General features: G+C 49.4%; 1 protein-coding gene and 1 non-coding gene across 2 annotated transcripts; one reads left to right on the forward strand and one right to left on the reverse strand.

The window, feature by feature from the left end:
• Window positions 1-25,883: 25,883 nt before the first annotated feature.
• Window positions 25,884-26,030, reverse strand: LOC129510045 (U4 spliceosomal RNA). Its single transcript, XR_008664493.1, has one exon. It is a non-coding gene; the product is annotated as a U4 spliceosomal RNA (small nuclear RNA).
• An 11,586-nt stretch (window positions 26,031-37,616) lies between these two features.
• Window positions 37,617-46,396, forward strand: FABP6 (fatty acid binding protein 6). Its single transcript, XM_055325720.1, has 4 exons — window positions 37,617-37,798; window positions 38,906-39,081; window positions 43,581-43,670; window positions 46,282-46,396. The coding sequence occupies exons 1-4, from the start codon at window positions 37,732-37,734 to the stop codon at window positions 46,333-46,335; spliced, it is 387 nt and encodes a 128-aa protein (XP_055181695.1). The 5' UTR covers window positions 37,617-37,731; the 3' UTR covers window positions 46,336-46,396.
• Window positions 46,397-51,780: the final 5,384 nt, after the last annotated feature.

A 51,780-nucleotide genomic window follows, 5' to 3' on the forward strand; every position in this document is an offset into this window, starting at 1 on the left:
CTAAGATGACACAGCTCATAAGAGGGCAGCCCTGGGACATGAAACCAAGGGACCTACCAGCGCCAGGGTGTTCATCCCTGGGACGCTGCTCCCATCCCTTGCCCCCGGTGGGCCTCAGTTTCCTTAGGGAGGGGTTCCAGATAGGCAAGGGGTCGAAAAGCCCAAGCCCACTCCAAACCTGGGAGGTAACACAAAGGGCGTGGTGGGCTCTATTGGCAGCTGCCTCTACTCAGCTCTAGGAAAGCCAGCCCAAAGTTGTCAGATCTTTGAATTTTTTAAGGGAAACTAGAAATCAGATTTTTATGTGCAATCTATTCCTGTTTCAATGTTGGCAACTAACTCTTTTCTCTTCTTCTTCTTCTTTTTTTTAAACTGTGCAGTCGGAAAAGCAAAACAAAAACAAAAGCCTGCCGATTTGCCTCTCTGGACTAGATCTCCAAGGAATTTTCAGCTCAGACATCTTGACTTTCAGCAGAACCTCTCTGGGGAGGGAGCGCAAAGCCCAATCCCAAGTGGCTGCCATCTGAGAAAGGACTGGGAGTGGTGAAGGTGCAGATGCCCCAGCCTCTCTGGCCCTCCCTGCGAGGGTGAGGAAGCAGGGGGTGCTGGGAAGCCAAGCCACGGGGCGCCTGGAGCAGTGTGGGTGGGCAGCTGAGCCTGCCTGAATCACCCCCATAAACTGCCCGCCCTCCAGAGCTGTCTGTCTGCTCCCTGGGCACCAGGGGAGACTGAATTTCAGTTGCAAGGGGAAACCGCTGGGGCCCCACACCAGCCTTCCCCCCCCCCCCTTCTGCTCCCCCCTCTGCTTTTCTAATGGGAACCCTGCCCCTGCCTCGGTCCCCAGTCAACTCTCCTCAGCAGAGCAGGATTAATCCAGACCTTGGCTGTGTCTCTGGGCCTCCCCGGCCCCCCCTCTGTGTCTTCCACTCCCTTCCCATCCCCGGCCTGAGGCCCATTCCATCTTCAGCTGACTCGTCTTCCTCAGATGCAGAGCCTGGCAGAGCACAGCAGCGTGATTGATGAGCTAAGAAGCTCGGGCTGGCGGGTGGTGGGCAGCCAGGCAGACAGGGCTCTCACCGGATAGCAAGCTTCCTGTAGGGGGGTGGGGGAGGAGCCCATACCCCCCAGGATGCTACCTGGGGTTCCCCATTGCCCAGGCTGACATGGCAACCACTTTAGGCAGAGCAGAGAACCACAAGGGCCACTGGATACAGAACGGCCCCCACACGGATCCCTCAGCCACTGAGAGCGCTCCCTTCTTTCCCCACTTCAAAACAGAGATCCATGCAGTTAAAGGCGGTGAGCTCCTAAAAGCTGGGCATGTCTGCCATTCAAGCATGCCGCTCCATCCAGGTGTTTGCCATTTGCTCATTCTTTCATTCATTTATTCTCACAACATAAGGGTTTGCTATGGGGATCAGCACATCACTGTAATTGCTAGTGTGGTCTTGGGGGCAGGCTGGCTTGCAGCCAGGCTCCAGGACATCCTAACTGTGTAGCCTTGGGCAGGTCACTTTGCCTCTCTAGGCTGCAACTCCTCTCTCAGGGCTGCCACTGTGAGATTTGGTGAGATCCTACATGCAAAATGCTTAGAACAGAGCCTGGCATATAAAAGAGATAAATATATTATTTCATTCATTCAACACCCCAAAACTGAAGGCCTCTGATGTGCCAGGTTCTGGGGTGACAGCTGTGAATGAGGCAGATGAGTTCTCAGCTTTCACACTGTTTACCTTTGAGAGTGAGAAGACTGACAATAAATAACTGAACCAATAAACAAGGAGAAAGCAGCACTTGTAAAGATCCTGAGGCAGGAATGAACCTTGGAATAGGCAAGCAACAGGGGAGAGAGAGAGAGAGAATATGAGCAGGATGTCTAAAAAAGCAAAGGGGAGAGTGTAGGACAGGAGCTTGTACCCAGACAAGACCAGATCAGCAAGGACTTGAAGGTCGGGATAAAGATTTTATTTTAAGCACAGTGGGAAGTGACTGTGCTTTTGTTTTTGTTTTGCTTTTCAACCTGCCCAGTTGAAGAAGAAGAAGGAGGAGGAGGAGGAGGAGGAGGAGGAGGAGGAGGAGGAGGAGGAGGGGGAGGAGGAGGAAAAGGAAAAGGAGAAGAAAAATTACTTACCAACATTTTAAGATGGGGGGAGTAGAAGGGAGGACAGCACAGCAGCTCCATGGTGGCTTGGGTCAGGGCCCTGGCCAGGGCAGATCTGGGATGGTGCAAGAAATAGAGGGAACAAGTCTTTTTCTGGATACCCAGGAGGAGAGAAATTGAAATCAAGATGTCTGCAATGATTCCTGGGCATTTTGTTTGAGCTGCTGTTTGAAAGGTAGCAACAGAAATGGGGCCAAATGGGGACGCCTGGCTGGCTCAGCGGTTGAGCATCTGCCTGCAGCCCAGGGTGCGATCCCGGAGACCCAGGATGGAGTCCCACATATGGCTCCTTGCATGGCGCCTGCTTCTCCCTCTGCCTGTGTCTCTGCCTCTCTCACTCTCTCTCTCTCTCTGTCTCTCATGAATAAATAAATAAAATCTTAAAAAAACAAAAAACAAAATGGGGCTAAATGGAGAGACGGTGTTTGGCAGCTCTACGGATGAGAAGTAGTTTGCTTATGCAGTGAGTTAAGAATCAAGGGTACAGGAGTCCCTGGCTGGCTCAGTAGGTGGAGCATGCAACTCTTGATCTCAGGGTTGTAAGTTAGAGCCCCATGTTGGGTGTAGATTACTTACAAAAATAAAATTAAATCTTTTTTTTTAATTTTTAATTTATTTATGATAGTCATACACACACACAGAGAGGGAGAGGCAGAGGGAGAAACAGGCTCCATGCCCCAGGAGCCCGACGTGGGATTCGATCCCCAGTCTCCAGGATCGTGCCCTGCGCCAAAGGCAGGCGCTAAACCACTGCGCCACCCAGGGTTCCCCATAAAATTAAATCTTAATAAAAAGTGTGTGTGTGGGGGGGGTGCCTGGGTGGCTCAGTCTATTAAGCATCTGACTCTTAACTTTGGCTCAGATCTCACAGTGGTGAGATTGAGCCCTACCTCAGGCTCTGCGGTTAGCAAGGAGTCTACTTGAGATTCTCTCTCTCCCTCTCCCTCCACCCCATCCCCTGCTCTTTTTCTCAAAATAAATAAATAAAATCTTAAAAAAAAAAAAAAAAGAATAAAGGGTACAATGCTTACATGAAGTGGTCTCTGTCCTTAGGATTTGTGGTCTATTTGGTTGGGGGCAGGGAGGTCAGAGAAATGAGCAGGAAGTGTGCTGTGGTCCAGGGTGATGCGTGCCGTGATAGGGAAAGAAAGGGGGAGCATGCGCACCTATCCAAACGTGGGGGAGGAGTCTTGGCTTCCCCACGAAGGACCCCCAAGCTGATCTGCTCCAGCCAGGCCCTCTCTCCAGCCTCCTGCTTGGCCTCCTCCCTTCCAACACTCCAGCACACTGGCCTGCCCACCCTCCTGACAAGCCATTTACTTTCCTGCCTCTGAGTTGTGTGCATGCTGTTGCCTCTTCCAAGAGCGCCCCCACCTCACCTTCTATCTCAGCTCTGTTTCTGTCCCTCTTGTGTGCACTGTGACTTAAATTATTGTATTTTATTTTTTTATGAAAGTGTTTAATTGGCTGTTACCTCCCCTAAGAATCCATAAGCTCCCAGGGGGCAGAGACAGTGTGTCTTGTTCACTCCTAGATCCCAAATCCTTGGCACAGCCAGGCATATGGTAAGTGCTCTAGAAATAGAGGAGGAAGGAAGGAAGGAAGGAAGGAAGGAAGGAAGGAAGGAAGGAAGAAAGGAAGGAAAGAAGAAAGACAAGCAAGGCCAGAAAAATAAATAGAGTTAGATAGACAAAGAGCAAGGGGAAGTAAGACTATTCCAGGCATAGGGAATGGCTTGTACAAAGGCCAGGAGGTGAGAGAACATGGTATCATCAGGAAACTTAAAGAAATGGAAGATCTGCAGCTCTCTGTACTTGCTTTGTGCCCTCAGCCTGGCAGACAGGAGGTCCTCAGTAAGCATGGAGGCCTCTCTGCACTCTTCCATTTGCAAATAGAAAAGCTGTAGCAGAACAGCACAGAGCCTGCTCCTGGGGTAGGACCGTGCCTCATTGGCACACCTTTGCACCCTGACCACAGTGCCCGGCATAGACTGGCACATTGTTAGGTGCTCAATAGTTTGTGGATGTTCATTGATGCTGGAAGCACATACTCCCCTCAGCTGTGAAAGTGACAGGATCGGATAATTCCAGAATGTTAGCTCCAGCAAGGCCATTACAGCTCAATCTGCACAGGTCACAAATGAAGAAACTGAGGCCCAGAGAGGGGAACAAATTTGTGCAAGCTCGCACAACACCTCAGTGGCAGGGCTGGGATGAGAGTCCAGATGACCAGACTGTTGGTTCAGAGCCTTCCTCATCCTGTCCCCACCTCTATCAGGCCACTCCTTCCCTCTTCAGCCTCTGCCTTTCAAGATGTCAGAAACCAGCAGATTGGAGCCAACAGGAAATCCCTGAGTGCCTTTTTACCAGGGTGAAGGCATTATGTTACAGGGAGGGCAGATGGGGCGACCCATTAGTGAGCTAACACTGAGTTCCTGTTGGTTCCATTAATGCCTCAGATTAACCCCTTAGCACCCAGTGGAAGCAGAAGTACAGGGACTCCAGGGGGGATGAGTCACAGAGTAAGCCAGCTTTGAAGAGGCTGAGGGAGGAGAGATGGAGGGACGGGAACCACTTTTCCTCTTTCCTTGGAAAATGGTTTTCCTTAGAGAGGGTGCCAGGGTGTGTCAGGGAAGGCAAAGAGCAGGCAAGACACAGATTTACAGCACTTCAGAGCTCAAGGGAGCCAGGTGAGCTGCCCCTTTGTACAGATGTGAAAACCGAACAGTAGAGAGAAAGCATTTGTCTCTAAGTCACTTATGGAGAACCCAGGGATCCTGCCCACCACACCCCTTTACAGGACTCAAATGTGCTACATTTGTAGCTTTGGCTAAAAATACAGCCACCCATTATTGGCATCATGCTAACTGCTCTACATTGTCTTATTTTATTCTCACAGCAACCCTGGGAAGTAGGCACTATGACCCCAATTTATATGGCAAAACAGAGACTCAGATCGGTTACGTAATCTGCCCAAAGTCGCACAGCTAACACATGGAAGAATCAATATTTGGACCCAGGCAGCCTGATCATCGAATCCTTGTCTTTGTCATTCTGTCATCCTGCTGAGCAGCCGAAACAGGCAGAGCCACCATTTAATAAACAGGGACGCCTGGGTGGCTCAGCGGTTGAGCGTCTGCCTTTGGCTCAGGGCGTGATCCTGGTCCCGGGATTGGGTCCATGTGGGGCTCCCTGCGAGGAGCCTGCTTCTCTCTGCCTGTGTCTGTGCCTCTCTCTCTCTGTATCTCTCATGAATAAATAAATAAAATCTTAAAAAAAATAAATAAATAAACACTGTCTGCAGAGCCCTTCCCACCCGTCATGCCTTTTACTTTAACCACCTGGGGATGATACTGTCATCCTATCTTCCAGGTGGAAAACCCCAGGCACAGTGAAGCCAAGGAGCCTGCCTAATGTCACCCATACACATATTGTCAGAAACAGGATACAAATCCTGCCTCCAAACCAAGGCTCTGGGCCACTCCACTACTTGAGTATGACAACCCCATCCTAGGACAACTGTGTAAATGTGCCTACCTCTCTGCTTGTTATCTAAATTGATCCTTCTGGGGTACCGGGGTGGCTCAGTAGGTTAAACATCTGCCTTCAGCTCAGGTCATGATCCCAGGGTCCTGGGATCCAGCCCCACGTTGGGTTCCCTGCTCAGCAGGGAGCCTGCTTCTCCCTATCCCTTTGCCTGCCACTCCTCTGCTAGTGTGTGTGTGCATGACTTATCAACTGAATAAATAAAATCTTTAAAAATTAAAACAGATAGATAAAAACAAACAGATCCTCCTACTTGTTCATCTATTCATTCACTCATTCAACAAATATAATATTGAGTACCTGCTCTGTCTGCCAGGCCTTTGTTTCCAAGACCAGTAGAATCCCAGCACTTCTGCAGCTTACATTCACACATTGGGGGACAGGACAGACAGACCAGCAATTCCACTAGGGGAGGGATGAGCATTGGATGTCACAGCATCATTTAGTCCAGGGGACAAAGAGGGCAAGCTGAGTCTTCTGGTCCAACCAATTAAGCAATTCTTCAGACAAAGAGAGGAACTGGGGCCAGCCAAGCAGAGGCCCAGCAGTCAGCCACAGCTGCCACCAGAGCTTCCGCTCCAGGAGGATAGGAGGAGCAAGGTAGAAATGGGGATTCAACAGGCTACTGGAACATGGATTTCATCCTCAGGACATTGGGGAACTGTTGCAGGATATTATACATTTAGAAAGCTCAAGATCTAGAGGATGGGCGCGGTGGCCTGGGGGCAAATGCCTGGAGGTTTGCTTGGTGGGATTGCCAAAGATAAGGAGGGCTTTGGTGCTGGATTAGATCTGTGAGGCCTGTTTCTGGCTGGGATGACCTGCAAATGGAGGCATGGGGGTGGTGGTGAGGAACCCTGGAAGAGAAGTATGAGGGAGAGTCAAATTCTTCAGACCTGTTGAGTGTGAGATGCATCCAGTTGGCTCTGTGCAGAGTCTGGCTGGAATTTCTGGCCTGAATTTCGGGTCTTCCCAGTCTTAAGGTTTAGCAGAGGACTGACTCCAGACTTTCCTACCATGTTCCTCAATTTCCTCATCTGTAAAAGGGGTAATAACATTATGTCATAGAGTTGTGAAGATTAAACGGATATCAAATATACAACTAATGTATAAACACCTCCCAGGTACATGGGGATTGCTGAATAAAGGTTAGTTGAATAAAATATATGATCGGATGGTTCTTTGGGCTGTGGCTGCTAGGAGTTATTTGGGAAAAAGGAGTTGATTAAAAATCCAAGGAACTTTTCTTCGTCCCTCTTCACTATTCAGGGCTGGGTTGGAGGGTCAGGGGGAAGTATAGTAATGCAAATGTTAACCTGATCTAGTCAGTATTTGCTGAGAGCCTATCTCCCAGCAGTCAGATACAGGAGGGAAAGAAGACAGCCAACTTGACATATCAGGTCAGGGAAACAGACACCAAGTACACTAGGTGATAAGTGTCATCAGGGAAATGTGAGAGAGGCTGGGGCTCCTGCACAGGGAGGGGGCTGAGGTTTGGCTTTGTAGGGGCATAGAGCTGGGGAAGGTTGCTGCTGAGCAAAGGCGCTAAGGCTCCAGGGATTTGATGTCACTTATCCTGTGTGCCAGGCAGTGTTCAAGTGCAGAGCACATACCAGAGGGCAATACAGACACAATTTCCTGGCCTTGTCAACAGTGCAACCTCTGGTCCCTAAGGAGACCTCATGATAATGAGAAGTGCCTCCTCTTGGCACCCAGAAGGTGTCATTGAACCAAATGTGGCAGGTGAGGGAATGAGCTTCCCAAGCAGAGGAGACCACTAGCCAATGGTCCTGTGTGGGGAATGAGCATGTGGTAGGAACAGGGAGAAAGAAGGCCCATATGGCTGAGTGGGCTACCAGGAGATGAGTCAGAGAGGGGCTGTGGTCTGAATGTGGTGGCCTCTCAAAATTCTTATGTTGAAATCCTAATCCCCAAAGTACTGGTATTAGGAGGTGGGGCCTTTGGGAAATGCTTAGGTCACAGGGCAGAGCCTTCACACTTGGCACTAGTGGCCTAATAAAGGGGGCTCCAGAGAGATTCCTGGCCTCCTTCTGCCATGTGAAGACACGGAGACAGGTCTGTGACCCCGGAAAAGGGCCCTCACCTGACCATGCTAGCTCCCTGATTTTGGACTTTCAGCCTCCAGAACTGTGAGAAATAAATTTCTCTTGTTGGTAAGCCACCCAGTTTGCAGTATTTTGTTACAGCAGCCCTAACCCACTCTGATGAGAGGTCAAGGACCCAGGTCATTAGGCCTTGTGGGCCTCTGTAGGGACTGTCCCTGGGAGGGAAGTGGGAGTTCAAGCAGAGTCACGACTTCACCTTGACAGGTCACTCTAGCTGCTGTGTAAATATACCACAGGGCCTCAAGGGAAGAAGCAGAGGGATCGGGATGCCTGGGTGGCTCAGCGGTTGAGCCTCTGCCTTCGGCTCAGGGTGTGATCCTGGGGTCCTGGGTTCGAGTTCTGCCTCGGGCTCCCCACAGGGAGCCTGCTTCTCCCTCTGGCTATGTCTCTGCCTCTCTCTCACTCTCTCTCTGTCTGTCATGAATAAATAAATAAAACCTTTTAAAAAAAGGCAGAAATATCACTGATAAGGATATTGTGATAATTTAGGGGGTGAGAGTTCAGACTTTGGGGACGGACAAGGATTCATTTGGAGTTGACAAGAACTCCTGAGAGGCTGGCTGTGGCCACAGAAGGGAGGAGAGGAATCAAAGATGATACCTTGTTTGGACTTAAGCACCTGTGGTATGAATGCCATTCATTGCAGTGGGGAAGATAGGGGTGGAGGTGGTGGGGTGGTGGGGTGTGAGGCTCATGATGGGGCGCAGGACTGGGGACACCGGAAGAAAATCCTATGAACACAAAAATAGCAGCATCACTAAGATGAATACATGCTAGCTTTGAGAGGACTGCTAGACACCCACGTGGAGGTGTCAAGTTAGTGGCTGGACCCCACAGAAGTTGGAACTGAAGAAACAAATGTGGGTATTATAGCCTCTCGGTACTATTTATTTAATTTATCTATTTTTTAAAATGCAGGGAGCCTGATGTGGGACTCGATCCTAGGACTCCAGGATTACTCCTTGAGCTGAAGGCAGACACGCAACCACTGAGCTACCCAGGCGTCCCAGGGCAGGGCATTCTGATGCCAACTAGATGAGGAACATGTTAAGGAGCCTAAGGAGGGTCAGTCAGTGAAGTATAAGGAAAACCAAAGACATTTCTTTGGGAGAATAAAAGCTTTTCAAGAAAGCATGCCACGCAAGAGGAAGTACCACACGCGAAACCAAACTAGTGGTGAGTGTGGTAAAGGGAACTGGGTGTCTGGGGACAGCACTGGAAGGAAGGGAGAAGGTGGCTCACAGAGACAATGGGTTGGAGGCCTGGATGAAGTTGAAGACATGCTGGAGGGAAGAGAAAGAAAAAGGAGGAAGAGGAGGTGGCAGTTGAAGGGAACAAGGACCCCTAAAATTGTGATGCTGGCAATAGGAGTTAAGGATACCACCGGTGGGAGGGTGTGGCTGAGGGGGGCAGAGGGTAACAGGAATAAGGGAGGTGTCTGACCAGTGAGAGTCACTTTTAAGAGGCCTGCAGGAGAGACGCCTGGGTGGCTCAGTGGTTGAGCGTCTGCCTTTGGCTCATGGTCTCAGGGCCCTGGGATCAAGTTCCGCATGGGGTTCCCCACGGGAAGCCTACTTCTCCCTCTGCCTGTGTCTCTGCCTCTCTCTGTGTGTCTCTCATGAGTAAATTAAAAAACAACAAAAAAAGGAAGCCTGCAGGAGAGGGTGCTTGGGTGGCTCAGTAGGTTAAGCGTCGGCCTTTAGTTCTGGTCATGATCCTGGAATCCTGGGATGAAGCCCTGCTGGTATCAGGCTCCCTGCTCAGCCAGGAGTTTGCTTCTCCCTCTCTCTGCCCCTCCCCCTGCTCATGTGCTCACTCTCTCACTCCTCTCAAAATAAATGAATAAAATCTTAAAGAAAAAGCTTGCAGGAGAGAGTAATGTAGGGGCCAAAGGCAGGCTATCCCAAGATGGGTCACTTTGGCATATCGGTGATTTTAAATCAAAGTTAACTGAAGAGACAGCCTGTGTAAGGACACCCAGACACTCCTTTTTCCTTCTGAAAGCAGGAAATAAATCTCCCACATGAAAGATCCCCTCCCTGTACCAGGAGGTAGAGAGACCTCCTTAATCAGAGACTGAAAATTCAGAGCCCAGAAGACTGTATGAGCACCTGTTAACTTTTCACTAATTTACCACTCCAGCCCAAATTCTTCTGTTTAGCATTCCTTACAGACCGAATGTTCCCAGTTAAATTTTCTTTGTCCTGTCTATCCTCACAGATTTATCACCTCTTTGTCTTAAAAAGCATAAAAATTGCCTCCGTTGGTCATTTCTTTGAGTCTCAATTTCACTATTGGGCCTCTATGCACATGGTAATAAAACTGTAGTGTTTTTTTTTTCTCCTGCTAATCTGTCCCATGTAAATTGGATTCTTTTTTTTTTGGATTCTTAACCCACCTTTTAGACCTTGAACGTTTCCTTCCCTAGAGTAACAAGTGGGGTTGTAGGCTGTCTAGACTGGCGGTAGGAAGTCCATAGGAAGAAATGACTTCGGAAGGAGAAGGGAAGAGAAATGGGTTGCCAGGGCCCCTAAGGAGCGCGCAGGTGGCCTTACCCCGACCCCTCCCCACAGGTGTGCGGAAATTAGCAGGCCGCCCTCGCCCTCGAAGGGGCGGAAAGGATGGGGTCGGGGTGGGCAGGTTTCCGGGCAGCAAGCCGGGGGGAGGCTCAGTACCCAGGCCTCTGCTGAGGGCTGTGGCTCCTGAGGGCCCCCGGGCAGGGTGGTCGCGGAAGGGGGGGAATCTGGGTGGGGTGGGGGGTAGTTGTGCAGAGGCTGGGGGCAGGCGGGGCAGCTCCGGCCTCAAGGATCTCGCGGTCCCACAAACGAACTCCGCGAGCGCCCACCCTGAGCCTCGCCCTTCACAAACGCTGGCTGGGAACGTGTCTTACTCTGCGGGCGGCTCGGGAAAGGAGCCCCCGGAACTCCCCGCGGCGGCACTCGCGGCTGGCGCAGGGCAGCGGGCCCGGGGCTGCAGGAGGCTCGGCGCGCTCGCCCCGCCCCCGCCCCGCCCCCTCCGCAGCCCAGCGCCCCGCCCCCGCCCCCTCCGCAGCCCAGCGCCCCGCCCCCTGCGCCCCGCCCCCTCCGCAGCCCAGCGCCCCGCCCCCTCCGCAGCCCCAGCGCCCCCCCGTCCCCCGCCGCGCGCGCTCCCCCGCGGCTTTCGGAGCCCCGGGGCGGGGCGGGGCTCGGTGCTCTGCAAAACGGACAGACAAAAGACGAAAGACAAAAGACAAAAGAGGGCAGGGCACGCCCCAGCGCCCAGGTAGCGGCAGGCAGCGCGCGGCCTCCCTTGGGGCCGGGGTGGGGCGCGGAGCGCGGGGAGGCCTCGGGGCTGCCCGCCTTCCCTTCCCGGCCCCGGCTCCCCACTGAACGGAAGAGGCCCCAGGGGCACCGGCCGCCCCGCCCCGCCCCGCCCCGCCCCGCCCGGCCCGGCCCTGGCTGCCGGCCGCGTGCCCGGTGGCCTCGGGCAGCTTCCCTCCCGTCTCTGGGCCGCGGCTTTTTCTCATTTAAAAAAAGGCGGCAGGACTCGGTTTCTCCAAGGTCCCTGCAGCTTGGAGCGGCCCGCGAGGGACCTGCCTTCTTCCTAGGAACACTCCCTTACCCCCGGGCCTGCAGGTGGACCCGGGGGCACCTCCGCGGCTTGCCTTGCCTCCGTTCGGCCTCGGCCTCGGGGCGGCGAGAACTGTTGAAGTGCAGCTGCGCCTTCCAGAAGCGCTCGGCACTTCCTCTCCCTTCCGCCCCTTCGGTAGAGCCAGAGAGTAAATATTTTAGGATCTCTAGGCCCTACCCTGTCACAACCACTCAACTCTGCCCTTGTAGCAAAATGAGCCGGGCTGTGTTCCCCTAAGGCCTTGTTAATGGCAGCTGAAATGTGAATTTCTTATTCTCACGTGTCAAGAAAGCGTGTTCTTTTTAAAATATTTTTTAGGGACGCCTGGGTGGCTCAGTGGTTGAGTGTCTGCCTTCCGTCCAGGGTGTGATGTTGGAGTCCCGGCTGGAGTCCCATATCGGGCTCCCAGCATGGAGCCTGTTTCTCTCTCTGCCTGTGTCTCTGCCCTCTCTCTGTGTGTCTTTCATGAATAAATAAATAATACCACGTTAAAAAACGTGGAAACCATGCGTAGCTAGCAGACTGCATTAAAATCCACAACGTGGCCCAGGCGACACTGTGCAAGCCCTGGTTTATAGCCCAGGCTTTGTCTTGGGAGCTCTGGGGCTGGTTCTTTGGCCTTTCTGGAGCTGTTTCCTCATCTGCAAAATACTGACAGATTGCAGTATGATTATGGGGATGAAGTCAGACCACAGATGAAGATACTGTGTGAATGATGTGATTTTTTTTGTGTGTGTGTTATAGTTTAAATGTGTCCTCAACAGAGCATAGGGACTTCCAGGATAGGCCTTGCACGCCCCAATTTTCTGAGTTATTACTATGTGACAGCTCTGTGCTAGGTGATGACCATGCAATACCTCGCTTAATCATTTCAGGCCTAGGAGAGACAAAAACATTCCCATTTTACAGGTAAGGAAACCAAGGCTCAGAGGTGAGGTTTTTCTTGAGTCTTTTTTTTTCTTCTTCTTTTTTTTTTAGTAACATCTATACCCAACACCCAACATGGGGCTCAAACTCATAACCCGGAGACCAAGAGTCACATGTTCAGAGCTGAATTTGAACTGAGTATTAGGTTGACCTTCAGAGCCTCTATTCATCTTCCTTATTTTCCTCTGAGTGAACTTGGAGGTACTTAGTCTGGCTATGTGACCTTATACAGGACACTTTATTTTTCTGGACGTCTGTATCTCTTTGGTCAGGGGACAAGAATTTACAAACTCTATGTGCAACTGTCATGTGTTGTCATTTTCCAGAAGAGAAAAGCAAGGCTTGAAACAGTTAAGTGAAGATTGAAGTTTGGGCCTATCTGACCCCCAAACTGAGCTCTAATGACACAGCTCCAGAGTAACTGACTGCACAAGCTCCAAATCCAGGAGCCCTCTAGGACTCCTCCCTTCCCTCAACCCGCATCCAGCATATTGGCCAGTTGTTTTCTCTCATCCTTGAAAATATATCCTTTGGGGCTGCTGTGATCTTTTAAAAGTGCAAATCAAGGGACTCCTGGATGGCTCAGTCAGCTAAGCATCCGATTCTTGATTTCGGCTCAGGTCATGACCTCAGGGTTGTGAGATTGAGCCTGCACAGGGCTCCATGCTCAGCAGGGAATCTGCTAGAGATTCTTTTGGTCCCTCTCTGCCCCTCTCCTCCCTTCTCTCTCTCTCTTTTTCTCTCTCTCCCCCCCCCCGCCCTGTCTCTAAAATAAATAAATAAAGCTTTAAAAAAAATTAAAACAAAGAATAAATAAAAGTGCAGATCAAGTCCCTCCACACCCCTTCTTAGAAACTTGGAAGGTTTCCTAGTTGACTTGGAATAAAATCTAAAACCTTACATCTCTCACAGGGTGCCGTGCCACCCAGTCCCTCCCTGTCTCTGCCCTGAACCCCCTCTCATGCCCTCATTCCCTTTGCTCCAGCCTTAGTGGTGTCATTCTTTTTGTTCCTCTGACTCACCAGGGTGCCAAATCCTCTGCCCTCCCCTGACCTCTTGCCCCATCTGCAGGTCTTCATATAGGAGACGGGCGCAGTGATACCTCCCCAGCCAGGCATCCCTGGCCATCCCCATCCCCAACGGCCCTTTATCACAAGCCTTATGTTGTCCTGTTTCCGGCAGTCCTGGTATCTGATGCTCTGCACGCAGGGTACCTCCCCTAGTGGAATGTAAACAACATTCCAGCCCAAACTTGTTTGCTTGTCCTCTCCTAAATCGCCAGTGCTTAGCCCATATCTGATAAAGAGTCGGTGCTCAACAAATATCTGATGAGCTAATGACTCATCTTGGCTGGATCTCTGTCCTCTCAGTGGGAGATCATGAACTTGCAACATAACCATTCAAGAGAAATGGAGCCTGACCATGTGACTGGCCCCATGTTAGCCAGTGGGGCAACCACAAAGACATACCCAGGCCCGGGGTTAGTGACTCTCTGACCCCCTGGGCAGAGATATGTGCACACACAGTAAGACCAGAGACACTGTATGTATGCCCAGGTTCTGCTGAAAGCTATCTGGGCTCAGAGGTAGCTAGAGATAATGCCACACTGGTCCTGAATCCTATCAGAAATCCCCATACTCATTCTGTGCCAGAGCTGGGCCTCTCACCTAGACTCCCTCTGTCTGAAACACCTCTTACTGGCACCTCCAGCCCTCCCCGGCTCTGATTCATTCTTTGGACCCCAGTTTCCATAACCCTTCCCCCAGGAGGCCTTCTTCGGCTCCTCAGACCCCACCTTGATGGCAGCCTGGTAGTGGGTCCCAGTCCTAGCACTTTGCGTTGTCTGTCTGCCTGTTTCCCTGTCTATACCTCACACACACACACACACACACACACTGTAGGGCTATTTGTTCCAGGGACACAGGGACCTTGACCAGCACCAAGTGTAGTACAAAGCACAAAGCATGAGTTCAAGAAGTATTTACTTCCCAAATAAATGCACAGATAAGGAATTTCTTGGGAAGCAGAATTTCATCTTTCTGAGTCCAAGACAAGACGGTGAGTTCCAGAGCCCCTCCACTTAGCTATGGCCCACTCTCTGTATTTGCATTGGCCTGGCCACCTCCCTATCTGGGGGCTCTAGTGTCAAGCCCCAAACTGATGTTTTCTCTTCTTTTCTTTTAAATAAACTTTACCTCCAACATGAGGCTGGAACCCCTGACCCTAACTCAGATCAAGGGTCTCAGGCTCTACTGACTGAGCCAGCCAGGTGCCCCCAAAATATGTTTCGGTTTGTTTTGATTTACCAGGCTGGTTTGTTTTGTTTTCTTTTTAAAGCAAACTCTATGCCCAACATGGAGCTCAGACTCATGACCCCAAGATCAAGAGTCGCATGCTCTACCAACTGAACCAGCCAGACGCCCATTGATACGTTCTCCTGTTAATTTTTTCTTGAGAATAGCTCCACTATAGTACACATCTCAAGAAGTACAAAAGGGTATGCGTGAGATGGCTCCCTGCCTCTCCTTCCTGGAGGTCAGCTGCTGCCAGCCCTTCCCTCTGCTGGTCTCCTCTTTGTGGTACGTGATACGTGCCCCAGAGAGGCCTGCAGCCTGCGTTTCCTGGCCTCTCTAGCTACAGAGGAAGGAGAACATCACTTTTGGCATTAGTGGCCTCGCTCTGTAGCTGGGTCCAGGCAGAGCGATGGAGGAGGTAAAGGCAGAGAGCCAGAATGATTCATCCCAGGCTGGAAGATTCCCAGGCTCCAGGGCAGCTGGGGAACCCCCTTGCAGCGAGAACAGACAGTGCCTGCTGTCCTGCATTACAAGGTCTCTGCTGGTCCTCCTGGCCAGACCCCCAGAGATGCCAAACGGCTTGACAAAGGGTGGAAAGAAGCCAAGGCTCCCAGGGTGAAGGATCTCACTCCAGTGTGGGACCTGGAGGAGGAGCATCTTCAATCTGGTTCATTTGGCCAGTTTTAGCTCTAGACCTTCCTCACCAAAGGATAGTGAAGACAGTAAAAAAGAAAAAAGAAAAAAAAATCTCAACAGCCCCTCTCTGCCCAAACAGAGGACTTACCCTTGGTTAAGACAGGGTAGCCTGGGTGGCTCAGCGGTTTAGCGCCACCTTCAGCCCAGGGCATGATCCTGGAGTCCCACGTCGGACTCCCTGCATGGAGCCTGCTTCTCCCTCTGCCTCTCTCTCTCCTCTCTGTGCTTCTCATAAATAAATAAAATCTTAAAAAAAAAAAATATTGGTTAAGACAAATGTAGAAGCACCCAAGAAAGCAAACCTGCCAGGGTTCTGGGAAAGAGGCAGAGTTGGTTCCCTAATCCAGGGTTTGCTGGAGGCTCTTCTAGGGGACTGCCAGGTATATGAGCCTCTGGTCTTGTGCATTTCTTTTTCAGTGCAGGGTTGACAGCTATGATTTTCAGTCACCACTGAGTTGCAAGGAGTAGAGCAGGACAAGATATCTCCTAGTAAAATTCAGTTTCGTATTTCCCATACCTCAGAACAGGGAAGGCAGGTACTCAGCATTCACAGCCACCTTCTGCTCCTCCTTAATTAATCATGGCACTTCGTCTAACAAGCAGTGCATGTTCACACTCAGGATGCTACCTGTTTGCCACCCCTGCCCTAAAGGGAACTCTGCCCTAGCCCTACCAGCCCCACAAGTGGCCCACCGGAATGGGGTCCCCCATTTTGCAGAGCGCAACCTGGGCAGCCCTCCGCAGTGGCCCAGGATAGAGAGATGGCTTTGGAGGCTCGAGGGGGAGGATGGATTATCCTCCCTTTGATAATCTCCCAGGCCGCTTCCACCCAGGCAGTCCTACTTTATCTCTTATACAGTGGACTTCCCAGTAAGACTTCACTTGAAACAAAGTGTCACATTGCTAATAACAGTGACACACCCTGGGAAATCTGTTCACTGGAGAGGGGGCAGTGAGACCCTAGATTTTGGAGTCTGATTAAAGGCTTGGCCTCTCACTGACTGTGACCTTGGGCAAATACTACTACCTACCTCCCCGTGTGGCTGAGAGGACTAAGGGAGATAATGCAGCCACTGTGCGGCCACATGGCCACCACCTGACCCATGGCAGTGTGATGACAGCAGGACCTTGGGGAAGGGGACAGTCTCTTCTATTTTGGATGGCAGTGAGCCTAGGGAAGTTTCTCTTGCCTCTGTTGACATTTGGGGCCAGATCATTCTTTGAAGTGGGGGCTGTCATGTGCCTTGTAGGAGGTTTAGCAGCATCCCTGGCTTCCACCCCTTAGGTGGCCTGTCTCATTCTCTCCCCGGGTAGGATAACCAAAAATGCTTTCAGAGGCTGCCAAATAGCCCAACACAAAATTGCCTCTAGTTGAGAACCACAGCTCCTCTTGCTGCAGGAACCAGGAGGGTATTGTGGAGGCAGCAGGAGCGGGAGGATGGAACAGGGAAGGCAGCAAAAGCTACCTCCCCCTGCTTGGAAAGCTCCTCAGTCAGCGCCTCTTGCTCTGTCCCTGGAGACCCCTTGTTTCTGCTGGAGGCTTCTTTCTGATAAGGCTGCAGTAAACTGCGTGCATGTGTGTGTGTGTGTGTGTGTGTGAGAGAGAGAGAGAGAGAGAGAGAGAGAGAGAGAGGGAAAGAAAGAAAGGGAAGGGCGGGAGAGAGAGGGAGGGGGCAGACGAGGGACCCAGAGAGGAGAATGAGACTGCAGTGGGGTGGGGGGAGTTATGGAACCCTGAAAGCACTCTTGGTCCCCGCATCCCTAGTCTCTGAACAGCACCCACGATAGAGCCTGGGGGCCTCTGGCAGTGGAGTCTAAGGTCCTTTGCCCCGCCTGGAAGTGGGCTGAGGGAGAGGACTCCGGAGGCCCCAGGCCCAGGCTGGAAGGGCACGGAGTGGGAGGGAAGGCACCCAGCTGAGTCTCGCTCTCCGGCCACTCCCGAACAATCCTCCAGGGCTCCTGTCCACTAAGATCCATCAGAACATGACTCTTCCCCACCCTGTTGCAGTAACCGCCTCTAGATACCAGGTATCTAGAGACCTGGACTCACCTCCTAGCTGGCCTCCTTGCTTGCACCCTCATTCCTTCCATCCTTTATTTTTCACAAAGTAAAAGGCACGACCTATTAAAAATGCAAATCAGATCGTGCCATCCTCAGACTCAAGGCCCTGCAGTGACCGCCTCAGCCCTCAGAATCAAATCAAACCTCTGGCACAGCCCTGGAGCATGTGTGGTTCCTGCCCTCTGCCGGACCTCAGCTCTTCTTGCTCTTTCTTTCACCCCACCTTGTCCTTCCTTTGATTCTTGCCATATGCTGAGCAGGCCTCCCACCCCCACCCCAGCTCTTATACAAGCTGAATTTTGCCTGAGGTTCCTCTGCCCGTTGTCTGCAGTCCTGTGTCCTAAGCATTAGAGGGTCTCCACCAAGTGATCTTATCAGGCCTTCCCTGCCCACCAGTGTGCAAATGACCTCCTTAGATGTTGGCACATCACCCAGTTGTATAGGGTTCACAACACTTTTTCACCTTGTCCCTTTGTTGTTTGCCTCTGCTGGCCCTGCATCTCAGTTCCCAGAAGTTAGGGATCTTGCCTATTGCTAATTTCCACATCCCCGGGGCCGGGGCATCTGCACATAGTAGAGGATCATGAAGATTGATTGACTAGGCAGGCAGTGATAAGATGGTCTGAGGAGCCCCTTTCTACACTATGGCTTTGGCTCTGTGTCATCGCAGGCTTTGTCCTCTGGCTCAGCAAGGCCCACTAGCCGAGGCTGGCCCAGCCTCTGGTGATGGGGCAACAGATGCGGCCCCAGGCAGCTCTGTGCAGGTGCAGAGATGTCAACGGTACAAATGCTAGGATGTCCCGGGTTACAGTAGGGAGGACACTTGCAGGATTTGTCACACTTCTCTTGTAGCTCTCAGGGACCAATCATGGCTGCAAGACTCCCTTTCCAACTCTCTTTTTGTGAGTGCCTCATTATTGCTATTATTAAGCGGACTTTCCTCCAAAGAAGGCCACTCCTGGGTACAGTGGCAGGCCAGCCAGCCACCCAGAGATGCTCGAGGCCAGAAGGAGGCAGCGCCTCTCCCCTGGGCCCCTACCCATGGTGGGGCCTTCGCAGGCCAGGCTGCAGAGTGTCGCCAGAGGGCGCCCCAGGTCAGGGCTTCTGTGGCAGCCAGAGGCCTGAGGCCAGAGAGAGGAGGGTTTGCTGGCCTTAGCCTGTGTCCTACCTGCTGGGGTCTCTCTCTCTCTCTCTGTCCCTACCTAGCTTCATCCTTCACCGAAGCTTGTCTCCCTCCATCCGTAAACCCACTCTGAACCCTGCTCTGATAAGCCCTAGCGCCAGACCCCAGGGTGGGACTGCTGGGGATTCGGGTTTTCCTGTAAGAAGTGGAACTTGACACAGTCTTCTCTGTGGAGGGGGGCCACATGCCCACCTGCCCTACCCCAGCCAGATCCTTTCTGAGCCCCTCACTGCCCAAAGGGGAAGCCGAGACCATGAAACACAGTGCTAAGTCTAGGATCAAATCCTGACTGTGATTTAAGGGCTGGACCTCTTTGGGCAGCTTCCGTAAGCCCTCTGAACTCAGGCTGCAGAAGTGCCAGCTCAGCGCTCTGCCTGGAGCGCTTGCTTACAGCCCCTTGTCCAGCTGAGGCGGCAGCCCTGAGCCCAGAATCCTCCGATTAACTCTTTGGCTCCAGTACACAGGTGGCTGAGGCCACTGGGAACAGACGTGTTGCCTTGTCTTGGGGAGAGGTCTGGGTCACCAGCTGATGTCATAGGGCCTTCCCCAGGGCCTGCTTGTGTTTTCCTGCCCTGAGCTTCCCTGGGGCCACTCCACCCTTCCTCCCGGCCTGGCTGCACCTGACCTCCCTTCATACCCAGCCCAGAGATGGAGCTGGGGATTGGGGGAGGCGGGGAGGTGCTCTCATACATGCTGGGGGAATATGAACCCTCACAGGGGATGATTGGCCAGCTCTGCTACTTTAGGGGACTTCATCCTACAGATGCAATCTTACAGATGTGAAACAAAACAATGCACAGTCTCCACTGCAGCTCTGTTACACTGAAAGGTTGGAAATAACCTAAAAGCTGCATCAGTAGGTGATTGGTCCAATACACTGTGATGGAGCCACAGAATGAAATACCAGGCAGCTGGAATCAAGAAGGAGGACCTATTTGGCACCAACATGGAACATTCTTCAGGCTATATAAATTTAAAAATCGAAGTGTGACAGGCAGGGGGGATATATAAACACATACAAACGTATACATATTTGTGTCTATATGCATCATATTGCTCTGAAGGATGCTAAGAAACTGTTCTGTTGCCTGGGCAGGGCATGGGGATCAGAATGGCAGAGGGGTCAAGGGATGAGGGGGAGATTTTCTTTGTAGCCCTTTCCTTACTCTTGATTATTGAAACATTGGCATGTAATACCTACTCCAAATATTATTTTTATTTATTCATTCATTTATTTTAAGTAGGCTCCATGCCCAATGTGGGGCTTGAGCTCATGACCCTGAGATCAAGAATCACTTGCTTTACGGCATGAACCAGCAAGGGGCTCCGATTTTTAAAACTCTCCTTAATGAAAAGGAAATGGTGGCCAAAGAAAAATGATATACCTTCTCTCCTTTCCATCCCCCTGTTCTTCACTCCCATTGGCTCTTTATAAGGTGTGACTGTGGGACATCTCTGAGCATCCTTTCCCTTCCCTGTAAAAAGACCCACTGAGTCCTTGCTTCAGAGCTCATTGTGGCAACTGAGATTCCATAGAGGACTCATAGTGGTGGCACAAGGGAGTACGCAATCCACCTCTTTTCCTCCCTGCTTCCTGCCCCATGGTCATATTTTCTTTACTGGGAAATATGCTTTGAAAGAGAGGCCAAGGTTCAAGGCCACCCTGCGAGCAGCCTTGAGCTTGGGCTTCCCACTGACTCTGAAATCCTGTCCTGAGGTTTACAGCCCCCAGGGCAGGGCTAGGATAGGGTGGGGATCTTGGAGTAATTGGTTCCACAGGTAGAAATCCCCAGGATCTCAGGAAATCAAAACAATGTAGAGGGGGTCCTTTCCACTGCTAGCAGTGTGGCTTTAGTGGGGTTCTGGTAAAGGCTGAGTCTTTTGCCTGGCTTGGGACCCACACATCCTCCCAGGCAAGGACAAAATCCTCGTAATGATCAGATTGTTACCTTGGCCAGAATTTGCAAGCTCAGCCTATCTACCCAGGAAGGCCAGAGCTAGGGCAGGTCAACTCTATCAGCTTTTCCTGCTGTGCATGCACACATACTGCAGCCGCTAGCTCCGGTGGACACTTGCACCTGTACACAAGTACACCTCTCCTGTGTGTGCATGCACGTCCCTCCACACAAACCCACCTGCATGTACATATATGCACATAAACGGGCATGCAGTGTACATGTGTCAGGTGTTAACTGACAGGCACACACACACACGCACACTCTTAAAGTCCACAGACAAAAATGCACACACTTAGATACACCCCCCCCTCATGTTCAATACATACTCCTGTTGTAGATCATTTCCAGAGATGGCTGCCGTGGATTCCTTTCTTCTCTGCATGTGCATGCTTTTCCGCCTATCAGAAGGTGGAAAAGCACCACCTTCTATCTCCCTCCTCTTGAATATTTGTGGTAGAAGTAACATTCAGAGATTTCTAAATCCAGGCTTTAAGAGGACTGGCAGCCATTTGCTTCCTCCTTGGAAGTTCAGCCTTCCTTAGGCCACCATGCTATGAGGAAGCCCAAACCAGTCATGTGAGGAGGGAGAGGAGCTGTGCGGAGAAGCACTGTGTCAAACATGGGAGGGAAGCCTGGGCCCTCCAGCTCAGCCTAGCGACTAGCAGAATACAGCTTAGCTATCTGAGAGACCATAGATGATGCCGTGTGGAGATGAGCACTCAGGCATGCCCAAATTCCTGACTCACAGAATCATGAGAACTGAGAAAGTTTTTGTTGTTTTAAGCCACTGTTTTGGAATGGTTTGTTATGCAACAATATGTAATTAAAACACCCATACCTATCATATACTCACCTATGTTCATACACACACAAACTCGCATACACTTATAGACATGCTTGCATACACACACCTTTGTACTAGACACTGTTGACTGTCTACCCAACATGCATTTCCATTTGTCTTCTTTTTTTTAACATTGTTTTTAAATTTTTTTAATTTTTATTTATTTATGATAGTCACACACAGAGAGAGAGAGAGAGAGGCAGAGGCACAGGCAGAGGGAGAAGCAGGCTCCATGCACCGGGAGCCCGACGTGGGATTCGATCCTGGGTCTCCAGGATCGTGCCCTGGGCCAAAGGCAGGCGCCAAACCGCTGCGCCACCCAGGGATCCCTGTTTTTAATTTTTTAACGTAATCGCTACACGTAATCGCTACGTGAGTGCTACGTAACTCACTCCCTGAAAATGAAGAGTCTAGCAACTGAGCCAGCCAGGTGCCCCACCCCTTAATCGTCCTGACAGAAATCTGTCAAATGACTGCCATTCCCCTAAGCAGTCTTGTACTTTATTTTTTTAAAGATTTTATTAATTTATTCATGAGAGACAGAGAGGCAGAGACATAGGCAGAGAGAGAAGCAGGCTCCATGAAGGAAGCCCCATGCGGGACTCCATCCCAGGACTCTGGGATCACACCCTGAGCCAAAGGCAGATAGATGCTCAACTGCTGAGCCACCCAGGCATCCTAAGCTTTGTGCTTTAAAAAGCTAATTCCATTCTCAGCTCCAGGAGGGGGCTCCTGATTAGTTTAAGTGGAACTTGGTGGTCTTGGGCCTCGTAACAGAGATTGGGTTAACTTTGACCATGTGACCACGTTCTCACCAATGAGACATGGGGGGAAGTAGGATTGAGGCTCCTTGGAAAAAATTCCTCCTTCTTAGGAAAGTCACCCCAAAAACAAAGATGCATTTATTTGTTAACAGATTCTTCATGTCTGTATGTGGGATTTGGAAATGCTGCAGACACTTTGTGACCAGAAGGATACAGAATCAAACATAGTAGAGAGGTGGAAAGAATAGGTTCTTAAATAACTCTTGATCAATGCAATCTGTCCACTAGAGAGTCCTTTCCTCCTTGTGTCGGAACTCCAGTTATGTGAGATAATAACACTATTGTTTGAGGGTTTTTCTTTTCCTTGCTTTGTTTGTTTTTATTTGTAGTCTAGGCACCCAACTAATTTCTCCCTTCCCTTCAGTAAATAAACACTTCTCCATGCCCGTATGGAAACAGTTCCAGAGCCACTCACAGAAAACCACAGCTGAGCACCTGTGTACTCTGCTTTGTATGTATGCACAAGTACATAACTCCACATGTATACACACCTATGCTCAGGGAAATCACACATCCTCCTACACACATAGATACAGGGGCACTGATATGTGTATATATACACTTTCTCACACATGCATGCAATTCCTATTATTCCTATTCACAAGACATAAAGAAACCTGGGCAATGCGCATTTTTGTACAGAGGCACGGAGCCACACGTACTGGTCACACTGATATTAACATGAATTTACCCCATTCCTTCCCATGTATGAATAGCCATGGTGAACATACCCACAGCTGAAGGGGTCTGCTTGGCTGTCAGGGTGGCTTGGGTGTGCACAGCAGCTCCATGGTCATGGAGGCTGAACTAAACACAGCACTAAGGAAGGCTGGGATGAGTCTGTTTCCACCTCACATGGGAAAGAAAACCTTTCCACCACCCACCCAGCACTTTTGTCCGTACTGACACAAAACCTACTTGGCTCTCCAAGGAGTTCTCTTTATTTTACTTCCTAGGCAAACAACTGAGTCAGGTATCGCACAAAAATGAGTTCTCACTATTTCTGCCACTGGGCATTGTAGAGAGAGAGGAAAGTATGTGTAAAGGCAAGGTGGTGCAAAATAACATAGTGTGTGTGCGTGTGGGTCCAAGTGATAATGAGTTTGTGGCAGAGAGTGAGGGCATAACAGAAAATGAGGCTGGGGAGTTGGGTGAGGACCTCATCAGGCTTCTGGGTTTACCTTTAAACTCCCATGGCCCACCCACTCACCCTGACCCCTGGTGCCCTGTGACTTTGCACTCAGACCTTCGTCTTCCATCCATTGCTCTTTTTGTGCCATTGATATGCACTATGATTAACAAGATGTTGTGGAAGATAAGATAGCTCAGTGGTTGAGTGCCTGCCTAAGGCTCAGGGTGTGGTGTGATCCCGGGGAGTCCCAGGATTGAGTCCTGCATCGGGCTCCCTGCTTGGAGCCTGCTTCTTCCTCTGCCTGTGTCTCTGCCTCTCTCTCTGTGTCTCTCATGAATAAATAAATAAAATATTTTTTTAAAAAAAGTATATTTCCTTTCTGGCTTGTGTATGAGGTGATTTGGGTTACATTCTCTCAATTTCCCTTCTTTGGTATCTTATAACCTAGAGCAGTTACCAAGAATATTCTAGAGTTAGCTTTTATTCTTTGACAATGTAAATTCATCTTTTCAGAAATTTCATGTTCCTAAGTTTAATATTAAGCCATTTGCTGGGGTGCCTGGGTGGCTCAGTTAGTTAAGCATCTGCCTTCAGCTCAGGTCATGATCCCGGAGTCCTGGGATCGAGTCCCGCACAGGGCTATCTGCTCAGCGGGGAGTCTGCTTCTCCCTCTGCCCTCACCCTGCTATGCTCTCTCTCTCTCAAAAAGAAAGAAAGCAATTTCCAGGGGTATCTGGCTGGCCCAGTCAGTGGAGTGTGTGACTCTTGTTCTTGGGGTTGTGAATGCAGGCCCCATGTTGAGGGAAGAGATGATTTAAAAATAAAAGCTTAAAAAAAACCCAAGCAATTTCCCAAATAGTTCATATACATATAGTATATACAAATCCATAGAGTAGAATCCTGTTATGAATAAAATGTTCGTACGTGTGTTGATATGTGCATACCATAAGGTCTGAAAAGATATATATATACCAACTGTTAACCAATAGTTATATCTGAGTGATAGGGTTACAGATGATCCTTATGTTCTTTAGACTTTTCTGCATGTTTCTGAATTTTATGCAAATAGCATGGGTTACTTTTATCTCCAGAAGAAAATGATTTCAAACTTCAAAAAAAGTGTAATCTACATTTTAGCTGAAAGTATAAAGCCGATTGTGAGAAACGGCGAGAAAATTAGAGGGAGAAGTGGGAAGAAAACCGAATCAGCTTGTGCGTGAATCTTCTGGGTGTCTTCAGGGGGCCGCCCAGCCCTTATCAAAGGAGGCTTGCAGCCCATCATCTGAACCCATCTGTCACAGACACAGCTCCAACCTCAAGGGACGTCTGATGGAGGGGGAATAGGTGTCACGTGTGCATGAGAAGCGTGCCAGGTGCTAAATGAGAGGCAAACTGGAGAGAGAACTCACCCGGGGGTCTGGAGATTCCGATTCTGTTGCCACTCTGGCACCTGGTGGCCTTGGGCAAGTGGCTTCACCTCTGTGAACTTCAATCTTCTTATCTGTCAGAGGAGTTTAATGACAATAACTGGGATGCTGTGATGTTCAGATAAGATAGCTTAACTATAATCACTTTATGAACTCTGAGGTGCGTCATAGGTCACCTTCCCAACGTGCAACAGCGCCTCCGAAGCAAAGGAATCCATCCCTGTGGTGCCCATTCAGATCCAGGCAGTAGGCAAGTGCACCGTTGAGGGGCGGGGCCAGCTTTGGAGGGGCCCTAAAAATCCCACCATGCAGGCTGCAGCCCGCACAGCTCTGACATTACAGAATATAAAGTCAGGGAGGACACTCTTGCCTCAGCTCAAAGACCTGCACAGCCGGTTCTTCTCTGCAGAGCTGTACACCCCAAAGGAAAAAAAAAAAATTAGGAGTAGCCACTTCCTGGCCTTCTCTGAATGTCCAATCCTTTCCATAATTTAACTGCCTGCTCTGGATAATTACTTTCTCTTGCTTATGAGCTTAGAGCAATAGTAGTTCCCAATAACTGGAGACTTAATAAGGCTAAATTATAATGAGTGTCCTGCGGAATTACATACTGCATTAACACCAAATGAGTTCATTAGAAATTCATTAGGAGTGATTCCTGTGACTGCCACAGGAATTAATCACAGTTAGCCAGAGGCAGGAGAGTGGGGGATGAATAATTGCACAGGGAACTGGATGAAGACCTTTTGGCACCTGACTTTGGCCCAAAGCAATATCTTCTGAGGGTCATGGGCTGCTTTGGTTGTGAGTGTGGAGGTGAGGTTGCCTGGATGTTGTTGGATCTACCTCCTACACTTCCTCCTCCTTCCTGGCTAGGGCCCCCAGTCAGGATTAGACCAGTGGAGGTGGGGTGAGCAATCTTCTTTTCCAGTCTTAGGTAGCTAAGGAATCGGAGAAAGGACCTGTAGGTCTTGTAAGAACATACATTCCCCTTTCCTGTAAGAGCAGGTGCCATCCCCTTTCTGAGTACCCTAGCGCATGGAGTTATCCAATCCTCCCAGGAGGTGGGTTGACTTGTTAGCCCCATTCTGCTGATGTGGAAACCCAAGCACAGAAATTTAGTCACCTGCCCAAATGATACAGCCAGTAGTTAGCCAAGCTGGGAATTTTGAGTCTTTCAATTAGCAATAATCGCGCCTCAGATAAACCTCATTGGCTATGATACTACCACTGCACAGAGCTTGGGAATTTGAGTCTTAAGTGGAGTGTTGTAAGGATGGAGGTTGGTCGAAGGTGATTCACTGGTCTTCTTGATCCCTGGCGCTATGTGGCATCTTGAGGTGTCTGGTGGTTTAGCTTTTCTATCATTTCTACGAGCTGCCCATGCCCTCCCAAGAAATTCCCTTTTTGTTTATCACTAAGAATCAGTGTCTGTTACATCTGGAAAAGCCCCGACTGAGGCAACCAACACATACTGGAAACCGTTCCTACTACAAGGCCACCCTGGGTCAGCTGCTGTATGGGGCACAGAGAAGCACACAGGGTAGACTTCCTGCCCTCCTCTGCTTCAATCTCTGGTAGAAAAGTAACAGTAACAATTCAATCCTGTGTCCTCCTATGCAGATTCTAAGCAGAAGAGAACCAAACCTGGATGGACTAGACTGGAAGGAGAAAAAGGCTTCTTGGAGGGCATGGCACATGAGCTGGGCAGGATCCTGGGAGAGAGTCACTGTTGTGGAGACTTTCTGGGTGTCTGCTCATCCCGCAGTACCTTCTTCAAAACTGTCCCTGTCTACCTGAGCAGTGGACACATTGGTGGGTATCTGCACTCTTGCCTATGTTTAGAAAACTCCCCACAACATGGGTTCTGGTGGAAGGTGGGGTCCACTTCCCAGTATGAAGCAGCAAAGGCCAGATGGGCCTCATGTTCCCATCATCCAGTGGCAATGAGGTGCCTGCTTATGACTTCAGCTCAACCAATCAGACATTCCCACTGGGACATTTCCTCTGCAGCTGGTGATACAAAGAAGCAGGGACAAGAGAATCCATTCTGGTATCTGTTGGGAGTGGGAAGGAGTTAGGGGGACATACCCACTGCCCAGGGGAATGTTGGCTACAATGCCAGTGAGCCGTCTCGCCATTGATAGGGATGCAAACTGCCCAGTCCAGCTTTTGGGGGTACTGGCAACAACATCCCAACAAAACCACTTCTTTTTTTGAAAGATTTTATTTTATTTTATTTTTTTAATTGTTTATGATAGTCACAGAGAGAGAGAGAGAGAGAGAGAGAGGCAGAGACACAGGCAGAGGGAGAAGCAGGCTCCATGCACCGGAGCCCAACATGGGATTCGATCCCAGGTCTCCAGGATCGCGCCCTGGGCCAAAGGCAGGCGCCAAACCGCTGCGCCACCCAGGGATCCCTGAAAGATTTTATTTATTCATTCATTAGAGACACACACACACACAAACACACACAGGGAGAGAGAGAGAGAGAGAGAGAGAGAGAGAGAGAAGCAGAGACATAGGCTGAGGGAGAAGCAGGCTCCATGCAGGGAGCCCAATGTGGGACTAGATCCCAGGATTCCAGGATCAGACCCTGGGCTGAAGGCAGGCACTCAGCCTCTGAGCCACCCAGGCGTCCCCCAACAAAACCACTTCTGTGATGTAACTGAGGCCATAGTTCTAGCTGATTACCCTCTCCTGTCCTGCCTTGTTTTCCAACCCCGAAAATTCTGTGATCTAATCTCTATCCTTCCAATAAATTTCTTTTCTGCTCACATCTGTTTCCACTGCTTGCAATAAAGACCCCTGCCTCCCTGCCCACAGATGATGGGGTGGGGTGGGGTGGGGGAGGCAGACACCTGACTCACGATAGACCAATCAGATTCTCTCTCCCCACTCAGCGTCTGTTGGTTGCTCTGAAAGCCCCCGGGTGTGTGTGCACGTGGACAGCAGAGAAAGGACAGCAGGAAGCAAGAATCAAGTAGACACAGAGAGAGAAGCTGCACATGACAGCAGAGAAGCTGATTCCTGATGCTCTCCAGTTCCTGGTCCTAGGTCCTCATGACACCCAACTCCATTTCCACCTCTTGGGTTCCCTAAGTTGGCCCTGCATCCTTACATTAGATTGAACCATGTGCAATTGTTGTTTTAAAAAGTCTAGAAGATCAAATATTAACAAGTATGTATAGTTTATTTTAACCTAATAAGTTCGCCTTTTTGGCCAAGCCTCTCTCAAGTGGGTTTCTTTACTTGTAATCTGAAGGGCTGTGCCTACAACAGTCAGACATTCCATCAGGTCAAAAAGAGAGTGGAACAGAGACATGGAGCAGAAACAGAAAACAAGGGTTTTCCTTGTTTCCAGGGAGGAGGCTGCCCTGCAGACCAAAGGCTACAGGACTTCCAATCACATCTCTGGGTACTGTCTCTGAGGTCACTCTTCCTGTACGGGTTTATGACCTATGAACATTTTTTTTTTTAGATTTTAAAAAAAAATTTTATTTTTATTTATTTATTTAAATATTTTATTTATTTATTCATGAGAGATGCAGAGAGAGAGAGAGGCAGAGACACAGGCAGAGAGGGAAACAGGCTCCCTGCAGGGAGCCTGATGTGGGACTCAATCCCAGGATTCCGGGATCACACCCTGGGCTGAAGGCAGATGTTCAACTGCTGAGCCACCCAGGCATCCCTAGATTTTTTTTAAAGTAATCTCTATCTACAACTTGGGGCTTGGTCTTATAATCTCAAGATCAAGAGTCGTGTGATCTATGGACTGAGCCAGCCAGGTGCCCCTTAAATTCCTGTTTTAAAGGCTCAAATGTTTTTAGTAAGTTACTCAAAGGTATACAAATGAAATTGAAGAGTCAGGCTTTATCCCCCGGTCTGTGTGGGATTTAGACTCACGTTTTTACTTCACTGATCTTTTTAATAAATTCTCTGGGCCCTTCTGATCAGTGCTTGTTACAAATTATAGACCACACTCGTGGCCTTTCACTTTTGGGGAGGCCCCCTAGAGCACCTGATGAAAGCCATAAACCTGCTCCAAAACATTCACGTATATGTATAAAATGTTGCCTCCTGGTTCAGTTCATGGATGGTTATGAAGCCCACTCTGCCATAAATCTCATGATCCATGAACATCTACCAGAACTTCAGCCCCATCCTACCTGCCTCAAGTAATACTATTCATGTTCATTGGTAGCCTTGAATAATGCTTTTGTTTTGTCTTCTCCACATTGTGGTGTTTCCTATTCATGTATGTACTTGTTCCTACCTGACCTAATTGTCCAACAATGGGGACTGATTGAATAAGTTGCAATACACCCACACTGTGGATTACTATATGGTCATTAAAGTGATGGCTGGGACTGGAGTGGACTTGGGTGGTGAGAATGATGTAGAAGACTTGGTAAGAGGTGATGACCACTCAGTGATGACGGGAAGGACTACTGAGTATTCAAAACCTGGCTGAGGGAAGATCATGAATTTGTGGTGGTGTCACCCTCTCTTCCCTTGCATGGGCTTTCTCTCCTGATTGTAGTCAGCAGTCCTGAAGATGGGTGGGTGGAAAGACAATTTGGGGCAGAAGAGGCCCAAGGATGGGGCCTATGAAGCCAAAGTAACCAATGAACATTGAGGGTCCTGGCAGAGGAAGTGATGCATCAGTGGGCTGGATAGGAAAGAAAGTAAGGCTAAAATTGGAAGGTGCAGTAGGGCAAAGGGGATGATCTATAAGGGTAGAGCTTCATTTATTGGGGTGGGGACTGTTTTCTCTTGTTGTGTATCTCTGCTCTCTAACACCTACCCTGGTGCTCAGGAAATGTATGTTGAATTAATTAATTAATGAACGCATGGGTCATAACTCTGTTAGAACCAGAGACTGACATTCTGCTTTCATCAGAGGTCTGAGAGGATCCATAGTGGTGTTAAGTACCACTTCAGGTCAGAGTGAACTGAATTCAAATCCAAGGGTCATCAACAACAAGCTCTGTGATCTTGGATAAGTCATCTAATCTTTCTGAGTCTAGATTTTCTCTTCTGTATATACGGATAATAACAGCTCTTTTGGGAATTCAAGATGCCATGTGTCCAACACTCAGCACAGGGTCTGACACTTTGGGATCCCTCCATAAGTATTGCAGGGGCAGTAATGGTCTCCAAGAATTGGTTGGTTCTGGAGGCTGCATCCAAACTAAATTGCTGCATTTAGTGAGAGGACACAAGGGCAGGACCTGAAGCCAGACTGCCATCTCCACTTACCACCTGAGTGTGACATTTCTGAACCTCCGTTTCCTCATCTAAGTAGTGGGGATAATATCAGAACCTATCTAACCGATTGGTTGGGAGAATTGAGTGGTAATTCTTGTAAAGTATTTAGCACCTTAAAGATTCGGAATGGATGTTGGCTCCTGAGATTCCCTATCAATGGAGCTGAAGAAGTACAGGGGAGGAGGAGGCTTTGCTGAGGTCCGAAGAACAAGGGTTTTAGACAGGTTAAGTTTGAGATGGCACAAGACATGAGGTGGAGCCATTGGATAGTCAGTTGGATATAAGTCACAGGGGGTGGTCTAAGATGAGAAGATAGTTGGAGAGTCATCTGCATAGAAGGTATTTAAAGCCTTGGACAGGGACAGCTCACAAGGGGAGTGAGTGCTCAGTGAACAGACAAGAATGAGGACCAAACTCTGGGGCTTCTGATGCTTAGCAAAGATGGAGATGATTGTTTTTACAAAGCTGGTGACCAGACATAGCAGCGTTGAAACTACACAGCTGGCCTGCCCCAGCAACATTTACGTAACACTCTTTTATATACAGACAACCTTCAGAGATATTGCAGGTTCAATCCCAGACCACTGCAAAAAAGCGAATATCAAAACAAAGTGAGTTGAATGAAGTTTTTGGCTTCCTAGTGCATATAAATGTTTAGGAGCACCTGGGTGGCTCAGTGGTTGAGTGTCTGGCTTTGGCTCAGGTCATGATCCTAGGATCTTGGGATCGAGCCCCACATTGGGCTCCCTATGGGGAGCCTGCTTCTCCCTCTGCCTATGTCTCTGCTTCTCTCTGTGTCTTTCATGAATAAATAAATAAAATCTTTTTTAAAAAAGTTATGTTTACACTCTGCTGCTATCTACTAAGTGTGTAGTAGCATTATGTCTGAAAAAACGTTTTATTGCTATAAGTGCTAACCATCACCTGAGCTTCCAGTGACTCATAATTACTGATCACAGTTCACTGTCACAAATATAATGGTAATAGAAAAGTTTGAAATATTGCTAGAATTACCAAAATGTGGCACAGATACACAAAGCAAACAAATGTTGTTGGAAAAATAGGGCCAGTAGACTTGCTCGACTGTTTTGTAAAGAATGCAGCATCTGCAAAGCAGAATAAAGCAAAGCATAACGAAACAAGGTATGTTAGGCTCTGTGAAAAATGCTTTACCAAAATTAACTTATTTAATTAGCTCATGAGAAAACAGAAACACAGGAAGATAAATGACTTAACCAAGGTCACCCAGACAGTGAATATCAGATCTGGGATTCAAACCCTGGCCTCCGGGTCTCAGAGTCTCCATCACTTCTGCTTCAAATTGTGGGTTAACAAGATAATGACTGTTCCAAGGGAATGCTGAATTTCTTAGCTTCCGACACCTGAGAGCAGAGCTAGGAAAATCATCATGAAATAAATTGCCCTCAGAGATCTCATCTAGCCTTGATGCTCTAGGATCAACCCCAACTAGCATTTCAGAGTTTTGGTTGAGCAAAGAAGAAGAAGGAGGTTTGATTAAGGAATGTGTAACCCTGATCAATCACTTACTCCATGTAAGGTACTGGAAGGTCCTGGGGTGGGGAGGTTAGGAGGAGGACTTGTCTTCCAACCATGGACTAAAGCACCTGCATTTCTCACTCCCTAGGCTAGTTACTCTCAGAATAATGGTGGCTGATTTGAAGCAGGAGCCAGAGGCCAGGTGGGAAGTTGGGGTGGGCCAGGGGCATTAGCCTTGAGGCTCTTCTTGATCTCCAATGGGGTAGAGTTGCTCTATTAGCTCAATTGCTCCATAAAAACTCACTGTGATATGGAGGCAGTTTGAGTTCATTTACCCCTCTTGGAAGGTTCTCAATAAGTATCTGAGCAAATAGGCGAACCGCAGCTGAAGAGGGAAGAGGCAGGGCACAGGTGAGAGGAGGGATGGAGGGTCAGATGCACTCATAAACTGCAGTGAAGGGGAGAGGAGGGCTGCTGAGTCAGGCATCCCGGTGCCAACGTTGTCCTGTCCCACACCCCCACCGCACCCATCCTGCCTTTGATGCTGACCTTGAGTGAGTAGCTATTGAGGAGAAAGCAATTCTGACCTGCAGAAGGAAGTCAATGGGTAAGGAAGTTAAGTGGGGCCCTGGAGAGGCTGTCTGGTCCATCCTACCCACTCTTTTCCATGTCCCCTGGCCTGGAGCTTCTCAGGGTAACTGCAGCTCAATCACCAGGAGTATGGCAAATGCAGATTCTGGGGCCCCACACAGACCTACCAAGTCAGAACTTCTGGGGGTTAGAGCCTAGGAGCCCATTTTTCACAAGTCTCCCTTGCCTGTACCCTCAGCAGTGTATGATGAAGACCATACTGTAAAGAATACAACCTCAGGGCACCTGGGTAGCTCAGTTGGTTAAGCATCTACCTTCAGCTCATGTCATGATCTTGGGGTCCTGGGATGGAGCCCTGTGTGGGGTTCTCTGCTTGGCAGGGAGCCTGCTTTTCCCTCTACCTCTGCCCCTCCACCCTTGCCCATGCTCGCTGTCTCTCAAATAAATAAATAAATTCTTTAAAAAAATAAAGAACACAATCTCCTGGACACCTGGGTGGCTCAGTCAGTTGGGCGTCTGACTCTTTATTTTGGTTCAGGTCATGATTTCAGGATCATGAGATCTAGCCCCGAGTTGGGCTCTGAGCCCAACATGAAGTGCTTGTGATTCTCTCTTCCTCTCCCTTAGCCCCTCCCCCAGCTCTCTCTTTCAAATAAATAAAATAAAGCTTTTCTTTCTTTCTTTTTTTTTCTTTTTAAAGAACACAGCCTCATAGCCTATTGCAGACTGATCTGAACAAATAAAATGAAATCAATGGTATTCCAGAGTCTCCCAGGTACAAATCTACAAGGAGGGATGAGATGCAGCTTCTTTTCTTGAAGGGATTACAATCTAATTGGGCAATAAAAGACACATTTTGTGAAGAGTTAAATTAATGCTATAATAAATATTTATTAATTTGAAACAGTAGGCACATAGGCTGGACAAATTGCCAATGAGTGGGAATAATACTGTCATTCAATGAGCATTTAGGAGATACTGAATCCTGTGCTAAACACTTTATTTATAAATTCATTTAGTTTCATTAAAACTCTGAGATACGGTTTTTATTTTAAATCCACATTTAATAATGAGTAAGTTAAGTCTGGTTGATTGGATCAATTCCTCTCAGAACAACTTTCCCTAATCTTTAGGAGGTGGTCAGTGTGCTAGCTCTGTTTTCCAACAATATCCTCCCTTTATCTTATTTATTACACTGTGTTGTAACTACCTGTTTCCTAGCCTGAGTCTCCCACAAGACTTGAAGGCAGATACTTGGTGTTTCCAGAGTATAGAGCACAGCAGGTGCTCAGCTTAAGTTTGCTGAGTGAATGAAAGTTGCGTATCTAAAGTCTCAGAGCTAATACATGAAGACTCATGCAGGTAACACTGAAGCTCAGGTCTCCCCGTGAGCCATTACAAGCAGATAGTATACACTATGGGGGTTCCTGCAAGGGACGCTCTAGTAAGTCAGTATCATAAGAGAAGGCTCCCTAGTGGAGGTAGAATTGGAAGGACAGAATTTGGAAAGACAGATGAAAGGTGAGCTGTCATTCCAGGCAGGCCAAAGGCATGAAGGTGGGACTCTACAAAGTACATACTTCCTCCAGTACTAGAGACCTCAGGGGAATCCAGGAGTCTATACTCCATCCCCTAAGCCTCTCTAGCTCACCAACCAGCTGTCACCTTCTATCTAACTTACATGCCAATTACTGCAGGGAAATTATTTTCCTCCCAGGTTTATAGGAAGATGGCAAATGCTCCTTTGTTTTCCCCTGCCTAGGCCAGGTGACATAAGGTATTCTATTAGTGGAGTTATCCATTTGGGAAGTCCTTTTTTTTTTTTTAAGCTTTTATTTATTTATTCATGAGAGACAGAGAGGCAGAGGCATAGGCAGAGGGAGAAGCAGGCTCCCTGCAGGGAGCTTGATGTGGGACTTGATCCCTGGACCCCAGGATCTTACTCTGAGCTGAAGGCAGATCTCAACCACTGAGCCACCCAGATGTCCTTGGAAAGTCCTTCTTAATAGTGGGATATTTTTGAGTTTCCATGAAGAAATAACATTCATTAATGTCCACGATATATTGCTAGATGGAAAAAAAGCAAGATAAAACACTATCCTAGGATTTCATTTTTGTTAAAAAGAAAAGAAAGTATTTTTGTGTGCATCTGGGAAATGTCTAGAAGGCTATACTCTGAATTTAACAGCAACTGATTCTTGAAAATGAGAATGTACTGGGATATGGGATGTTCACTTTTACTTTACCCAGTTTTGAGTGTTTGTCTTTTTAAACAATGAATATGTATTAATTTTATTATTTTATTTTATTTTTTAAAGATTTTATTTATTTATTCATGATAGTCACACAGAGAGAGACAGAGAGGCAGAGACACAGGCAGAGGGAGAAGCAGGCTCCATGCACCGGGAGCCCGATGTGGGATTCGATCCCGGGTCTCCAGGATCACGCCCCGGGCCAAAGGCAGGCGCCAAACCGCTGTGCCACCCAGGGATCCCAATTTTATTATTTTAAAAAAAGAATCTTTGGTGGGATCTAGGTAGTTCTTAGCTTATCTGTGATTAGCTCCTCCCAAATTCTCTACTATGAACATCAATTACTTTTATAATCAGAAAATTAAAAGCCCTTTTCCACCATCCGTTAAGTTTATTAAAATGAAAAGAGATAGATTTTCAAGATGGCATAGTTTGAAATGTTGGGGGACAGTATGTTTGGGGGAAGTACCAAAAGCGGTCTAAACTTTGCATCCCTCCCAAATTCAGCACCCAGACAAGCTGGATATAAAACCAGTTGAGTTACAACTTGGCAAAACATGTTAAGAGCTATAAGAATGTTCCAAATCCCAGGGTACTGGGTGGTTCAGTTGGTTGGTTAAGCATCAGACTCTTGATTTCAGCTCAGATCATGGTCTTGTAATCCTGGGATCGAGCCCCTGCCCTGCCCCTGTGCTCGGTGGGGAGTCTGCTTTTCTCCTTCTCTTGTCCCTCTGCCCACTGCCACTATCTATCATCTATCTTTTTTTTTTTAAGGTTTTATTTATTTATTCATGAGACACACAGAGCAAGAGGCAGAGACATAGGCAGAGGGAGAAGCAGGCTCCATGCAGGGAGCCAGATGTAGGACTTGATCCCAGGACTCCAGGATCACGCCCTGGGCTGAAGGCAGGTGCTCAATTGCTGAACCACCCAGGCATCCCTATCATCTATCTATCTATCTATCTATCTATCTATCTATCTATCTATCATCATCATCATCTATCTTAAAAAAAAAAGTTCCAGGGGATCCCTGGGTGGCGCAGCGGTTTGGCGCCTGCCTTTGGCCCAGAGCGCGATCCTGGAGACCCGGGATCGAATCCCACATCGGGCTCCCGGTGCATGGAGCCTGCTTCTCCCTCTGCCTGTGTCTCTGCCTCTCTCTCTCTCTCTCTGTGACTATCATAAATAAATAAAAAATAAAAAAAAAAAGTTCCAGATACCATAACTTTGAATACCATCCTGAGACTTTAGTTGAAGGGAACGCTTTTTTAAAAATCATATACAGGGGCACCTGGGTGGCTCAGTGGTTGAGTGTCTGCCTTTGGCTCAGAGCATGATCCCAGGGTCTTGGTATCAAGTCCTGCATCGGGCTCCCTGCATGGAGCCTGCTTCTCCCTCTGCCTATGTCTCTGCCTCTCTCTGTGTGTCTCTCATGAATAAATAAATAAAATCTTAAAAAAAATAAAAATTACATCAGAAGCTCACTGTGGCCTCACATTTAGTGGGGGTAAACTTCCCCTCCCAGAAGTCCAACAGCAAATAACTCTATCAAAAGGGATGTGAAATATGTCATGATACAGACATGTACCCATATCATTGTATAAAGATGAGGTTACAGAACAATATAGTTTCATTTATGTAAGAAGTATTTGTATACATTTTTTTAAAAGATTTTATTTATTTATTCATGATAAACATAGGGAGAGATAGGCAGAGACACAAGCAGAGGGAGAAGCAGGCTCCATGCCGGGAGCCCAATGCGGGACCAGATCCCGGGACTCCAGGATTGTGCCCTGGGCCAAAGGCAGGCGCTAAACCACTGAGCCACCCAGGGATCCCCCATATGTATACATTTTTAAGTTTAGTAGGATAGATAAAAAACCATTATCAAGGGCCATCTGTATCAACTGATAGGACTTACTTGCTCTGGCTCATGAAATGTTAATATATATAACTTATCAGAAAATCTGTGATCATGATAATGATGATGATGTGGGTGTGTGTATGTGTGTGTGGTTTTGTGTGTGTGTGTGTGTGTTTATGATTTTTTAAAAATAAGACCCTGGCAGGAGAAAGGAATTCCAAGACTGGAGATTGAACATCGGCAAAATGGGGCAAAGTGGATTTCACCTGTTCAGGAACCACTCAGTCCCAAAGAAATGATGGGGTTCATGAAGATCTGATTCTGCCAAAGGTGACAGACTTGCAGAAATTTCCATCATTAATAATAAGAAAAAGGAGAGTCCTTATAGAAGGCATGGTCAGTCAGTCTGACCCAGGGAGCAATCCCATCGGACAGGCAGGGCAGGAGTTCTCGAGGGGGAGATGGAGGCCCAGCGTGTAGCGGTGCTGGAGGTCTGGGGTCTGAACCCCCACCCTCCCAGTTGTGAAGTCCGAATACATGGAGCTCCTGGCCTGAGCCTAGTATGTGGCGGGTCTCCAGTGGACCCCGGCAGCTCCTGCGCCAAGCTGCTCCTTGTGCCCCTGGGCTGCTGCTTCGCCTTGCTGGCAGTATCTGCAGCCTGCTTGTGTCTCTTCTCCTTCAAGTGCTCTTTGCTGCAACCAGACTCATTTTTCCTTTCATCATAGCCCTTCCCACCTTCATCACACTGTTCCCTCATCCTAGAATATTGTTTCCCTGTGTTCCCTGCCTTCTCCAGCCCTGTTTCTCTAAACATGCAAGTCCTATGGTTCTTTCCAGCATCAAATGCCATCTCCTATACAAAGATGCCCCTGCCCCCAGCTGCAGGGCCTGCTCCTTCCCTAGGCCCCAGGTCACACATCTGCATTTGTCTAGGGACTCAGCACATCCAGTGTGCATGAGGGTTCTCTGCAGGCCTGCGTTTTGTCTCTGGACTAGACTGGCTGCTCTCTGGGGGAGGGTGTACATTGCATTCACCCGTGTTGCCTCAGTGCCAGCCCTGTATGCAGTAGGTGCTCGAAGCACTCTGGTGGATAAATGGGGTAGGGGGTGAACAAGTGAATAAGGAATGTTGGGAGCATGGCAGGGCAAAGACAGAGGGAGGGCAGGAGGGAGAGGTGGATGAGGCCTCAGATGCTATGGCGTTGCCACCGCTCTTGCTGGGAGTGGCAGTGGGCTTACAGCCAGCACTTCCCCAGGGTGAATAACCTCATGGGCTCTGCTCCTCTAGGTCCCGCCCATGTCATAAAACAGCAAGCGCTTCCTCTTCAGGGCTCCAGGGAGAGATGGGGTGACTTAGGGGCCCAGCCCCAGCATGTGGAAGGGTTTATAAGCTGGGGCACTGGGCTCCTCAGCACAAGGCCATTCTTTCTCATCCCCGTGCTCTCTGGCCTCCGGCTCTCCAAGCAGCATGGCCTTCAACGGCAAGTACGAGTTCGAGAGTGACAAGAATTATGACGAGTTCATGAAGCGCCTCGGTGAGTGAGTACATGAGCACCCCTTCCCTGGGCTGGTTTGTCACAGCCAGCCTGGGGCCGCGAATCCAAACTCCTTGAGGCCCAGAGAAGCTGAGTTACTAGTCCAAGGTCGCACAGCTGGTAGTGGGTGAGCTGAAGACTTGATTGGTTTAACTTATTCATTCAGACGTATACGGAACACCTGCTATATGCAAGGGCCAACCTGACGTTGCTGATGGGCTGCCTCAGCACAACATGCCCAGGGTCACACTGTAAAATAGGGGCAGAGATCATTAGAACCCAGGACTCAACGATGAGATGATGCGTGGTACCCGGGGAGAGGGGACCAAGGGTTTAGTATAGAGACCAGGTTCGACAAGCCATGCGTTCATCTGGCCATTCAACAAACATGGGTCCATGGCCCTGACAATCCTGCACAAATCCTGATGCTCTAAGTCTAAGGCAGTGCCATTGTAGAGAGTCAGGGGACAGCCCTAGGCGGGGGGGGGGGGGGGCGGGGCGGGGGGGCACAGGTTCTCCGAGTGGGCAGAGAGGCCGTGAGAGCAGGGCAGGTGTGCCCCGGGGCCCTGGGGAGACAAGAGTCAGTTACTGGGAGTGGCCCCGAAGGAACAGTTACCTGGCTTCGCCTACAACCGGGTGGTGCTGAAAGGGCGCCAGCCTCCGTTGTAGACGAGGGGCTGCTGTGAGCCTCCCCGGAGCCCCTTTCCTGCTCGGGGTCCTCACTGCCTAATCTGTGAAACAAGAGCATTAGAAGACAGTCTTGATGCTCCCATTCATTCAGACCTTGTGACCTTGACAGTGTCTGTTGTCTGTTATTGTGCTAGCAGAACGGCTGGTATTGTCAGCTGTACACCAGGAGTTTTCCAAGACACAATCACTTTAATTCCATCCCTGCGACAGCCCCGTGAGATGGGCCTTATTATCTCCCATCTTGTGGATGGAAACACTGAGGCTCAGGGGGGCAGTGGCTCCTCCCAGCTCCCGGGGCCTGGTGGAGCTGGGATGTGTCTCTTCCCAGCGCACGGCCTGCCCCACGGAGGAAGCCCTCTCCCAGGGCCCCGGTGGCAAGCGGCTCCCACGTGACCGCTCTCCTTGTCCCCGGACCAGGGCTCCCCAACGACGCTATCGAAAAGGGCCGAAACTTCAAGATTGTCACGGAGGTGCAGCAGGATGGACAGAACTTCACCTGGTCCCAGCACTACCCGGGGGGCCACTCCATGACCAACAGGTTCACCATCGGCACGGAGTGTGACATGGAGACCATGGGGGGCAAGAAGTTCAAGGTGAGAGGCCACTGGCCACCCCCCCTTCCTGGTCTCAAGCATGTCCCCTGGGGCTGCACCCCAAGCCGAGCCTCTGTTCTCCCGCCCAGCCTCCAGCCTCCACCCTTAAGTGCCTGAATTACCGGGCAACTTACCCCCCCCCCCCAGTTTTTTGACACTACATCAATAACAGACGCTGTAGAGAAACTGTTCAAGATGTTAATTGACATTTGCCTAGCACCTCGTGTAGCCCAGACACCTGCGGAATACGTCACACGTGTTAATGCAGGGAATCCTACAGAATTGCTACAATTATGGGCCCATTTTACAGGTGAGGGAGCTGGGCTGAGCCACGGGCTTGGTGGCTTGCCCCGGCCCCACGGTCAAGCAGGCCTTCACACCCAGGCAGCCTGGCTCCAGAGAGCGTGACCTCCGTGTAGGCCAGACATGAACAGCCCTAGAACCGGATTCATGCGCGTTCGAAACCGCAATCTTACCTAAGAAAGAAGTTGAAGGTGCCCTCCTCATCCTCCTGAGCCTGGCCCCTCGGGTCTCCCACCCATTCTAGGTCCCCTCTATCGCCCCTGACCGTGACCGTAAATACTCTGCCCCTTAGGCTGCCATGGTGGAGAATAAGTGGTCATAATGTTCTTATTCTGTCTCTTGTGTATTTTATTTCTTAAAGATTTTATTTACTTATTTTTTTTTTTAATTTTATTGGTGTTCAATTTACCAACATACAGAATAACACCCAGTGCTCATCCCGTCAAGTGTCCCCCTCAGTGCCTGTCACCCATTCACCCCCACCCCCCCGCCCTCCTCCCCCTCCACCACCCCTAGTTCATTTCCCAGAGTTAGAAGTCTTTATGTTCTGTCTCCCTTTCTGATATTTCTCACACATTTCTTCTCCCTTCCCTTATATTCCCTTTCACTATTATTCATATTCCCCAAATGAATGGAACATACACTGTTTGTCCTTCTCCGGTTACTGTGGCCAAGTTCAAAAAGGGTGTTGCCTGAGTTCTCCTCTGGGATTTTGATGGGATCTTGTCTCACATTTAGATCTTTCATCTATTTTGAGTTTATCTTTGTGTATGGTGCAAGAGAGTGGTCCAGTTTCATTCTTCTGCATGTGGATGTCCAATTTTCCCCGCACCATTTATTGAAGAGACTGTCTTTCTTTCAGTGGATCGTCTTTCCTCCTTTATCGTATATTAGTTGACCATAAAGTTCAGGGTCCACTTCTGGGTTCTCTGTTCTGTTCCATTGATCTATATGTCTGTTTTTGTGCCAGTACCACACTGTCTTGATGAACACAGCTTTGTAGTACAACCTGAAATCTGGCATTGTGATGCCCCCAGATATGGTTTTCTTTTTTAAAATTCCCCTGGCTGTTCGGGGTCTTTTCTGATTCCACACAAATCTTAAAATAACTTGTTCTAAGTCTCTGAAGAAAGTCCATGGTATTTTGATAGGGATTGCATTATACGTGTAAATTGCCCTGGGTAACATTGACATTTTCACAATATTAATTCTGCCAATCCATGAGCATGGAATATTTTTCCATCTCTTTGTGTCTTCCTCAATTTCTTTCAGAAGTGTTCTATAGTTTTTAGGGTATATTTTGAGAACCATTTGAATGGCAAATGGTTCTCCAACCTTTTATTTTCAGGTTGTAGGTGTCCTTCTGTCTAATATGAGTCTCTTGTAGACAGCAAATAGATGGGTCCTGCTTTTTTATCCAGTCTGAAACCCTGCGCCTTTTGATGGGGTCATTAAGCCCATTCACGTTCAGAGTTACTATTGACAGATATGAGTTTAGTGTCATCATGATATCTATTTAGTCCTTGTTTTTGTGGATTGTTCCACTGAACTTCTTCTTAAAGGGGAGTTTTAAGAGTCCCCCTTAAAATTTCTTGCAGAGCTGGTTTGGAGGTCACATATTCTTTCAGTTCCTGCCTGTCTTGGAAGCTCTTTATCTCTCCTTCCATTTTGAATGAGAGCCTTGCTGGATAAAGTATTCTTGGTTGCATGTTCTTCTCATTTAGGACCCTGAATATATCCTGCCAGCCCTTTCTGGCCTGCCACGTCTCTGTGGAGAGGTCTGCTGTTACCCTAATATTCCTCCCCATGAAAGTCAGGGACTTCTTGTCTCTTGCTGCTTTAAGGATCTTCTCTTTATCTTTGGAATTTGCAAGCTTCACTATTAGATGTCGAGGTGTTGAACGGTTTTTATTGATTTTAGGGGGGGATCTCTCTATTTCCTGGATCTGAATGCCTGTTTCCCTTCCCAGATTGGGAAAGTTTTCAGCTAGGATTTGTTCAAATACATATTCTGGCCCTCTGTCCCTTTCGGCGCCCTCGGGAACCCCAATTAAACGTAGGTTTTTCTTCCTTAGAGTGTCATTTATTTGCCTTAATCTGTCTTCATGGTTCTTTAATTGTTTATCTCTTTTTTCCTCAGTTTCCCTCTTTGCCATTAACTTGTCTTCTATGTCACTCACTCGTTCTTCCACCTCGTTAACCCTCGTCGTTAGGACTTCTAGTTTGGATTGCATCTCATTCAATTGATTTTTAATTTCTGCCTGATTGGATCTAAATTCTGCAGTCATGAAGTCTCGTGAGGCCTTAATGCTTTTTTCTAGAGCCACCAGTAGCTGTAGAATAGTGCTTCTGAATTGGCTTTCTGACATTGAAGTGTAATCCAGATTTTGTAACTCTGTGGGAGAGAGGGCTGTTTCTGATTCTTTCTTTTGAGGTGAAGTTTTCCTTCTAGTCATTTTGCTCAGTGCAGAGTGGCCAAAAACAAGTTGTATTGGAACACGGGGGAGTATCACTGGTCCCTCTAGCTGGTCTTCTGGGGGAGGGGCCTGCTGTGCTGATTTTCAGGTGTTAGCACTTGGGGGAGCTGCTCTGCCCCTGCCTGCTGCAGGGCTCAGCGGGGGTTGTTTACCCCGTGGGGCCCCAGGAGGAACAGCCGCAGTTGCTATGGCAACTCTGGAAGCCTGGATTCAGCCTCCGCAGGAACTACGGGGCTCGGGGCTCTCGGTTCTCCGTCCGCAGGGCCTGGAGGCTCCGGGGCGGGGCCGCTGATCTGCTCAGCTCGGGGCAGGAGCGTCCTCGCTGTCCTGGGCCCTCCCGGCCTCTGCCTGTCCCGGGGGAGGCCGGATCCTGGGCTGTGTCCCGGCGCCCTGTGCTCCGGGGCCTGCGCTGTTGGATTCGCGCTCCCGCCCCGCAGCTCCCTCCCTGGAGCCGCTCCCGAGCCCCTCCGAGCTGCTCCGGTCGGTCCCTCCGTGCGCGCTGCAGCCCTTAGGGAGCTCGGCGCACTCTCCCGGGGCGCAGGTGTCTGTTAGTGTCCCCGGGAGCCCGAGGGCATCCCCGCCCTCCTGGGTCCTGCTCCAACTCCCTGCGAGCCCCTTTCCGCCCGCCCGGGAAGGTTGGTGCAGCTCCTGCTCCTCCGGGACGGGGCTCTCCTGTCCTGGGGACACTCGCCCCGGCCTCAGCCCGGCTCCTCGCGGGGCCCCTCCCCCTCGGAGGCCTTTTGTTTCTTTATTTCTTTTTCCCCGTCTTCCTACCTTGATAGAAGCGCGGAATCTTCTCACTGTAGCGTTCCAGCTGGTCTCTCTTTACATCTCAGGCCGAATTCGTAGATTTTCAGGATGGTTTGAAGGTTATCTAGGTAACTTGGTGGGGACAGGTGATTTGGGGACCCTGCTCTTCCGCCATCTTGCCCCTCCAAGCTTATTTACTTATTTTTGTGAGAGAGAGACCGAGAGAATGAGAAGGAGAGGTGGGGGGGAAGGGCAGAGGGAGAAGCAGCCTCCCCGCGGAGCAGGGAGCCTGATGCAGGGCTCCATCCCAGGACCCTGGGGTCAGGACCTGAGCTGCAGGCAGCCACTTAACCCACTGAGCCACCCAGGTGCCCTGTCACTTGTGTATTTTAAAAATTTAACAATTTCTCATGATGTCGTTCTGTGTCAGCAAGTATTGATTTGCCTTGTTCTTTTCAATGCTCGCACAGTATCCTAAAGTAAGGAAAGGCTAGCATTCATTTGACAGTCCCTCTTTGATAGATATTTAGGTTACTCACCGGTGGAGAGTCCAGGCTGGATATTTAGGTTGTTTACAATTACAAACAATGCCGCAATCCACATCCTGGGTGACATCACCATCATCCTAGCAATGAGGATCATAAAACTAACTCCACAGTTGACAAGGAGGGCTCACCACGTTCTAAGCACTTCCCACATGTCACATGAAATCGTCCAATCCTCGTAAGAACTCTGCAGCAGGTCCAGTTGCCATCCCCATTTTAGAGGTGACAAAGCTGAGGCACGGCAAGGCTGAGTGACTTGCGCGTGCTGTCTCTATCTTTGGATATATGTCATCGTACATCTACATGGCAAATTAAATCCCAGAGGGGACAGCTGGGAGAGCTGCTGGGAACCCTTCCTCCCTCCCGGGCTGGCCTGTGGGGGGCCCTCTGCCAAGCAAGGGTCAGCGTTTTGCTTCTCTTCCAGGCTACCGTGCACATGGACGGGGGGAAGATAGTGGTGGACTTCCCCAACTATCACCAGACCTCGGAGGTTGTGGGTGACAAACTGGTAGAGGTGAGTGTCCTGCTGGTTCTTGGGACAGTGATGAGAACAAGTTTCTGCCTCCTGCCATGGCCCCTGAGAGACGGGCCTCTGGGCCCTGGCTTCTGGGCACTACCCATGCACTGGGCTCTGTGCTGAGCACCCAGTGTACATCATCTTGTTGGCTCTTCACAATAAACCTGTTAGGGAGGCATTTTTATCTGCATCTTCCAGGTGGGGGGACTGAGGCACTGGGAGCTAATGCTTAGCTGGAGGCCACCTAGCCTCTCTGCCAGTACTGGGAATGCACGCTTGCCAGTGACTCTGCCACCTTGGGGGCACCAGTGCCGAAGCCCGAGGGCCCCTCCCCAGAGTCCGGGTGGGCCCTGCAAGGGCAGCGGCCCTGCTGTTGCACTTCCCTAAGGGACTTCAGGCCCTTCCTGCCTGGCCTTCTGATTTTTCTAGAGAAGCTGGAAATTTGCACTTTTCTGTGAAATCTCCAGACTGCTAAACATTGGCAATGAATCAAACCTTTTAAAAGAAGTGGATTAAGAAATCTACACACACACACACACACATACACCCCTGTGGATGGACCCTTCCCACACTTGCTGCTCTATAAACACAGACTGGAGGTGCTGCTCTCACCTCACTTCCATTTCCTCTCTTGGGGCTCCAGAATTTTCCACAGGTGAAAGAAATGGATGTGAAGTCAAAAGCAAAAGGTAGGTTCTTCCACACTTCATTCTCCCCTTGTGAGTCCCAGCTCCCTGGGCTCTAGCCTACCCTCGCCAGGCTCCCCAATCCCCCCTCTCTCTTTTTCTCTCCCTCTTGTTTTCTCGTTTTCCTCATCTCAGACCCAGTCTAGGGGCCCAAGAGACTCAGTGACCTCCCATTATTCCCATTTTACACAGAGACCATAGAGGCTCAGGGATAACAAGTAACTTGTCCAAAGCCACACAGCTAGTTCATGGTGGAGGCAGGTCCCACTGGCTGGCTTCAGGACCAGGCTCTCTTCCAGCTCTTCCCAGGCCAGTGGGTCTTTTTTTTTTTTTTTTTTTTTTTAAAGATATTATTTATTTATTCATGAGAGACACAGAGAGAGAGGCAGAGACACAGGCAGAGGGAGAAGCAGGCTCCATGCAGGGAGCCCAATGCAGGACTCGATCTCTGGACTCCAGGATCATGCCCTGGGCCAAAGGCAGGTGCTAAACCACTGGGCCACCCAGGTGTCCCCCAGTGGGTCTTTAATTAAAAAATACAAATCTGGGATGCCTGAGTGGCTTAGCAGTTGAGCATCTGCCTTCAGCCTAGGGCATGATCCTGGAGTCCTAGGATCAAGTCCCACGTCAGAAATAGGCCAGGTCAATAGAAATTGACCTCTTAGAATATCTGATAAAAGCTTTGGACACATTTTTACATTGAATGTCAACCAGTGGGTTCTGACTCCCAGAAGCAAAGCTCGTGGCCTGTGAAGTATGTGGGGAGAACCCAGGGCAGGGGAACCAGAAGTAGGTTGTACCCAAAAGGAGGATCAATCTTCCCAAACCGAACAAACCTGTTTACTGATTCCTAGAGGCTCCTGAATCTGGAGCCTGCATGGTATGAGCAGTGCCCAGAGCTCAGGGTTGTCACCAACACACACACACAAACACACGCACACGAACATGCGTGTGCATACATATGCACACATGCACACAGATTGGGCACCAGAGAGAAGCTGTTTTGGTTGCACATCTCCCATTCCTAGAGGCCCAGAATCTTCCGGGTCACCTCTGTCCTTCTCTACCAATGGGGAGTGCATTAGGTGGGCATCCCTCCTCCCTGGCTGGGCCACCAGCAGCCTCTCACCATGCTCTCATCATCTCTCTAGACCAAGTCTCAGCCTCCTCCCTGCTTGCAGCCCACACTCTATCTTGCTCCATTTGCAATTTCACACACCACTTCACACTGCTGCCCTTGACAAAACTGCTTACACAAAACCCCATGTTTTGGAGCCACCCACTTACTTCCCATGAGAAGGCTGCTTCCTCTGTTGGGTATCAGGATCAACTCACGATAGGGTATTTGTGTGTCCCACGCCAGTGGGTCTTGATGGCCTCGGGCCCGGAACACAGCACACAGTGGGCCTTCACTAAACAGCGCCCCCTTGCCTGCACCTCCCATAAAATCTTACACTTCCCCCAGGACAGGGACTCTATCTTCCCATCACCAAACACAGGGACCCCATAAATGCTATGTGGTGCAGAGGCTGAGTGTGGCCTCTTGATCTTAAAGGGGTTACTTGACTCCTCTAGCCTTCAGTTTTCTCATCTGTACAATGGGTATAATCCTACAGCATTGTTGGGAGAAGTAAATGGGAGAACACATGGGAAGTGCTGGGAGTAGGTGAACTTCAATGAACAGACAGGTGGAAGATTATACTACGAAGAGCCACATCAGCCCTAACATCTGTTTAGCACTTTTGCCACACTGAGTCTGCACAGAGGCTTGTGTCACAAATTGAGAAACTGAGGTTCATAGATATGGTGCAACCTGCTGACTTCCACTCAGGGCTGGGACTGGACACCCGTCTTCCCCAGCTGTGCTCCATCTCACTTAGGGTCTCCCACACTGACTCCCTGTGTTCCGGTTGCTCTTTCAGATCTCCACCATCGGAAACGTGACCTATGAGCGTGTGAGCAAGAGGCTGGCCTGAGCAAGCATGTGGGGCTGCCCCGGGACCACAAAGCCACTAGTAAAGCTGCGATAAGAACAGACATTCTGTTGGCTCTGAACCTCTTTGTCTTTGTTTTTGTTTTCTGGTATCTTGGGGCAGTTTCTAGCTGGGAAGGGGTGCGAAAGGCCCAAGGATGGCTACTCAGGCCAAACCTTGTAGGCTCTGCAACAGGGCAGAGGGAGGCTTGACTGGGGACTGCAATACTCCCGACCCTCTGGAAGTAGCCAAAGGCGGTGTTCAAGAAGCATGGTGGGCACACTTCCATACACCCTTACCCCTCCTTGCCACCCACCTCTCTGTGGGTAGAGACACAGAGCTGTGTCTCTTGATTTAAAGAGACACATGTCACCTGGGAAGGGTAACACATGGACTCTCACACGGGCCACAGGACAGGTGTATTAGATGGTGGGTAGGAGTAGAAGTGGCACTTCCAGGAAAGGGCCCTGCTGCTGGACCCCATGGCTGGCAGACAAAGGAGAAACATACCAGGGCTGAGCCAGAAAGGTATTTTAGCACGGCCGTGGCTCTGCTGTTAATTGGCTGTGGAGGCATCCTTCTGGGCCTCAGTTTACCTAGTGGTACAAAGGAGGGCCACAAAGACCAATGAGGGACCAAGGAGAAATGAGAGAGTACTAGATGGCAAAGGGGCCATGGGAGTGACACGAGGGACAAGAAGGGACTGGAAGGTCCTGGTTTGCACAGGGGTGCCTGGGAGAAGCTGCAAGGTGCTTTGGCTGGCTGGGAAGGATGGTCCACAGGGTCCTTCTGACCTCCTGGTGGGAGCCTGGTGCCGAGTGCAGGATTCTGACACAGGATTTGGGTCATCCCTGCTTGATTATGTCTGTTGGGGGCATGGGAGTGGAGGGGGGGCAGCTTGCCCCCTGGCTAGATAAATCCCTCACCCCGAGCACCCAACGGTCCTTTTTCTGTTCTCCTTCCTCCCTGGCAACGACACCACCTTGACTTCTTACATCATATTTTTCTGTATGACAATTCACTTATTTTTTTCTGCAATGGAAACTTTACATCACTTCTATATTTCAACATCATTTGCCATAAATAGATGAAAACTATCAAAAAAGCCAAAACTGAACAAAGCTAGATCCCGTTGCCTGCCCAAAACCCTGAGCCTGTGTCCTCCCTTGGTGAGGACAGAGATGTAACAGAGCAGCATCAAGTGCACAACATTTTCCTTGACGAAATCAAGTTACTGCCAGGCTACCGAAAACAGAACATACTCGCTCTGAGAGCTGATTATCTCAATTATCTTGAATGCCCAAGTCCCAGATATGGGGCATTAGAAATAAGGTTTGCTCAGCGCTTTGCACAGGGCCTGGCACATAGCAGGTGCTTCGTAATTGCTACCTGACCCAAGGCCCTTCCAGCCCATGGAATGTGCAGTCCTTCAGTGTCACAGGCCGTCCTCAGCCTGGACAGGTGGCATGGCCCAGCTCGCTGGCAGCTCACTCCTGACTCCTCCCACATTCTGCCCTGAAACTTGTTTATCTTCCCAAGAACAGCACTCAGCCTTCCCCAACCCCCACCAAGCCAGGACCCCGTACATTCCATCGTTTTGCCGAGACCTATTGCTAATTAAGTGAACTAGGTAAGCATTAAATTAAACTAGCAGTGTTGCTGTTTCCCCTCCAGACTGAATAATTACTCATAATGAGCTTGGATAATAAGTCTCTAAATAACAGAGAGTTAACCATAATTAGGCTGAAAATTGAGAGATTGAGAGAAAGAGGGAGGAGGAGGAAGGGAGAGGAGAGAGAAGAGAAGGAGAGAGGGGGAGGGGAGAGAGGGAGGTAGGGAGAGGGAGAAGGAGGAGGAGGTAGAGGAGAGGAGAGTTGAGACTGTTTTTACTCTGGCAATTGATTCAAGGACAGATTCAAATTGTTAGCAAGAGAGAAATCCTTAAGCCACTATTGTTAGAGAGTCACAGACGCATAGGATCTCAGAGGACCTCAGAGCTCAGCTAGTTTAAATTCTATTGCACAGACATGGAAACAGAGGCTCAGAGAGGGGAGGACGTGTCTACAGTACACAGCAGAGAGTGAGTCTCTGAGAACAGTGTGGGTAGATGGAGTAAGGTGAGCTGGAGTAAAGCATCCATTTTGCTGGCATCTTGGTGGGGAAGTGTCCTCAGCCAGTAGAAGGGACAGCGGTTAAGAGCTTTGACTCTGGAGACACATTGCCAGGGTTCGAATCCCTTTTCTACTGCCTGGAAGCTGTGTCACCTTGGGGTATGTTCATCCATTCCTCTGAGCCTGTTTCCTCATCTGAAAATAGGGGTAATTGTACTTGCCTGATAGAGCTGTCATGCTGCAAGCTCACGACATATTAGCTGCTGCCACCGTGACCAACCACCATCACCTCCATCATCACCACCATTCTCAACCAGCGTGATGAGAGGGTTAGCTGCCTCCTTCACTGACTCAAGTCACGTGCACAAGCCGCTGGATTTCTGTAAGTCTTACTTTGTCCGTGTGTACAACGGACCAATAAGACCTTTCCTTTCTGGGTCATGAGGGAGAGGCAAGGATAAAGGGTGAAAACCCATGTTCCTGGCTTCCAAAAAGTTAGAGGAGCTTCATCATTTTGCTGCACTGTTCAAGATGCCGTGGTGACTCCCCACTCCACAGGCCTCAGTCCGGGTGCCCTTTACCCCAGGCTCGTCGTGACCTTCACTCTGACTCTTGGGAGTCCTCTCTTTCACTCTGCCAGGGCAACTGCTCGGCTCCCTCCAAGTCATCCGGTGAAGCAGGAGCTTTCCAAAGCAACTTTAAAGAACAAACACCACTGGGTGATGCTCCACACTCCCCAGCTGCTGCCCTGGGAACACCGGCCAGTGAGTGAGTGTTGGAGGCGGGGCGAAGGGTGGACAATGAGATCCTGAGTGGTTGGGCTTTGGTGGCAGAGTGTATGTGTCATGTAGGGGTGACATGGCATTGGTGGCTACATGGCACTCCTCAATCAGGCATTTCTAAATTTGAGACCAATCCCTACCCCTCGCTCATATTCAGACCTGGAGCCTTCCTGAACCCCTGCGTCTTCTTCTGGAAAATGGTAGTAGCAATACTAGCTCTTGGTGGTGGTGTGAGGATGGGAAAAGACTGGGGGGGAGGGGGGGAGAGAGCAGGATTTAAGTGTCACATATATACAGGCCCTAGAACGTTGTAAGTGCTCACTAAACAGCTATAAGGGCTCCTCTTGGTGGTTCTACTGGGGGAAGGGGCACACACAGGGTCAGAGATTTAAAGGAGGGAGAAGTGTCCAAACCTGCCTGTGCACGAGCATCTCCTGAGGGTTCTCCTAAAAGGAGAGCCCAGGCGCTACCCTAGACATGCTGAACTGCACTCTTCGGTAGGAAGACCAGAGAACTCTCACTGTGAAGTGCTCCCCAGCCACACATGACTTTGGACACTGCTCCAGTCCCAGTGCTCCCATTTTTGCCGAAGGCATGCCTTTCTGTGTATCCAGCCCGTTGTGCCTCTGGGAGAACACTGGTCAGAGCTGGCCCAGCAGAAGCCAGACCACTTGTGTTTTTCCTTAGAAGCTAGAGCTAGGTCAGAAGAGAAGCTCAGAGACTCGCCGGAGTCCCCAGAGGAGGGAGAGGCCCGCTTATTTACACTCTTTCTCATAGAATTCACCGTTGAATAATGATACTATCTATTCCATGCTTTGTTACCATAAACCTGAAGCGGAGCCCAAGCTGATAGCCATTCCACCTTATAAATGAGGACACAGAGGCTGAGAATAGGGAGGTGGCTTTTTCCAAGGTCATCAAGCTAAGAACAAACTCAGACCTTCCACCTTTGAGGCCCAATGTTTTTTTTTTTTTTTATAAATTTTTATTTATTTATGATAGTCACAGAGAGAGAGAGAGAGAGAGAGAGAGAGAGAGAGAGGCAGAGACATAGGCAGAGGGAGAAGCAGGCTCCATGCACCGGGAGCCCGATGTGGGATTCGATCCCGGGTCTCCAGGATCGCGCCCTGGGCCAAAGGCAGGCGCCAAACCGCTGTGCCACCCAGGGATCCCTGTTTTTTTTTTTTTTTTTAAAGATTTTATTTATTTATTCATGAGAGAGACACACACACAGAGGCAGAGACACAGGCAGAGGGAGAAGCAGGCTTCCTGCAGGGAGCCTGATGCGGGACTTGATCCCACAACCTGAACCAAAGGCAGACGCTCAACCACTGAGCCACCCAGGCACCCCAGGCCCAGTGTTCTTGTCTATATACTGGAAGTTTCATGCTTCCAGACCAAGAACTATTCTAACTCAACAATGTGTTTTACTGATCTTCTCTTGTATGTGTTTTTTTAAATTTAATTTTGAAATTAAGTGAAAAATTAGTAGTTTTCCTGGAAAGTAGAGATTTCTAGTTGCTCTGGACATCTGAAGGTTCAGCACTGCAGAGCATATGCCCCTAGAAGGTAATAGTTGACCACAGCTGAGTAGAAGCCATATCCTCTAGGGAGATACTGGTTTCAGTGCAGCACCCACCAGGTCACTCTTGATCACCCAGCTGGATTCACTACATTACCTGCCTGATCCTTGTGTGTATTTGGATTTGAGACTCCTGCGAAATGCTCTGGCCTTGCTGCTGAAATTCAAGTCACAGAGGTCTTCCCTTAGAAACCTAGAATGGGGTGAATGAGGCTGGTAAGTCTTTGCTAGGCATTTGGGGCCAGGGACTGCTAGAGTCAGCCCCAGATCACCAGCTTCACAGATGGGGTTCAGGCAACCCCTCCCAGACCATAGCTTGCTGGAGGGAGACAGATGGAGCCGTAAATCACGTTAGCCTGTGGCAGATGTACAAGAAGCTCTGTTCCTGCATTTCTGCCCGTTGGTGAGCACGCTCTGAGAGCACGCCTGCCACCCCGTAAATCAGGAGCATGAATGCCTGGCAACTCTTTTCTTTTATGAACCCGTATCCATTATCCTGTCATGTCTTTCCTACCAGGTGAGTGAGATGGCCAGCTGGGACAGTGACGGAGCCTTTCACTCATTCAAAACCCTTGACTGAGGTACAACAAGGCGACAGGGCAGATGCAGACTGCCTGGGTATGAGTTGTGGCTTCTTCTTTTTTTTTTTTTTTTTAAGATTTTATTTATTTATTCATGAGAGACACAGAGAGAGGCAGAGACACAGGCAGAGGGAGAAGCAGGCTCCCTGCAGGGAGCCTGATGCGGGACTCAATCCCAGGGCCCCAGGATCACACCCTGAGCCAAAGGCAGATGCTCAACCCCTGAGCCACCCAGGCGTCCCAAGGTGTGGCTCCTTCCTGCTCTGCTGCAAATAACTTCTCCACGCCCCCTATTCTCTGTTCTGTACAACACAGCTAATAACAATCCTACCTTTTAGTGTTACTCGGGTGATTATCAAAAATTGGAGCAAATTCTTTAGCGTAGCACTTTA

Source organism: Nyctereutes procyonoides, unplaced genomic scaffold, assembly GCF_905146905.1.
Source record: "Nyctereutes procyonoides isolate TBG_1078 unplaced genomic scaffold, NYPRO_anot_genome, whole genome shotgun sequence".
Lineage (NCBI taxonomy): Eukaryota > Metazoa > Chordata > Mammalia > Carnivora > Canidae > Nyctereutes > Nyctereutes procyonoides.

What these genes read in the sequence shown, in the direction of transcription:
- FABP6 (XM_055325720.1), top strand. Translation starts at nt 37,732, where the DNA reads ATGGCCTTCAACGGCAAGTACGAGTTCGAGAGTGACAAGAATTATGAC. An exon ending in CGAGTTCATGAAGCGCCTCG is followed by an intron (nt 37,799 to 38,905) that starts GTGAGTGAGTAC and finishes TCCCCGGACCAG; the next exon opens with GGCTCCCCAACGACGCTATC. An exon ending in TGGGGGGCAAGAAGTTCAAG is followed by an intron (nt 39,082 to 43,580) that starts GTGAGAGGCCAC and finishes CTTCTCTTCCAG; the next exon opens with GCTACCGTGCACATGGACGG.